Consider the following 72,089-nt stretch of genomic DNA (forward strand, 5'->3'; position numbering starts at 1 on the left):
GTGGTTTCCAAATATTTTCTTCCATTGTGTAGGCTGTTTTTTTTTTTTTTTTTTTTTTAACTTTTATGATAAAGTTTTAAGAGGAACAAAAGTTTTTTTATTTTGATGAGGTCCCATATATCTATTTTGTTACTTGTGCTTTGGATGTAAAGAAACAATCACCTAACACAAGGTCCTAAAGATGCTTCCCTGTGTTTTCTTTTAGAAGTCTAATAGTTCTAGCTTTTCTATTTAGGTCTTTGATCCATTTCAACTTGATTTTTGTATATGATGTGAGATAAGGGTCCTCCTTTTTTAAATTTTTTTTGTAAATGGAGATCATGTTTTCTGAGCATCATTTGTTAAACAGATTTTTTCTTGCTTGAGTAATCATTGCCACCTTGTCAAAAATCAGTTGGCCATACATACGAGGATTGATTTCTGAGCTCTCACTTCTATCCCATTGGTCTATATGTCTGTCTTTGTGCCAATACCATGCTGTTTTGATTAATGTGCTTTGTAATATGTTTTAATTCTGGAAGTATGAGTCCTCCAACTTGATTCTTCTTTTTCAAGATTGCTTTAGTTATTCAGGACCCCTTACCCTTCTATATAAATTTGATGATTGGCGTCTCCATTTCTTCAAAGAAGGCTGTTGAATTTTAATAGAGATTACATTAAAACTAAAAATTGCTTTAGGTAGTATTGACATCTTAATGATATTTAGTCTTCCAGTCCATGAACATGGAATGCCCTTCCATTTATTTAGGCCTTCTTTTATTTCTTTTAGCAATGTTTTGTAGTATTCTGCATATAAATCCTTTACATCATTACTTAGATTGTGGTTTCCTAAAGCCGCCAAAATACAAAATACCAGAAATGGATTGGCTTTTACAATGCGGGTTTACTAGTTCACAAATTTACAGTTCTAAGGCCAGGAATTTGTCCCAATTAAGGCAGCAACAGGATGATACCTTTTCTGAAGAAAGGATGATGGCATCTGGGGTTCCTCTGTCACATGGGAAGGCCCATGACTGGAGTCTGATGGTCTTCTCCCGGGTTTAGCTTCTGGTTTCTGTGGCTTTCTCCAAAACATCTCTGGGCTTCTGTCTTAGCTTCTCTCAGCTCCTGTGTGTCCTCTTTGCTTCTCCTGGGAGCAAACTCTGGATTACATATCTCAGCTTCTCTCCAAAACATCTCTCTCAGCTTCTCTTGGCTCTCTTTCTCTGTGAGCTCTCTTAAAGGACTCCAGTAAAGGATTAAGGCCCACCTTGAATGGGCTGGGTCACATCTCCATGGAAACAATCTAATCAAAAGGTCCTATCCACAGTAGGTCTGCCCCCACAAAATTGGATTAACAGAACGTGGCCTTTTATGAGGTAACCAGCACAGATAGTATTGACTTCTTAATGATATTTAGTCTTCCAGTCCATGAACATGAAATGTCCTTCCATTTATTTAGGTCTTCTTTTATTTCTTTTAATAATGTTTTGTAGTATTCTGTGTATAAATCCTTTACATCATTATTTCAATTTATTCCCTGATATTAGACTTTTTTAGTTGCCATTGTGAATGCAATCTTTTTTTTTTTAATTTCTTTTCCAATTGTTCATTGCTTGTGTATAGAAAGGCTACTGATTTTTAGATGTTGATCTTTTACCCTGTCACTTTGCTGAATTTATTTATTAGCTCTAGGAGCTTTGTTGTATATTTTTCATGATTTTCTGTATATAAAATCATGTCATCTGAAAATAGGGAAAGTTTTCCTTCTTCCTTTCCAATTTGGATGCCTTTTATTTCTTTTTCTTCCCTAATTGCTCTGGCAAGAACTTCCAGAGGTGAATAACCATGGTGACACTAGGCATCCTTGTCTCGTTCCTGATCTTAGAGGAAAAGCTATCAGTCTTTAACCATTAAGTCGGATGTTAGCTGTGAGCTTTTCATATATGCCCTTTATTATGTTGAGGAAGTTTCCTTCTTTTCCTAGTGTTCTAAGTGGTTTTGTCAAGAAAGGGTGCTGTATTTTGTCAAATGCCTTTTCTGCATCAATTGAGATAACCATGTGGGTTTCTTTCCCCTTAATTCTGATAATGTGGTGTATTACATTAATTGATTTTCTTATGTTGAACCAACCTTGTACACCAGGGATAAATTCCATTTGATCATGATGTAGAATTTTTTTAAACATGATTTTAGATTTGGTTTGTTAGTATTTTCTTAATGATTTTTGCATATATATTCATAAGACATATTGTTCTGTAGCTTTCATTTCTTGTGATGTCTTTAACTGGTTTGGTATGAAGGTTATGTTGACCTCATAACATGAGTTAGGGAGTGTTGCCTCCTCTTCAATTTTTTTGGAAGAGTTTGAGCAGAATTGGAGTTGAGCCTTCTTGGAATATTTGGTAGAAATTCCCTGTGAAGCCATTTGGTCATGGCCTTTTCTTTGTTGGGAGGTTTTTGATTATTGAGTCAATCTCTTTATTAGTAATTGGTTTGTTGAGATCTTCTATTTCTTCTTGAGTCAGTGTAGGTAGTTTGTGTGATTCTAAGAATTTGTCCATTTCATCTAGATTATCTAATTTGTGGGCATACAGTTGTTCATAGTATTCTCTTATAGTCCTTTTTATTTTAGTACGCTCAGTAATAATATCCCTTTTCATTTCTGATTTTCATTGTGTTCTCTGTCTTTTGTTCTTCTTTAGTCTAGCTGAAGGTTTTTCAATTTTATTGATCTTTTTGAAGAACCAACGTTTGGTTTTGTTGATTCTCTCTGTTGGTTTTGGTGTTGTCTGTGTCATTTATCTTCATCCTAATCTTTGTTTTTTCCTTCCTTCTACTTCTTTGGGTTTAATTTTCTCTTCTTTTTCTAGTTCTTCCTGTTTTGAGGTTAGGTCTGTGATTTGAAGTCTTTCTTGATTTTTTAATGTAAGCATTTAGAACTATAAATTTCCCTCTCTTCACTGCCTTCACTGCATCCTCTAAGTTATGTTGTATTTTCATTTTCACCCATCTCAAGATATTTCTTAATATCCCTTATGATTTCCTCTTTAACTCATTGGTTGTTTAAGAGTATGTTGTTTAATTTCAATGTATTTGTGAATTTTCCCTATCTCATGCTGTTATTGATTTCTAGCTTCATTCCATTGTGGTCAGAGAAGATACTTTGTATGATTTCAATATTTTTGGATTTGAGACTAGTTTTGTGACCTCAAATATGGCCTGTTCCAGAGAATGATCCATGTGCACTCCAGAGGAATGTGTATTTTGTTGTTGGATGATGTGTTCTATATATGTCTGTTAGGTCTTGTTTAGAGTATCATCCAAGTCTTGTATTTCCTTATTGATCATCTGACTAGATGTTCTATCCATTTTTGAAAGTAGTGTATTAAAGTATCCTCTATTAATGTAGAGTCATCAATTTCTCCTTCAGATCTGTCAGTATTTACTTCATTAATTTTATGGCTCTGCTGTTAGGAGCATATAAATTTATAATTGTTATGTCTTCTTGTTGAATTGACCCTTTTATCAGTATAAAATTACTGTCTTTGTTCCTTGTAACTGTTTTTGATAAAGTCTATTTTATCCAATATTAGTATAGCTAGCCAGTTCTCTTTTGGTTACTACTTGCATGGTATATATATTTTTTCCATCCTTCCATTTTCAACCAACTTGTGTCCTTGAATTTAAGGTGATTCTCTTGCAGACAGCATAGAGTTGTGCCATGCTCTTTTATCCATTCTGCCGATCTCTGCCTTTTGACTAGAGAGTTTAATTCATTTACATTTACAGTCACTCCTGATAATGTAGAACTTCCTTCTGCCATTTTGCTATGTAATCTTTGAAAGTCTTAGAACTTCTGGTCTCTCCGTTCTTATCATACCTATTTTTATATTCATTTGATATTTTGTGTTGTACCATATTGAATACCTTCTCATTTCTACCTGGATATATTTTTCATATATTTCCCTTTTGTTTACCATGGGATTAAAATGTAGCATCCTGAATATATAACAATCATATTTGTTCTATGACTTCAATAGTTGACACATACCCTTTTCCTATACCCCTCCATCCCCCCACCTTTTCTTTGTACTTGATACCAATTTTATCTTTGTACATTCTGCATCCCAAACCATAGACTTATCATTTTTTATGTATTTGCATTTTAGTACCTGTAGGAGGTAAGAAGTAGAGTTACATACCAAAAAAATAATACAATAATACAATACAATAATACAGCCATTTATAATTACTCAAATGGTTACCTTTACAAGAAGTCTTTATTTCTTTATAACACTTTGAACCACTGTCTAGTGTCCTTTCATTTAAGTCTAAAGAACTCCGTTTAGCACTGGTCATAGGGTAGGTCTAGTGGTGATGAATTCCCTCTTCTTTTGTTTATCTTGGAATGTCTTTATCTCTCCCTCATTTTTTGAAAGAATGTTTCACTGAATACAAAATTCTTGTATGGCATTTGTTTTCTTTCAGCACTTTAAATATATCAACCCACTGCCTTCTTGTCTCCATGGTTTCTGATGAGAAATTGGCATTCTATCTACTTGTACATAACATATTGCTTTTTCTCTTGCAGCTTTAAGAACTCTCTCCTTGTCCTTTGAATTTTATAATGTTATCAGTTTATGATAGGGGATATTTTTCTTCATGTTTATCCTGTTTGGCGTTCTCTGAGCATCTTGGATGTACATATTCATGTCTTTTGCTAAGTTTGGGAAGTTCTCTGTCATTATTTCTTTGAATAGTTCCTCTGTTCTTTCTTTCTTCTCCTTCTTGGACTCCCATAATGCATATATTGTTACACTTGATGGTGTCTCAGAGGTCTCTTAGGCTATTTTCACTTTTTATGATTCTTTTTACTTTCTGCTTCTCAGTCTGACTCATTTCAATTGTCTTGTCTTTGAGTTCACTGATTCTTTCAGCCCTAATCTGCTGTTGGAATCCTCCCTTGAAGTTCATTTCAGTTATTGCGGACTTCAACTCCAGTAGTTTGGTTTAGTTCCTTTTTAAAATTTCTATTTCTTTACTGCAATTGCCATATTGTTCATTCATTGTTTTCCTGATACCCTTTAGTTCTTTCGCTATATTTTCCTTTGCCTCTTTTGGCATAATGAAGATCATATTTGAAAGTCTTTTTTTCTGGTATGTCCACAGTCTGATCTTCTTCGGTGTTGTTTTCTGGATTTGTATCCTCTTTCTTTGGATGCACTGTCATTTCCTGTTTCTTTATTTGTGTTATAATCTTTTGTTGCACACTGTATAATTTTAATATTTTAAATAGTTAACTCTGGGATTTATTTCCTGCAATGTCTGCTTCTTGATTTTGTTACCAGCTGGTGATAGGATAGATTTTCATGGGTGTCAGCCCTCCTAGCAGGAAGGCCCGCCAAGGGGAATGCCTAAAGTGCAGGGTCCTCCCTATCTTTTCTGGGCCTGTGTTTTGTCCTGGGCTTGTACTTGTTAATTGCTTTGGAATTCCTTTGTTTACAGGAGTTTGGATGCCCCGCTGTTTCCCAGGAGGCAGAACTTCTCCCTCTTGGGGTATTTAAAGCAGGTAGTCCTTTTCCCCAGGCCATCTGCCTCCATCAGTTCTTACACTGCCTTGTTGTCTCAAACTGCTTTCACCTGGAGGGCAAATTCTGGAAGGGAGGGGCATGCCAGAGAGGCGTTTCCCAAGTCAGTCTCTAAGCCTTTGCCCACAGTGATCTGATGTCATTAATCAATCAGAAGTCATGAACTGCCCTGCCCACCTGTGATCCACCCTGCCCACCCCTCCTCTTGGGGAAGTGGATGTTTGTGTCCCTTTCTGTAACTAGGGGGTTAGCCTGGGGCCTGACCCCAGGAATGCCTGCCATGAGAGTTGGTGATGGGTGCTGGTAAGGGCAGCACTGAAAGAGCAATTTACTAATCTAATCTTTATTGTAATTTACCAGCCTCTTCCTCCTGCTCTTCCCTGTGTGTACACTGTACTTGGACTCTGGAGTTTTGAAATAGTTGTTTCAGACAGTTCCTGCCTGTTTAGCATTCATTCTGATGGAGGGACTGAATCCCGGAGCTTTCTCCTCTGCCTTCTTCCCCTACCATCTCCACAATATATTTTTCTTGGATTCTGAATCAGCTTGTTTTTCAGAATGTTGGAGATAAGGAACTCTGGAATCCCCTGGATCTGAGCAGTTCTTCCCTAGAGATTTTCCTAGAGCATGAGAGGTAAGGAGGAAATAAAGAGAAGAGAAAGCTGAGTGAGTAAGAGAGAACACTGACTGTCTCAATCTGGGGGCTGCTAACTACCTATTTTACCTCCTCATTTTATGTCTTTGGGTCCCTGGCCCATAGCCCGTAGCTATTAATAACTTCCTTAACCCCAATGTGGCATGCATCTGGGAGGGTGGGTCACTCATCTATCTAAGAAGACAAGCATATATTGATAAGCAAGTGGTAAGGTTGAGGGTGAGGCTGGCATAACAGGTCTGATCACAATCGAGGTGGCCCACACCTAGAATGGGCCAGATTTTTTCTCAAGTTCAATCACAGAAGTTCTCAGAATACTTAGGCAGGCAGGGTCCAGGAAGATGAATCTGACTTTTAGAAGTCCTAGTTGTAGATATATTTTGGTAAGAAAGGCTTCTTCTAGACATTCATGGATAAATTACTAATTGTATCTGGGGAATTATATTGTATTTATTGAATAGAAATGTCACTAAGTAAGGGTTGCTTTATTGTTGCATATAGAAATGTCTTTGAGTGTACTAGGACAGGTGCAGAGATGTAGTGTGGCATTATACTGTGAGCATATATCTAAAAGTTTGGAAAGTTAATTTTTAGTTCAATTCCAGTTATAATCATTGACTTCTCTGGTCTACAGACTATATTGTTGCAGAGATATGGGGTGGACTTCACTCCTCATCTTCTCTTTCATTCTCATCCTATTTATTGTATCTCCTTCTTTATGGTGCTCTTTATCCTTCTAGATTCTCAATGCAAGCGTGGAGCTAAATCCTTTAATCGTATTGCATCCAAAGGTGGGTTCTCTGTAACTAAGTGTGATATCCAGGTGTATCACAAACGAGGAAGTAATATTGTTTAATTAGAACCCTGCCTGAAGAGTTTTGGCACTGTTAATATAGGTGTGTGTAAACTGTAGAAAAGCTATATGCAAACATATTTTGCAACTGTCAAAGTCATTATTGTAATGAACAATTTCATAACTTCACTAGACCCTTGATTCCAGTGCCCTTAATTTAGTTATGCATGACCATCAAAAAAGAACTGTGAGATAATGCTTTTTATACTTAAGGATTTTGCAGTCCAGATAAGAGAAGCAGTAGTCAACATACATTGGTTTTGTTTGTTTAAAGCAGTGGAAATAATGTCTAGATATAATTAAAGGGGAAAGAGTCTTAGAAATTGTACAGAAATGTTGGCCAAGACTATTCTTCTAATGGTCAGATGGGTTAGAATCTAATCCATTGAAAGAGTCAACCTAGAAGAGTTTGGCATCAATGCATGACGTTTCTCGATTTGGCACACAAAGTGGGCAGGCAAAGTCATGTGGGAAATGAATATTAATTGTACAGAGAAAAGTGACAGAGAGAGGAATATTGTGGCTACAAATGAATATGAGAGTCTTCTGATATAAGAACTTGGGTGGGTTTTCTGTGGTGAGGTTTTCTCTGTTGGCTTTCATTGATAAGTGGGTATGCCTAGTATAGATACCCTAAAAATCCTAGACTTATTTGGAATATTCCATGTGCTGCTAGGCAAATTGTAGTTACTGGAAGGAACTTACTGTACAAACATCTGAAAGTGAGTTCATGCATTGGGCCTTATCACATATACATTTGTCTGTTTGCCCCAGCATCCAATCTCATTGGGCTGCTAGATGTTAATAAGCCTAGCCTCTCCAAACTGCCCTTGCACAAATAAGACTGGTGAGAACCTGCTGTAACAAAAGATCATATTGCATACAAAGGTGGGTTCTCTGTAAACAACTAAGTGTGATATCTAGGTGTAAAGATATAAACATGTTTGAGTCATTAGGTGAGGGTGTGTTTGACCATGGGCTTATAGTTGAGTGTGGGCTACGATGAGCGGTTCCAGTCAGGGATGCATGTACACACAGAACTTGAATTTACTTCCTTCAGTATGTGTTAGTGGGTGTGTGGTTTGGTTTCTGGGCAGAGTTCACAAGTCTGATCTGGCTACTGACTGGCTCTTTCCTTTACTCTTACTATGGTAAGAGAGATTATGTTCACAGAACCTACTCCCCAGAGAGCCAAACTTGTTAAGCTGGCTGCTCCCTGAAGGAAAATAATTGCATCTGATAATACACTGATAAAAGAAGCAAGAGGAAAGGGAAATAAGAATAAGGATAGTGGTTAGAAATTTTCAAGTAGCTTCTGAATTCTCCTAACTGAGCTAATGTTTTATTTTCAAGACCTTCTCTTTTGCTTTACCCTCTCAAGGCATCCTGTTTTTTGCCTACTTGCTAGTATCATTTCCTTCTATGTTGTCTTCCTCTCTTTTCCCACATAGAATTGTGAAAACCTTCTCAGCTACCTTTTTGCTTGCCTTTTTGCTTGCAAATTAAATGAGATGGACTTTGCTGTCTAACTATTCATTGACTTAATAGATCCCCTGCTGTGTACAAACACACAAATAAGAATTATCCTCTCCTCTCCGCAATTTTCCTCCTTTTAACTTCTCCACTATTACAGTAAACAGAAGACCCAGTGGGCTTCTGTCAACCAACCACACAATCTGTCTCACTTTTGTGTCCTCAGGAATTGTTTCTTTAACTATCATCCTTACATACAAGGTCATGGAACTCCAGGAAAAGTGAAAAAGGGGTCAGGTTGGAACTGGGAGGTTTCTTTACATATGTGTTTCAGGCACTGAGAGACTCTGCCTCAGTAAGTACACTAAGTACTTAATAAGTACTAATAAGTTATTAGTATCAATGATAAAATACAACATTTAATGTGGCAATAAAAGATAGCATAATATGACTAATGTAAAACCTGTTCGATGTGGTATAATATCATACAAGTGACAATACTAATTTTTGTTTTAACTTTTTATCAAATCAACATGAAATTGGCTCACATATTTAGTATTACCGGGACAGTAGGAAATCACATGTTGTTTCAGATCAATCAGAAAAAGAAGCAGGCTCTGCTGATCATAATACCAAGAGAGTCTTGTCAAGCAAGGGCAAAATGTAAAGTTTTTAGCACATGGAAGAGAGCTAACCACGAGTTCTCTTCAGAAACACAGAACCAGTTTTCTGGAGATGTCATTTCAAATATGTTGCTGATAACATAGACTCAAAAGTGATGCACATAAAGAATCTCTAGCCAGATACACAAGAATTAGTAGGTACAGTCTTCTTGGAGGAGAATTAGGTACTGGATAAATGGAGAAGGATGGGATGGGAGAAAGATTTTTATGGTATACCATTTTGTGTTTTAATTTTTGAGCCACATAAATGTATTTCTTTTTTATTTAAAAGAGAGAAAGAGAAGATGGTTTGGTACTGACACTCCCTGTACAAGATGAGTGTCTGTGTCTATTTCTGATAGGCAGGGAAAGCTTCTTGGAATGCTGAGAGCTACGAATTCGATAGTTTTTATTGATAAATGCTGCCTGTTCGTGGGTTGTGAAGGTGCAGAGGGGAGATATTTCAGAGAAAGTAAATGCATAATTCATTTCCCTTGAAATCTGCCGAGTCATTATCTGAATAAACTTTGCATAAAAAATGAAAATTAAATGTTTTGTTTAACAAATAAGTGATGCAGAGCTACAGAAAATTAGACATGAACGAGGACTGTAGGTAAGGTAGGTCTTGCCCACATAAACAGGGACCACAATTATTACTAAGGCAGATGCTGTGAAGAGGTCTGGTGGAGCAGGCAAGTATTGGCTTTAAAATAATTTGCCTAACAATGGAATGAAAGAACATGACCAGGTCAGGCCTCTACTTTGCTGTCTAGTAGAGAAGAGAAAATCCCAGAAAAACAGTTCTTACAGCCTGAGTATCAGGTAGGTGGGTTGAGATAAATGGATGGCTCAGAGGGTTCCAGGTGGTCATGTGCTTGATAACTAGTCAATAGGGGCATTTAAAAATTCTGGGTGCTCCATTCTATTTTTAACAGAACCACTCAATCCTTGGGAATTACGCCTATGCTCTGTGCATTCTCCGTGGGGCCAGCACAGGAGTAGGCCATGGGAGACGTGAGGGGGATGACACGGATGCTACTGGAATGCAGTCTGAGTGACAAGTTGTGTGGTAAGTGCAGACAACATAAATGTCTTCTGACTTTAGGATTATGGAGACTTAAGTTCTGGACAGAGTTCTTGAGGGAGGATGATTTGATTTCTAGTAGAAATGAAGATCGTGGTAAAAGAGGAATGGAGCCTAGAAGCCAGTGTCTCTGATGTGGAGAGTGCAAGTGCCAATCAAAGATCAGGTGCTGCATCATCTATCTGGTAGGACAAATGACAGTAGAGGCACAGGGCACACTTGATAGGATAAAAAACAAGGACATTGGGGTTTCTGATTAGAGTTGCTCCAATAATGGTTAGTGATTTCATTGTATGGATGTGGGGGAGAAGAAGGAAGAGATGATCTTTTTTTTTTTTTAATAGGCAATTTTTTAGAGCAGTTCTAGGTGTACAGAAAACTTGTGCAAGAAGTACAGAGAGTTCCCATATACCCCCTCCCTTCAACAACACACACACGCGTGCGCACACACACACACACGAACAGTTTCTTCATTTATCTTGCGTTAGTCTGGTATGTTTGTTACAATGAATGAACAGATACTGATGCATTACTATTAACTAAAGTCTGTGGTTTACATTAGGGTTCACGTTTTGTGTTGTGCAGTTCTGTGGGTTTTGACAAATGCATAATGTCATTATCCAGCATCACAGCATCATACAGAATAGTTTGAATGCCATAAAATACCCTACTGATCTTTTTACTGTCTCTATAGTTTTGCCTTTTCATGTAGAATGTCATATAGTTGAAACCATACAGTATGTAGCCTGTTCAGACTGGCTCCTTTCATGTGCATTTTAGGTTCCTCCATATCTTTTCATGCCCAGATCGCTCATTTCTTTTTATCACTGGGTTAACATCCTGTTGTTTGAATGTACCACAGTTTGCTTTTCTCTTCACATAGTGAAGGGCATCTTGGTTGCTTCCAAAGTTTGGCAACTATGAAAAAAGCTGCTATAAACATTCATATAGCAGTATTTTTTCATGGTTATCAATTTAAAACTCATTTGGGTAAATACCTAGGAGCATGATTGTTAGATTGTATGTATGGTAAGCCTATGTTTAGCTTTCTAAGAAACTGCCAATCTGTTCTCAGAAGTGGCTACCATTTTTCATTCCCACTAGTGATGAATGAAAGTTACTGTTGTTCCTCCTTCTTGCCAGAATTTGTTGTCATCAGTGTTTTGGATTTTAAATAGGTGTGTAAGAGATGATCTTTTTGGGTATAATGAGCTGAAGACTGGTGGGTCTGGTAAATTGTGTGGACATCAGGTGAGTCTTCTTCACACTCTTCCTGATTATCTATCTACCCAGTGCTCCAGGAGCAGCAGTATGAGATCATTATTGTCCCTACCCTCCTGGTTGGCACCTTCCTCATCCTTCTCGGGGTAATCCTGTGGCTTTTTATCAGAGGACAAAGAGCTCAACAGCAGCCGCGTCAAGTTGGAGGTAAGACCCAAACTTTGGAGCTGGGCAGGGGCATAGGGAGGATGGAGACTGGACAACCCAAGTCCTAATGGCTCCATGTCCAGAGGTCCAGTCCCTGCAATGGGACAGACATGGGTCCCCCTCCCGTGGAGGTAGACGAAATGGACTTTTCTCTGGGGAGCCCATAGTAGGAGCCCAATAAATGGTTTTTGACTGAATGGAAGAGTAGGCAAAGGAGGCGTCATGTGACCTGTTCCTGTGTCTTTGTCCTATTAGACTATTAAAACCATTGTCCATGTGAGTTCTGGGGGCTGGGGAGGAAGACCCAGGGTTTAATGCCCAAGGCTTTGTTCCTAGCCTTAAAAGCTGACATTTTACCTTATAATTCATTCCAGTTCTACTCTTTACCTCTGGAATATATGATGAAGAAGAAGTGGCCCTCGTAATAGTTTTTGAAGTGTGAACAGGCAATGAAAACAAGTGTTTTCGAGTACCACCAAACATATAATGAAAAGAATCAGCCATCTGTGAAACTAAGAGTAAAAAGAAGGAAATAATCCCTGACAGTGATGTGAATTCTATAGTAACTCATCCCTAATCCTTCTCTAAAAATTTACCCCAATTATCTGCTCGGTCTTATGAAAAACACTTCATAGGAGTTGTTTGAACTCGCTCACTACTTTGATTCTTTACATACCCTCTTTTATCCTTATCACTCCACCCAAACAGCTCTTGCCAAAATCAGCAAGGACATCTATGCTGACAAATCCAATGACCAATTAATTTTCAGTCCTCATCTTACTTGACCTATTAAAAGCATTTGATACAATTCTTCCCTCCCTTCATCATGAAATTCTTTAAAAATGTTTTTAGTGTAATTACTTCCTGAGTCTCATGGATTCAAATACTTTATTCTGCTCATGGTCCCCCCTTGACCTTCTAGTTCTTATATTAAACTTCCTACCCACTTGGATATAATACACACCTCATATGCAATATGTCCAAATTTCTTTTAAGGAATAAGCCATTTGTGTAGCTCTCTGTTTGAAATTCTGCTTTTTAAGGAGTGGGAGCGGGTAGCCCCGAGGGGCAAGGGCTGTGGGCAACGAGGCAGGGGGCCCAAGTCCAAAGCACAACTGGAGGGATCTGAGCCAAGGCACTAGCTCCTCCTCACTGAGGGCTCTGAGGTTTTCCCCAAAGAGCCGATTCCTTTCTTTGTTCTCCCCTTTTTTCCTAGATGACTTTAAAGCTTTTCAATAAAATTTTACCAATGGAACAACAACAACAAAAACAAATAAATTGGGGCAGCTTGACGTATGCCTCATGAGTAATAGCCTCCCACCTCACTCAAAATTTAAAAAAAGAGAAAATTCTTTCAGTGGCAGGACTGTATATGATCTGTGACATCTCTGGCCTCATCTCCCCCAACTCTCTCTCTCTCACTTGGCTCCAGCTGCAATGGTTTTCTTGTTCTTCCTCAGATATACCACGACTGCTCCTTCCTCAGTGCCTTTGTATTTGTTGTTCCCTTTGTCTACACTATGCTTTCTCATATCAGAATGGTTTGCGCCCCAATTTCTTCCAGGTCTCTTCTCAAATCATCTCAACAAAGAGGATTTTCCTGACCCTCAAATAAAAATATAGCACCATGGATGCTTCTCATTTCCCCCATCCTGTGTTATTTTCCTCCATAACACTTGTAGCCTGATATATTTTTTCTCATTTCTTCTCCCCTATGCTTAGAATCTAGTCTTCATGAAAGTCTGGGCATTGCCAATTTCCAGTACCTAGGACAGTGCCTGGCATGTAGTAGGTGATATTTATTGAGTAAATGGATGAATGAACAGATGGATGGATGGAGATTTAATAAGAATGAACCTCTCTTTTCCAACTGGAGTGCAGTTCATTCTGGATAAAAAAGGAGGAAAATAGCAGAAGATTTTTGACTGAGATACTAGAAAATATGAAATAATTTGACTTTTGGGACAAGTTGAAGGAGGAAAACAACTACAGCTTAGAGTTGAATAGCCATCCATACCTCCCCTCCACCCCTGGAAATCATTTGACTGATATAAATGACACTTCTCACTTGCAGTTATCACCACATTTAGACATCTGTGGTCCGAGTACCTATTCAGGAACCTCCTTAATTTTTTTGTATTGCACTCATGGGGAATACTGAACTGAAATCCTGAGGAAGACAGAAAGGAAATATCATTAACAGTTTCCACGGATCCATCTTGTGTTGTCCTAGAAGTGATGGGGATTATTATAGACATTCCAAGAGGTTGATATTAATGTTGGTTCATAAATACCCACATTGGTCAGAGAGAAAATTGCCAAGGAAAGTTCCTTGCCAAGTTGTTCCAGGCACTGCTTTCTTGGAGTCCGAAGGACAGAGAAGAGCTTGTTGGTATCATCTCTTTGTTCTAGGCATTGCCCCCATGTCTTCATCAAGGGCTGTAAGCCAGGAAGCAGCAGGACTTGGAGGAAATGTGTTTGTGCCACTTAAGGAAACATCAGTGGAGAGCCTTCTACGAGCCACCACATCAGCCCTGGCTAAGCTGCAGTTACCCCGAGAGCAACTCTCTGTTATACAGCAGATCTACAATGGTAGTTGTGGGGCCATCTATAGAGCCCAGATGAACACTGGAGACCCAGCTACGTCCAAGAGTGTTGTCCTCAAGGCTTTAAGAGGTAAAATGAGAAGTTTTTGACTTCACTTCCCCTTTTGGAGCCCTAACCAGTGAATGCCAACAGGCTTTGCAAACATTAAGATGTTAATCAACAGATGGTGGTGATCACATTGCATGCAGGAGAAAAGGGTGGGAGCTTGAGGCAGAAATGTTCTTCTTGGGTATTTCACCCTCTTCCACATTCTTGCTTATGTAGGTTGTTAGAACTGAGTTCTCAATATTCTATGTTATTTGCACTAGGATTCCAATGCTATTTCTTCATTTTTCTTTATTATTTGGTACCTTTTCCTGATACTGTTTTTTTCTTTTTTGCTTATACTCATGATATGGTCCAGTGATGGTGGATACATTAAACAAATAACAAGGATAAGGATAAATAAAAACACTAATCTAAAGGCCTAGACACTGATACTAATTTTTAAATTTTTATTGTGGTAACACATATATAAAATTTCCCATTTTAACCACTCTCGAGTATATAATTCATGGTGCTGACTACATCCATAAGATAATGTTGAACATACCACTTGTCATTTAGGCAAGTGAAGGCCTATCCCATTCTAAGATCCATGATTTTATGTTACCTTTGACAACAGATCAGTGACATTGGGGATATCATGATCTTCTAGCTGGCTCCCTTTCTATTTACTTTTTGTCTACACTCACCCTGCTGCGGAGCCTTGAAAATTCCCATCTGTGGTTGCTTTCTGCGCCGGGCTTCCCCTTCGTTGGTGGTGATTTGGCTGCTCACAGCCCCTGGCTCTTCTGTCCTCCACAGAACCAGCTGGGCTCCATGAGGTGCAGAATTTCTTAGGGCGAATCCAGTTCTTTCAGTACCTGGGGAACCACAAGAACCTGGTACAGCTGGAAGGCTGCTGCACAGACCGGCTGCCGCTCTATATGGTGCTGGAGGATGTGGCCCAGGGAGACCTGCTCAGCTTTCTCTGGACTTGCCGCCGGGTAAATAGTAGGGTAGAGGTGTTAGGAGGAAAAGGTTTGACATGGCTCATCAGCTGTTCACATACCCTTTAGCCTGGCAAATGACAAAATATAGAGACATTATAATAGCATAACAGAGTGATTGAGTAGTGCTGTCCAATAGAACTTTTTCAATGGTAGAAATGTTCTATATCTGCTCCATCCAATATGGCAGACACTAGAAACATATATGTGGCTTTTAAACACTTGGTATGTGGCTAATGTGATGGAGAAACTGAATTTTTAATTTTATTTAATTTTAAACAATTTAAATTTAAACAGCCACATGTGGCTGATTGCTACTGATTTGGGCAGTGCAGGTTTAGAGAATTGGCTTTAGGCTCCACCTCCTACTAATTGTGTGACTTTGGGTATCACCCCTCTGAGCTTGAGTTTTCTGAATCTGTAAAATGGGAATAATAATGTTATTATAAAAATTAAAAGAAATTATATATTTAAAAACATAAGCAATTATAGGTATATAGTAGGCACTCATAAAACTGTAGCTGTTATAATAATAATAACAAACTGTTGTTAATAATGATTGTAATTTTGTCTTTGCTGTTGTTGTTATTGTTAAATATGTCTTCCATTCTGTAATATCATCCTAGCATTCAGGGCTGACTTAATGAGAGATTGAATTTGTAAGTTTTTGCACCTTGAACTCATATTTTTAAAAATTAAAATGTACAGAAATTTTCAGACAAAAGTGCACATGCTGTTTCTTACAACTTCTCTGGTTCTCTACATATTCTTCTTTCTGAAATCCTACCTGTTTTCTTGGTTGGTTTCTCACTTACTCGTTGACCAGTTCAACATTAATTAAGCCTCCACATTCTACTATTGAAAATACATGGAAAAGGGACCCTGTCAACATCTTCTATCTAGTGACAAAGATTAGACCATTTACAAGTCTGTGTCATTTTAAATCTTTTAAAGAGTTTATTCATCTATAACTTGTGCTCCAGGCACACTACTTTCTTTCAGTTTCTCAAACCTACTGTGCTTCTCTATTTCACATGATTTTCACATGCTCTTTTTGTTACACCAAAACTCTCCCTTCTTTTCTTGGCATAGTTAATGCCTACTTATCCATCAGATCTCATAAGAAACCTTCCCTGCCAAGTTCTATATTTTCTGCATTATCCTTCTGTAAACCGACCACTTCTCTAGTAAAAAAAAAAAAAAAAAAAAGGAAAAAAGAAAAAAACCCTTTTCCTGTCACTTCAAACAATCAGCTGTCCTCCCTGCCCCCCATCACATGCTCTCTTACCACTCTGAATACTTCCTTTATGGCACTTATAGATTTGTAACCACGTATTTAGGTATGATTATTTGATTCTGATTCACATGTATCTGCCACACTTTAAGCTCCAGAAGAAGCAGCCATATTTATTTTCCCTCTCTTCTATTCCCTGCTCCTAAAACGGTATCTGGCATATAGTAAGCATTTAAAAAAGATGTTTTGCATCAATGTGCTAAATTTATCTCACACACACACACAGTGGATAGTCTTATATATACTTGTATTTCTTGCCTGCTACTCTGTACTTTCCTTATTCTGCTATTCATCTGCATTCTTTATCATTTTCCCAGTCAAATGAATCATTGCACTTCTTTGTATATCTGAGATAGTCTCTCTTTGAATCTTAGTCTCTTATGTTTTTGTACCTTTTTTTTAGTTCTGATTTCTACATTTCATAGTATCTATGCCTCTTTTTTTTTTTTTTTTGGTAATCTCTGCTAATGTCACTTTGATATAATGCTTTTTTTTCTCTGTCTTTTTAGGATATGATGACCATGGATGGCCTTCTCTATGATCTCACAGAAAAACAAGTATATCACATTGGGAAGCAAGTCCTTTTGGCTCTGGTAAGGCTGGGCAAAATTACAGTAGAAGGCAGGGAATTTTCTTGTTAGCCTGGTATTTGATGCCACATTTCCTAATTCATGGTCCTAAATGAGAAAGAAATATAAGTAAAACTAACTAGAAGTTAGGAGACAGAAACTCAAGTACTGAAACTGTTTGTAGTCCTTTATGAAATAATTTAGGTAATATACAGGATTGGTAATTCCAGGCCAAAAGAAGTCAATTTGGGATTATTAGAAGGAAGAGATTTCTCAGTCTAAATATTCAGAAACCAGAGCCAAGAGTTATATATCCATCTACCTAATACCCCCCTTTCCCCGTATATGCTAATATTAATAGATGTAGAAGGGGCAAATAGGGAAGCAGGTTGGAAAGATTTGGGAAATAAAATTGAATGAGTGGAAAGCTACAGAACCAGAAGGAACTAAACACTTTTATACATGAAAAACAAGTTCAGAACATGTTTAGTTGGAGGCTAGGTTTGATAAGGAATGTAATAGAGAAAACATATACTTAAAAAAACAATAGAAACAAATGGAAGAGAAGAGGCAGCAATAAGATCATTCCTTCATTTTAAACAGACAAAGAAGTAAAAGAAAGAACTCAGGGTTTAAGAAAAAAAATTTACCTTTACTTGAATTATTTAGGAAATTCAGATGGTTATTTCTATGTGATTATTTTGGATAACTTTTTAAAATTAACCTTTGCTATAGAAAATCAGGTATCTATGAAGTTACTACTTTAGGTTTGTGATAGATATTACCAAATTGAGGTGTGAAATATACCATGGATCTAAATGGAATCAGGGAAAGCTTAGATAAAAAGAAGTAGTAGATGAGAACAGAGTAGTAGTTTCAGCTGAAGTTCCCATGGTGCACGGGAGCGAACACACCGTATAGATGAACATTGTCTATGGCGTTTGGAGGACCTAGTTATAAAGGTATGTTCCCTTTATAATGTTAGGGTGTCAGGACACAGCCTACTTTGTATTCTGAACCATAATTGCAGAGGTGACTTCTTACAGGGATGCGTTGTTCGCATTTATGATCATTCATCAGGGGCCCAGGTAATCTGTTACATGGTAACATCATACTACTTTTCTTACTTTTAACAATTTCAGAGTCAGTATATTGTACAAAGTATAATTCCTTTGTTTTAAAGCCTCATCAGAAAAAGAAAATTTGTGGTCACTGTTTCCCTCATCGATGACTGGAAATTATCATCGTTGTAACTGTTTGAGTTTTTAAAAACCATTCTTATATAATAACGTAGATCTCAGTCTCTAGCTTTTCAGTCATGTATAGCTTTTCAACTTCTTTATATGCCTTGAATAGCTTGATGTTGGGGAGGAAGGACACTAGAAAATCAATGTCAGCCAAGTGATTCTCAAATGCCTTTTTGGCTGCATTGGAATAATTTAGGATAATTCTTAAAGATATAAGATTACCAGGTCCCTCTTCCGAGATTTTGGTTCATGAGTGAAAGTCCTATGTTTTCACAAGGCTCTCAGGCTATTTGTAGCCTGGTTTCAGGATTAATGGTAGAGTTTGTAGTACTTCCTGTGAATTACAATACCTACTTCTGGTAACTACCACTTTATAACTTTGTGGACTTGTGAAATAATTTAAATTTCTCTAAAAGATACTTCCCTAACTCACCTCCTCTAGTTATTTTAGGGACACAATGAGTTGGTGTAAAACTCCATATAAATCCATTGTTATGACACTCAGTTTTGCTGTTCATTTGCTACCTTGTTTTTAGGACCACTGCTAGAAACTTGGAGCCTACTCTTTTCCAGTGTCTACTTGGGTCCTAGCTAAATGAGAGGAATGTTAAATCTGGCAGGAGTCAGGGCTTGACAGAGAGTGGGTGACTATATTTTCAAAACCCAGTATTAGTGACATTATGATCACTGTCTCAAGGTTGGTAATAGTAAACACAATACAAAAATGTCTGGTTCATTAGCATGAATGATCTGGATGTAATATGTCATTATTAATGAGACCTGTTCAGAGTAGAAAACGTACTTCTCTTTTGAGGAGTCTAGGACTGGCTTTACTTATCTGTGACCCAAGCCGTAACCTCAGACAGTTGATCCATCTTTGGTCTTATCTTGACAGGAATTCCTACAGGATAAGCATCTATTTCATGGGGATGTGGCGGCCAGGAATATCCTAATTCAGTGTGATCTCACTGCCAAACTCTGTGGGCTGGGCCTAGCGTATGAAGTCCATGCCCGAGGGGCCATCTCCTCTACTAATAACATACCTCTCAAGTGGCTTGCCCCAGAACGGCTTCTCCTGAGACCTGCTGGCATCAGAGGAGATGTGTATGGTTTGTTCCTACCCTTTGGACTTCTTCCCTTCATGATGTGCATATCCATCAGTCCCCGAATATGATCGGGTCCGCTGTCAATTATGCCTACAAATGAGATCTCTGTTGAGAAGTCAGACATACTCTGAAGCAGAAATATTAAGTGACAGAGTTCATATTTGGCATCTGGCTGCAATCTTTTTAGTGCCTTTTCAAGTATTCCTTCTATATTACATCAGCAGTCCTAATTATAAGAAAAAAAAAGACAAATGAAAAGAACATTCACACTGATATGTGAGGACATAATCCAGCAGAAGTCCTCTTATTTGAAAGTGGTAGCTCCACTTAATCAAAAGGTCAGTTAAGCTGGGAATTATTAAAAGAAAAAGAAATATGGTTTAACTCAAATATTTTATTTTAATCTAAAACATATAAATGTACATTTACTTACCTGTTAAATGGAGTTAAATGTTGTGTTTCTTGATAAATAGTGTCTATAGTGAATTATTTTTTGAGTTCTGGTTTGGGATGCTTCTAAACAGAATGAGAAATTTGAAAACAAGTTTAAAGCAATTTCACTGCAAACTTCCTTATTTTCCCTATTTTCTACATTGTTCTCATCCATACTTAAATTGACTGCACTTTCTTTTTAGCAGCTTGCTTTTATAGAATACTTTAAAAGCATTCAACTTAATTTTCAGAGATAACACCTTTTGCATTTACAGTTATTCGGTCTACATAATATTTGATTGCATAACTACAGTTACATGTGTAGTTGGCATAAATAGGATTGTAAGGAATCACAATTGATTGTTGGTAACCATATAACTCGATTGCTTGGAGAAACATGTAGATATCATGTAGAATATCCTACCAGCCATGAAAGTCATGGGCAGCAGAGGACATACAGGATGTCCATTAATATGGTGAGTCAGTTAAAAGACTTCCATTTTATCACTTTACTGACATCTGCTTTTCAATAGAGATCTGGGGGTAATAGGTTTGACTGGAAAATACTACTCACTAATGATATAGAATCGTAAAGTACATCTCTCTCAAATAATATTGTTTAGGCATACACCAATTCCAACTAAGTACAAAGCTTTCTCTGTTAATATTTTTCCTGGATTGAGTAATTGGATCTGCTGAGGATAGCGGATAAATGGTAAGCCTTGTTTGGCTTAGTGACAAGAATAAAGTCTGGAGTTTATCAGGGAGGGTAGAAAGGATGAAAAAAAGAGGCAGAGGTGAATTTCTTCAGGTTTGGGTGAATGTGTCTACATTTTGTATATACATACAATTTAGTAAATGATAGTCAACCATTATTGTGAAATATAGAAGGAGACATAAGTCTTCTCAAAGTGGTTGGATGGGAATTCTTTCTAATGGGGCTATTAATTTGCTCATTTTATCAGACATCCACCCTCAATTCTCCTTCATTGCCTTCTTTTTTCGGGTTCTTACTGAAGGCATCTGACATTTAGGTGAGCTCCCTTTAGGAAAGGCGGAATAGAAATTAAGCAAATGGCTTTGTTTCTTTTACAGCTGGTCCTTTGGGATCCTGCTCTATGAAATGGTGACCCTAGGTAAGGTTGATTCCCAAAGTAGTGTGTGCCTGTTTGCAAATATGCAAGTATGTTTATTTGGGTGGTGGATGGTGTGTGCTTCCAGAAGAGTTTTCAGTACAAGCTCTGAAATTTGAACTGGGCTGACATGAAATCCAAGCCTAATCCTGCAAAATGTCTTATTATGAAGTGATGATTTCCTTCCTAAGCCACTCTCTCCCTTTCTTTCCTCACCTTAATTTTCTTTTTTCTCTCTACCACTTTCTTCCTTCCCCCACCCAGTTTTCCCAATTCCAAGGATGGAATTCAAATCCAAAACATAATGTGCAGAGTGATATATCTTGAAAAGATTCTCATGCTTCAATACATAAAAATGTGTTGTCAATCTAAATAATCCATTTGATAGAGAAACTGCAGCACCTTTCCACATTTGCGGTGTGGAATGCAGGTCTTTTTTTTTCCCTTTGTCTTATTTTGTTACTCTCTTAAAAACTCAGAATTTCTCTAACTTATTCTTTCCCACTCCCCAACAACCTTCTTTTCTCTAAATTCTCTAAGCCACATACTTACATGGTCACTAGGAGCATCTAACCATACAGTATCTGGTATCCTTTGCAAGCAATTACCTGGAGTGGATGGAGTATTAAGTTATAGTTCATATTCTAGAGGACCCTAAAGTGTTTTTTTGCCACTCTCATTCTTTACATAAACCGGCAGGGGCTCCACCGTATCCTGAAGTCCCTCCTCCCAGCATCCTACATCACCTCCAGAGAAGGAAAATCATGAAAAGACCCAGTAGCTGCACACACACCATGTAAGTGACTTTTTAAAGTCCTGCTCTTCTCTCACGCCAAGCTTTTTTTTTCCTCATTCAGTTATGCCCCTTTCAAAGTGGCCATTAGCTTTATGAGCTAATGTATAGCCTTAGACCAATCATGCCACAAAACACATCTGCTCTTAAATTTATATTTATAGACAATGTTGGGGCAACCATTGAGAACTATATTAGGAATCTAAGTCTGATAAAATTTAGTTCCTCAGGAAGCTTCCTAAATAGGTAAGAAGAGGACCAAACACAAAGCAGGTACAGTTGTGTTTTATTTATTCAATTGTCAGTCTTCTGGTAGCCTCGGTTATAAGGTTGTTGTCATAAAATGCATTGCACTAGAGTTGCTCATTCAGAGTTTACTGGTTCTTATTTAATATTTAATTTTTAAAAAGTATTGACTGTCTGTTTTCCCAGCTCTCAACACATTAGATTCAAACCAGAACAGAGTAAGAAATTAGAAAGGGAGGAGAAAGGGACGGTTGCTGAACCAATTTAGAGGAAGAAAATAGAAAAATCAAAAGTGACACAATTTTATTATCAATCAAGTAGAGAAAAAGAATTGTTACAGAACTTAACAAAAGGTTAAATTACCTTTAAGAAGGCAAGAAAGAATGTAATGTATTGATGAACATTTCTATTGGAATTGTTGATATTTTGTAAATATTTGAGCACTGAAAAGGTAAATTTTTAGCACTTGGTTCCCCATACAATAAAAAAATAGTTACTGTATTAAGCAAACTACAAGATAAGATATCATGACTATACAGACATATACAACTAAGGTGATGCTGGTTGAATATACTGGAATGAAATCCTGACAAATATTTATTTCAGGCTTACTATGTGTAAAAGTTGTCCTTGATGGTAAAGAGAGTTAGAAACTGACAAGGCACATGACCTTGAAGCCCTTAACATTTTGAAGAAAAGATATCTGAAACACTAGGAAAATGAATATGAAGTGTGAGACAATATAACAGAATGGTTAAAAGCTCAGTCTCATGTCCTAGAGTTAAAAAAAAATAGAATCCAGTTCCAGCCCTGCTACTTACTGTCTGTGTGGTCTTGGGCAAATTGTTTATCTTTTCTGTACATTGTTTCCTGATGTTAAAGTAGGGATAATAATAATCCCACCTTAAAGTTATCATAAGGCTAAAATGAAATAATGCATTTTAAGTCCCATTACCATGCCTTACATATAATAAGCTCTTGGTAAATTTTGGAAGTATTAATAAAGTAATATCATTTACAAAATCTTATTGATACATCTATGAATGCGGGAAACAGATTAGGCTGAGGTTTAAAATAGAAGACTGCTCTTTCTCACTCTTCGCCCACCATGGTGGTGTGTGCATTTGACTGTCAGCTTCGCCATGTCTTCTTGTAAGACTTTTAGAATCAAGTGATTTCTGGCCAAGGAACAAAAACAGAATCGTCCGATTACTCAATGGATTCAAACGAAAACCAGCAATAAAATCAGGTACAACTCCAAGAGGAGACACTGGAGAAAGACCAAGCTGGGTCTGTAAGGAATTGAACATGATGGCACATATGTTGATTTTGTATCAAGTTCACTAGTGACTTCAAGTTGAAAAAGTCCGCTTTCTGAATAGTTGGACTTATATTATTGGGGAAAAACCTGGTTTGTCTTTGTTTTTATGCTTCTGCATAAATAAGTTGGTTCAGTAATAAATATGTGAGACCTTTTGTTTGAAAAAAAAAGAAAAAACAGAAGGTTTTAAAGAGGATTTGAGATTTAAACCAGCCCTGCAGAAAATGGTGACCATGGAGAGGATATTTAAAAACTGGGTATGGCATGAGCAAAGGCAGGGTTGGACATTAGTAACCACATCTAGGGCATGGCAAGACACTGATATGGCTGGAGGAGAGGGATTTAGTTAGGCAGGGTCTATGAGGTAGAGAAGCTAGAGGGTAAGATGTGGACTTCATATGGGAAGCAATGGGAAACCACTGTAGGTTCTTGAGCAGGAATGGGACACGATGAAAAGTGTTTCAAAACAGATTACACTACAAATTTTCTGTAGGCTGGACTGAAGAAAAGACAGATTTAAAGTGGTATATAATTTTATCTTAAGGCGACTTCTTAGAAAAGTTAGATTTTTAAACTAAAATTATAAAGGTGGAAAATGACCTAGACTGATGGAAACATTTGATCACATCATTTGAGATCAGTATAAATCACATTATTCCATAACTTCTTATTTTACTAACTGTCATGTAGCTTTTACTGGTAGATTAGTTATAGCAATGATCCGGAATGTTGCAAGTTAATAACAGCTAAAGAAGAGAACACTTAACTTCTGAAACAGTGATTGGCTGTAAAGTGAAAAAGCTCTACTGTCATACTGGTTGTGGTATGAAAAATCTTGAGTCCTGTTGAAAACATGATATTAAGAAACTCAATAATAAGAGGATGAGAAAGAATGTCATTAGCCTCTGGGAAGAATATGAGGGACAGAGCAAAGAGAATTAGAGGATTGCAAACATTTTTATTAAGGTTTGTTGGGAAAGGAACATGCCCCTCGTACTTTTTTTTTTTTTTTGATAAGGAAGTCAGTTTCTCTTGTTTCCTTTTCAGGTATTGTCTTATGAAGTCCTGCTGGCGCTGGAGTGAGGACAGCCGCCCCTCACCTAGAGAGCTTCGCGTGCGCCTAGAAGCTGCTGCTCGAACTGCCAATGACAAGGCTGTATTGCAAGTACCAGAGTTAGTGGTACCTGAACTGTATGCTGCTGTGGCAGGCATCAGCGTGGAGAGCCTCCCCTACAACTACAGCATACTTTGAGGACCCTCCAGAAAGAAACATTTATGGTTGATCTTATGCTCTTGGAACCAGTTCCTCCAGAACAGACAGTGGATTTTCTAGTGGGACATAAAGAGAGAAATGGATCCTGGGTCTTCCCCAGACATTTCCCTAGAAACCTGAAATGATACTGATTGAGGTTCTACACACCATACCCTTGAGGCTGAGAAATACTGTCAGCTCATTTTTTCTAGCCCAATCCTCAAAGCCATCTTAAAGAACTGGGGTAGAAGTGGTGGATAGTGTCACTGCAAAGGAAGCTTTGGAAATCTGCAATATTTGTTGGGGCATGGCACAAATAAGCTGGTTCCTTCCCACCCCAAACTAGTTAACTCCTGAAGAATGCTTTTATCTAGACTATTATAAGATCCAGAGAAACTGGAATCAAATAAGGGAATTGGAGCCAATGAAGGATTTGGAGAGAAAGAAAATTAAAGGTTCTCTTTGCTCAAAAGTAAAGATGTGGACCAAAGCCATCCTTTGAAGAGAAGATGAGGAGGAAGGACATAAAGTTCTGCAGTCCTGGTCCCTTCATGTTGGGCAGAAAAAGAACCATGAAGGGAAACTTCTGAGTTTCCTCTTGGGTATAGGTAGGAGAAAGATGGTCCCTTTTATCTAATTCTGAAACAGGGGAGTCCTGTTGGTACTGCTTTTAACTAGAAGGTTAGAAGAGTCAAATCATGAATAATATTTGATATGTATTGTTCATCAGGCAAACTTTCTAGTCCTTGTAAGACTAAGGAGACTGACTGAGCCTTTTGAGAGTCAAAGTTGTCAGTGACGAAAATGCTGAGTGTGTGTGTTTAATAATAGGAAACATGCAAACTAAGTGAGAAAACTTAGTAGCTCGGGTCTTTAACAAGGGTTAGAAAAGGAAATAATCTGAGGGGGAGGTATGATAGCTTTTAATTTTGAGTCATCCATTGATGTACTGTGAAACATTTCATTAAGTTAATATTTATTGAGTGATGGTAGATTCTGGCATACAGCTGTGAAAATCTCTACACTAGAGTTGATAAAAGTAAATAAACGGAAGTTAATGTTGATGGAAAATTTCAAAAGACAACCTACATTGTCAGCGAAGGGATTCTTTATGTGTGTGATGGGCACAATACCTACCTCACAGGGTTGTTGTGAGGAATGAAGGAGCATGTATACTGTATACAGTATCTGACACATAATAAATGCTAAATAAATGTTAGATTCCTCTTTTTCCCTTCCTGTCCCTGAACTTTTCGTATCTTTTTCATTTAAAATCTACCAGAGCCAAGAAGAGAACCTTAGTCTGTCAGTCACACTTCAAGGCAGGACATGCCTAAAGATGATGCAAATACCGCAGGACTAAAATGATGACATCATCCTTTTTGTGTGAGCTTCTGAATGGTGATAATAGTCCCCCATTTAAAATACTGAAGATAACATGATGATGACAATTCAGTAGAACATGGTGATCTATGATTTAAAGAATACTCTAGGTACTCTGGGAGTGACTTCTAAGACATCCCATAGGGAAGATGACTGGCAGTTGAAAACTTGATAGAAGTTGGAATCCTGATGAAGTCATGATGAGCCAGCAAACTGAATAAGGATGCTTGTACCTGCAGAAAATACCACAATGACTACAAAGTCGGAATTTAAATGGGGGGTGGTAGGGGGAAGGAAGGTAGTGTCTTAGCACACAATAAGAAAGTCCTATGGAATCCCACTGTTACCTCTCAGCAGATCACTTAAGTCAAATTTACGGAGTATTTATTTATTCAAATAACTTCTTAAAAATTGAGTGCTAGGGCCCACTGTGCCAGATACTGTGTTAGGTGTGGGATAAAAGAAACAGGGCACTTTTTATTACAGTCTAGAAGGTTAGAGAGACTTTAGGGAGAAAGTGGCATGAGCTGAAATGGGGTATCGCTCTTTCACACTGTATCTTTGCATTTGTTTTGGTAAGAGGGAAAGAAGCAGACAACTGCTATTTTAAATTTTTATCCTACATTTTATTTTATTTTTCTAATTATAGGTCTGAGAAACTGGATACAGTAATTCTTTACTCTAAGAAAACGTGGTCTTTTGCTCACTTGGCCAGGTTTTTTTCTAAAACAGTGGCATCTTTGATCTGTCAGCCAAATGAACGGAAATTAACGGAGGGCAATGAATGGAAAAAATAATTAAAATAGTTATCATTTAATCCAGGTTAGGATTTGTTTTACTGTTTTGATTCCTGCCTCCCCCAATCTTGTTTGTTTAATCTATGCTTTATTGTTAAGAAATTTCCAACATATCTAGGAACTGTGAAAATACCTACCTGGATACAGTATCTAATGGAAACTTGATAGCATAGTTTAACTTGGAATGGTCTGAACTATTAGTTCTCAAATTATGCTCAAGCAGAACATTAGTATTCTTACACTAGATTTAGGTATTTTGTTGTTGAAATTGAGTAACAGTGGGGAGTTTTCAATGTTTTTAAAGAGAAAAAGTTAGTGGATAGAATTTTATTAATCTTAACATTGCTGTAACATATTTTTAAAACATTTTTGGTTTACCATAACTCATTTAAACAATTAAACAAGTACCAGATACACTGAAAGACCAGAAGGTCTATGATTAATTTAACAGACTGCTTTGTTGTTGTTTTGGACATAAGAATTAGTGGTTATGATATGTGTTAGAAACATACAATATTGTCATACTCTAGAAAAAATTCTTAGTTTGAATAATGGAATTAAATCTATCATGCCTTGATAATCTAAGAATTAGCTCTAAGTGCTCACCATACATGAGCATATCTGAGAAAGAAGGGTATGGAAATTTTGGTGTTTCTACATGATAGTGCTTCTCATTTAAAAAGTAATACCACTGAGTGGTTAAAAAGACAGACATGGTTAAAATTCCATATGGTTAAAAGTCCATTACAGAAGAAAGAAGATAAGGGTAAACAGATGGAATAAGGACTGAAATAGACCATCTCATTCTGGCTTTTTTTTTTAAACCATCTTAGAAGTTATTTTAGACCCTTTACTATTCTTACTTTACTACTCTGATCCACCTAACTGAATGAGATAGCCCTGACATCTTTTGTTCTGCAAATACAAAATCAAAATTTTTCAAAAGGCATCAATAAAATAAAGCAAGCAAATGAAGTGAACATCATCTCTAACGTTTATCACAGGAAAGCTAGTACATGTTTCTGAAAACTGGAAGTAGGAATGATTCGATCATTTTAAATACAAAGGCAAAAAAAGAGGTGTAAGGACAGTAGGGACATGAAACAGACCAAAAGAAGAGAGAATTTTAGATGTAGGAAAAATCAGCAGAACATTTTAAAGATTAAATTAATAATGATAAGAAAGAACCATCTCTGACCCTAGCCCCTTACCTGAAAGCAAAAACTTTTAAAGAAAAACTCTAGTGGGTTTGTCAATTTGAATATTGTGCATTTGATTAAATCACTGAGTTTCAATTTTCACTGGAGTGAGAAATCAAATGCCTATTTTCTATCTACTCCACAAGGGTGCTTTGAAGCTGACCAAAGATAGGTTGTTTTAGTAAAGGCAGAAACAGCAGTCCAAATAAAATACTTTTATTTGGCTTCATTTAAGCAACCAAAACTTTTATTTTCATAAGTAAATTACAGTGTTATTAGTAAGTATGCCCTAATGTGAGGCCTATAGCTACTGAAATTTAAAGACATTCACAAGATATTTTCACTATTCCCAGCCCAAATAAAACTGTAAAAAGAAAAAAAGGGTCTTATACAATTGTACTATACATCACAGTAGTCACTACTTAAACATTAATTTAGGTTAGTAAAAATTAAATAATATTTAAAAATTAAAAATTCAGTTCATCAGTCACACTAGTCACATTTCAAGTGCTTGGGGTCCATACAGAACATATCCACATTAATGTTGGGTAACATCCAAGAAGACTAAAAAACACAAATGATTTTATCATTTTGCAGTCTTTACCATGATTAAAAAAATACACACTTTGACTTTTTTTTGGCTTAAAATATGAAGAGTTAAGTAAATATATTTTCATATTATATCATAAAAAGAGGTAGAGGTACAGGGGATTAGTCTTGAGCTTAAAAGCTTTTTAGGAGGGTAGAGACCAAAACTGGCTCATTGCCAAAGACCTTAATATTTGTGTATTCCATAAGCTTTATTTACACAGTAAAAAATTCTAGTATCCAAACCTCTCTTTCGGTAGACATGAAGATGAACAGTGGCACATGTGCCAAAAACCTGAAGGAAATAATTTAGGGAATCCAAAGATGTTGAATGAAGTTTATAAAAACTAAATTGTTTCAGTTTCCTTGGCTGTTCAAGTAAATACCATGCAATGGCTTGGCTTAAACAACAGGAATTTATTGACTCATGGTTTTCAGTCTACAAGTCCAAGTCAAGGCGTAATCAGGGCGATGCTTTCTTCCCCAGAGTGGCATCCTGGAGTTGGCTGTCACCGATCCTTGGTCCTTGGCTCCTATGACAGATAGCAGTGTACATGGGGGCCTCTTCTGGCCTTCAGCTTCTTGCTTTCTATTGTTTTCTGTCTATCTGAATTTCATTCTGCTTATAATTTGATGTTAAATAAAAGCTGCAGTGTTTCCTCTGAGCTGGATGATCATAGTAAATTTCTGATTAAGTTGGACCACACCTTAATTGAAGTAACCTCTTCAAAAGGTCCTACTTCCAATGGGTTCACACACTCAGGAATGGATTAATTCTAAAAACATATTTTTTTCTGGGGTACACAGCTCCAAACCACCACACAAACCAAATGGATTATAGTCAATATTTCAGAGGTGTATGGAATATTTTGGTCAAATTTCAGTGGGTTTTTCATGTGGTAAGTATGGTGACTACCCTGTCCCTGTTTGGGACTTTCCAGGTTTTAAAACTGCAAGTCCTGCATCCTAGGAAACCTTACAGTGCTGGGCAAACTGGAATGGTTAGTCTCTCAGCGGTAAGGGATGGTGCTTTATGTTTCTTACGTATTTTCCATAATGGTAGCCCATAGTAGTTGGTACTGAATAAGTTCTATATTAACAGTCACACAATAATTCCTTATTTATAAGGTCCAACTAACTTGGTCCAGTCTGCCTTTCTAGTCAGTCTACTTCCATGAATCTTATGTTCTATGTGTAATTTCTTGGCTTTCCCAAAACCAATATTTTCATACCACTGTGCCTTTGCCCAGGCCATGTAATCCCACTGAAGATATACTGAACTTATCTGTCAAGGTCCAATTCAAATAGCACCTCTTTTCACAAGCCTTCCCTGATACTCCTTTCTTCAACTTCGTTTCTCCTCAATACACTTGCTCCTCTGCTGTACTAGCACAAGCAGTTGCTCCCTTGTGCTAATATTTGTCTTCATGTTTGATTTCTCTTCTAGACTACAAGTGCAAAAGGCTCTTTCTGTTTATTACCAGTGTCCAATTGTTTCTAACAAATATGAAATGCTTGTTAAAACATGTTAGGTAATGTTTTATAAATTTCAAAGCTTATTTCACATATATTACCCCATTTATTCCAATCAACAATTCTGTGAGTTTGGCAAAGGTGATTAGTGTACCCATTTCCTTGATGAACATACAGACTTAGAGACAGTGACTTGACCAACGTTAGGTAGTCTTCTGAGTGCTACTCTTTCCACTAAATTCCAATGAACGTTAAAGGGTCATCCATCAGATGGGATAACTCTGTGTGTCGGTAACAGAAGGATGATCTATAATATCTGAAAACCAGACTCTGTAAAAGCTCACCCTGTCTTCCCCCATCTTCAAAACCATCCTACAGTAGAGCTTTCCTTCACTTTTCTCAATTTAGTTCTATCAGGCGAGAAACATGGGCCAAACCATTATTTGACCTTGAGTCAAACTGCCAAAATTCCATAGGCCACTAAAGGTTAATACTTGCACAGTGAATGAAGCACCTTAGGAGTTTCTACTATTAAAAATAACTTTTACTCCAAGGCTGTCAGAATTTTCAGTTTCCGCGCGCTTTTCAAAACTTCAGACCTCTCCTCCAAAGGTTACTTATACTTTGTTCTCTATTAGTACAGGCTTCCAGCTCCCGGAGAACTTAACAATCATTGTCCAAAGGGAAAAGCCCCGTGTTACGGATCACGAAGGAGAAAGGAGTTATATTCTGAGTCTGCCATTGACACGGGGCTTTACCTTCACTCACTTCATCAGTTAAAGGGGGGTAAAGCCACATCCACCATACAGAATTGCCATGAATCTTAAGAGACTCAAAAAATTAAAGCGACTTGCAATCCTTAGGTCTAAGGGCACAAAAAACACTATATTTTCAGAGATTTCTTCTGCTAACACAACAGAATCTGTTTAGTCTTTAAAATAATGCACTTCTGATCTTCACAAACAGCTCAAGTCACTGTTACCCTCCCTTCACCATCTCTGGGCCTCTTCCTCGAGACGCCACCACCCAGCACACCTCTACAGGATCTGGGAGGCGGAAGCGCCGCGGCCACAATGACGAGCTTATCCTGGATCGCTGACGTCACTGCTAGGCGCCGGGCGGCACGTTGCCCGGGCCTTGGGCGGGCCACCCAGGGACAAAAATGTCTATGTCCAGCGATTTCTACCTGCGCTACTACGTAGGGCACAAAGGCAAATTTGGACACGAATTTCTGGAGTTTGAGTTTCGGCCGGATGGTGAGTAAAGGAGGGGCCGCCGGCACCGCAAACTTGCGGGGTCTCGGGAAAGGGGAAGCCAGGCGGCGGCCGCGGAGGACTAGGGAGGTGGGGTGGGGCGAGCGAGCCGCGGTGGACTTGAAAGTGTTCTGTGGCAGCTGAAGCCACTGTTTGAGGCGAGGTATATACTGGCTTAAGAGTATAGAATGCCTAAGTTGATTTTGTGAGTAAAAGGATTAATTGGTGTGATTTCAGAAAAGCTAATACTGACACATTGAAAAGTTGAACCAACGGTATTCAGTAATCTAGAATCAGTGCGTCGGACGGGACCTTAAAGGACGTGTAGTTCATCAGCCGGCCTAATATTTGAACATTTTTAACAACACTCTACCTAGCATTGGTCCAGTATATGCTTAAAATTTTCCGGTGATCTTTTACTTTTCGACCCTCCCATTCATTTACTTTTTTCATTCAGGCAGTGTTTGTAAAGCAGTAGGTCTAGAAAGAGAAGTGACACCTGCTCTAAAGGGGAGAGACCCCGACGTATAAACAAATGAGTATATGATGTGTTTGGGGTGTTTAACTGCAATTGTCTACCACAGGGTACAAAAAAAAAAATACCACAGGAGTACAAAAATGGGAAATTATTAGTTCTACCTGACGGGGATCAGAAAAACCTTCCTGGAGGTGAGTTTTGGAATGAGAGTAGGTATTGTCTTGGCTGTCGGGGGAGATACACAGTCCAGACTGCCCAAATAGCACGAGCAGAGGGCGAGATGAAGCTCCCAGCTTCCACATAGTGTGCAGCAAATTTGATCTGTTGATGACTCTGACTCTCTTTAGAGTGGTTTATTGCATATTGAACTCTGTCTACCTGCAACAGTACTGTTCAACCTGATAGATTTTTCTTTTTTGAATGCGTATTTTGTGCTGGGGCAAAATGTTACATACAGAAATTAATAAGGGATTATGTCTTGGTGGAAGACACAGACTTGGTGGAAGACATAGAGCTGCTTGTTCTGGTTTGCTAATGCTGCCTTTTTGCAAAACACCAGAACAGGATCGGTTTTTATAAAGGGGGTTTATTGGGTTACAAGGTTACAGTCTTAAGGGCATAAAGTATCCAAGGTAAGGCATCAAGAATTGGGTACCTTCACTGGAGGATGGCCAATGGCATCTGGAAAACCTCTGTTAGCTGTGAAGCCACGTGGCTGGCATCTGCTCCAGGGTTCTGGTTTCAAAATGGCTTTCTCCCATGACATTCCTCTCTAGGTGCAGTTCCTCAAAAATGTCACTCTAAGTTGCTCTTGGGGCTTTTGTCTTCTCTTAACTTCTCAGGACCAAAAGACTGCTTTCAAAGGCTGTCTCCAAAATGTCTCTGCAAGCTGCAGCTCCTTTCTCAGCTCCCGTGCATTCTTCAAAGTGTCCCTCTTGGCTGTAGCAAGCTCACTCCTTCTGTCTGAGCTTATATAGTGCTCTAGTAAACTAATCAAGGCCCATGCTGAATAGGTGGGGTCACACCTCCATGGAAATTATCTAATCAGAGTTATCACCTACAGTTGGGTGGGTCGCATCTCCGTGGAAACACTCAGTCAAAGAATTACAATCTAATCAATACTAAAATGTCTGCCCACACAAGACTGCATCAAAGATAATGGTGTTTTGGGGGACATAATACATTCAAACTGGCACAGTGCTATAGTCATGCTTTGGACAAGGTTCTATGAAAGAAAAATTAGGGGGAGGATCACATATTAGGAAAGGGGAAGAGTAAAGGCATTTTAGGCAGGAATCAAGGTAACTACTGCTCTGCAGATATTTAGAAACCTTCATCACCTTGTTCAGGCTTGTTTTCCCCATGTCTCTTCTAAATTTAGCTAAGGAATTCTTTATCAATTCTTTCCTAAATGGATATGGTTTTCACTAAATATCCCCTCACCTGTAAACACGTCCAGCTTGTCAGTATCACTTTTAGCTAGTCACACAAATCAAGTACCCTGATACTGTTAGGAGGGAATTTTCATTCCAGAATAATGGTTCTCATCCATATAACTGCTGGGAAACCAGTCCTCATACTTGAATCAGTAATCGTGAGTCACAAAGACAATTCCTAAGGGATACATATGAGTAGGGTACCCTATCACCATTAGATGATCAAGACCACATTACATCTGTACCTGGGCAACTGATTGACTATAAGGAGAAGTATGTATCAGGTAATATGAAAGTCATGGTGGGTTAAAATTAAATATAAACCAGCCAACAAACTGGTTAACTTTCATCTGGAAGCAGCACATAGTTTGCACACTTTCTAATCACAATTCTAAAACATTAGCATTGCCATAGCATATAAATATATTTACTTTGAAGGAAAATAATTAAAATAACATTTTGGAGTAGTGGAGAAAACATGAGTATTGGAAGATAGTGTATATAGAGTTTAATATTGTGTGGCCCTGGACAAGATACTTTGTTTACTCACCTATGAATAGGGATAATTAAACCTACTTCTTTTTTAGGGCTGTTTTTAGATTAGATTAGATGCTCTAAGTAAAGCACTTAGCACCAATGCAGACGTATGACATAAACTGAAAAAGAAATGTTAGTTCCTTTACCAAATTCCCTTTCTGATTGATGACATAGCTTAAGAAAATGGGCCTTAAAAATGACCCTCTCGTTATATATTGTAGGCATGGAATGTTTAAAAATTTGGCTAGCTTCAGCTTCAGCCAACTTACCAACAAATATTTATTAAGCATCTACGTGCCTAGCATCAATCTTACACTAGGAGGGAGGAAATACTAATAAAAGTAGTAGCATAAAATGGTCTGTTCTAGTTTGCTAATGCTCCCAGAATGCAAAACACCAGAAAGGGATTGGTTTTTATAAAGGGGGTTTATTGGGTTGCAAAGTTACAGTCTTAAGGCCATGAAGTATCCAAGGTAAGTCATCAACAATTGGGTACCTTTACTGGAGGATGGCCTTTGGTGTCCAGAAAACCTCTGTTAGCTGTGAAGGCACGTGGCTGGTGTCTCCTCCAGAGTTCTGGTTTCAAAATGGCTTTCTCCCAGGACATTCCTCTCAAAAATGTCACTCTTAGTTGCTCTTGGGGCGTTTTTCCTCTCTTAGCTTCTCCGGAGCAATAGTCTGCTTTCGAAGGCCGTCTTCAAACTGTCTCTCATCTGCAGCTCCTCTCTCAGCTCCTGTTTGTTCTTCACAGTGTCCCTCTTGGCTGTAGCAAGCTTGCTGTTTCTGTCTGAGCTTATCTAGTGCTCCAGTAAACTAATCAAGGCCCATGCCGAATGGGTGAGGCCACACCTCCATGGAAATTATCCAATGAAAGATCTCACCCACAGTTGAGTGATCACATCTCCATGGAAACATCCAATCAAAAGTCTCCAATCCAATCAATGCCAATAGTTTCCTGCCCACACAAGATTGCATCAAAGATAATGGCATTTTGGGGGACATAATACATCCAAACCAGCACATGGTCTTTACCTTTAAAATTGCTTACAATGTCATTTATTTGTTATTATTATTATTTTTTAGCAGTTTTTGCTGTTACAGATTGAATTTTTTTCCACTCCCCACAGGAAAGCTTAGATATGCCAACAACAGCAATTACAAAAATGATGTCATGATTAGAAAAGAGGTAAGTTCTTTCTGAATATTAATTCTTACATTTAGCCCTTTTTTCATGTCTTTATAAAAAGTGCATTTTGAATTTACAAAAGTACATTTAATTCTGTTGAAAAAAGGAAGCAAATTTATAGATTAAGAAGAGATTCGATTTAGATGAAACAATTGTAGCCTCTGTAACATCAAAAGAAGTAATCTGAATATATTAAGTGGTAGCATGTAATTCATTTTATATTATATTCATTTTAATTAACTTTGTTTTCTGTTAGCCATTTAAAACTATTTAAAACTAATTAATCATAATGATTTAAAAATATATGAATTTTAAATCAAAGGCTCAAAAGTTAGGTCTAAAAAAATGTTCACAGCACCGACCGCTACGTGTCCTTGGCATTTGCCTCAGTGTTGTCTCGTTAACCACTCTGAAATATTTGAGTCTCCATGTTTCAACGGCAGAATTTTTAAAGGCAGGTTTTAAAAGGGGGCCAAGGATGAGAAGAGTGAAAATAGAAATTAAAGGAAAGGGCTGGAGAATGAAGAAAAATAATATTCATAAGAAAAGTGAATGATTCCCATCCTATACTTCTGAAATCAGAATTAAATTTGTTTCTATCATATTTTATTTGAATATTCAGGGCTTGTAACTTTTTTTTATCATTTCCTTCTGAATTGTGGGAAGAAATGGGCAGACATCATGAAATTTTATTATTTATTTTCAGGCATATGTACATAAGAGTGTAATGGAAGAACTGAAGCGAATTATTGATGACAGTGAAATTACAAAAGAAGATGATGCTCTGTGGCCTCCCCCTGACAGGGTTGGCAGACAGGTTTGTATTTAGTGATTCTTTAAATGCAGAAATATTAAAAATTCATAGTATATTTCTCCTTATTTATTTAGAATCATTCACCATTGATTCTTTGGTTTTCCATTTTCTGTGCTATATCTTAATAGTAAACAAGTAAATGTGTAGCTCTGCATTTGGACATCTTACTTCATAGTCTTTCTGTGCCACCCCAGCCAAAATTAGGATGGTTTTACACTGTTATGAATAATTTATATTGTGTGTTAACCACTTTTATTAGAAATAAGTACAATTGTTGCTTATTAAATTTGAGACTTATGATTCTCATTGACTATGTAAAATTCACTTTTCCCAAATTTATAACTTTCAAAATTCTTATTTACAACCTTATGTCCAGAGAGGCATTTGATTGTTTTCTTTGTTCAAACTGACCATTGCCTTTACCTCCTATATTCCCTTCAGAATAATTGATGTTTCTCCAAGGGCTTCTGAAGATCTCTGAAGGCCTAATTTCACTTTATAAAAAGACGCTATGATTCTGAATTGGATCTTTTCAATTCTTGGAGAAATGAGATACCACCTCCGGAAGGAAGAAACATTTAATTTCACTTTTGTTTATTCCCGAGAAGTATACTTTATATTTCCTTCTTTGACTAGAAGAAAATGTGGAGAAATCTAACAGATGCTGACATTCTGTAACAGTAATTTATCATATTTAAAGAAACAGTATTTAGGAATGCAAACAGTATTTATCTTATGCATTGTAATGTTTTAAAAATAGATTTAGACTTTAGTTTGTTTTTCTGCACATATGTACTAAAAAATAGAAACAACAACAGCAACAAACCTTTCATATCTGTTAGATTCAGGGAGAGCCCCACTTTTTGTCTGTCCATTTGATATTATATGTTCATGTGTTTTTGTTAGTGGGGAGGATTGGGCATGCTCCAGAAATTGTCTGTTGGATCATTAAGTTAAAGATGTTATGATTGGTTGAGAATTTAGTTGATTCTCCATTTGGTGCATGCCACAAACTATACATATTTAGGTTTGCTGATCAAATATATAGGTAGGACTGTCCTTGATGGTATCTGTTTGTCAGTATGACTTGAAAACTCACTAAAGACATAGCCTCTTGATTAATGATTTCAGATTTGCAGATAGACAGTATAGTGAAAAACTTATACAGTAATTTTAACACACTAGAAGCATCTACTTCATGTTATATTTATTAGTTCTTAATTTTAATTGTTTTATTAAGTTAAAAGAGTATGAATCTTGGAGTCTTAGTGTTTTGGGTTCAAATATCAGTACCATCACTTATCAGTGCTTGTAAGTATCAGCAACTTTTCTTTTCTATGCTTTTTGAATCTTGGATTTCACACTTGTAAAATTAGACTAATAAAACCTACCTAATAAGGATATTTTAGGGATTACAGAAAATGTTTACAAAGTCCTTAGTACCAGGTTCTGACACTTAGTAGGTACCAGAGTGATAGGTATTATTAATATTATGCAGTTTTGAAGAGCTTGTTAGAAAGGGAGAATGGGGGGTTGGTGGGTGGGTGGGGATGTGTGTGTTTTGGTCTGGCATATAAGAGCCAAACCTACTGAGCACTTAATAATTTTTGATGCCATTTAATAAGAGCTACTATGTGCAGTATTTATTACTTTCATAATAGGTTTATACTCATATACTTAGTTTTACAACCTTATGCTTCAAAGTGATGCCTTCAGTTTTTGTTGACATAAGAAACATTTCTATGTCATTCTTGAGTATTTTATTAATTTCATTATACAGTATCTTCTTTATGAGAACTCTGAGAAGCAATTCTTGCTTGGTCCTAAAATTGGGAGTAGTGCTCCTGAGCGGTCAATTAGATTTTTATTAAGGATATGATTTTATGTATAACAGGTCAAGTTTCTCTTTTTTTCCTCAATTACTACTAGAAAACTTGGAGCCAGAATTGGAAGCTCTTTGTACCAAGTATACAGATATCTCTTTGATGGATTTTTTTTCTATTAACTACATTTTTGGGTCTATTTTATTTTTTTTCAGGAGCTTGAAATTGTAATTGGAGATGAACACATTTCTTTTACCACATCAAAAATAGGTTCTCTTATTGATGTAAATCAGTCAAAGTAAGTATGTTAAGCACTTTGGGTAAATTAACAGTCTATTACAGAAGTTCATTTTAGAACTACAGCCAGTTTATTTGCTAAAATTATTTCAATGGCATCCTATTACTTTATAATATACATATAATTCTGATGTTTATTTTATTAAAGACTAGTTATCTTGTCTGTCAAAGAGAAGAGAATGCCACTGATTTCCAAAAAAAATCTTAATTCAAAAACTATGTTCAGTATTGCCTAAATTGTATTTGCTATTTCATGTAAAAATCTGGAAATAGTGGCACAAAATTTAAAGAAAATGAAAATAAATCCTTGTTGAATTATATCAGCTGTTTTAGCCCACATCATATCATTCTCTTACTGGGGTTCAGTACTTGAAAGAAGTGGGAAAAATCCAGTATACCTTAAGTAAGCCTTTCATACCCAGGTCTTCTCAAGTTTTCTGGGCCTTTGAAAAATCTTTGTTCTGTCTCCAGCCATTTTTTCCTATCCACTCCCGTCAAAATGTCTCCATAGTGCTCTTACTTTTTCTGTCACACTAAATTGTACTAACTTATTTGTCTGCTTTACTGGTTTGTATGTTCTAAAAGAACCTTTCTCTTTATCCAAAGTTAGCTTAGTGCCTGGCACATAATAGGTGCTTCATAAATATTTGTTGGAGGAAAGGAGGAAGGAATGGATGTTTAATAACTATTGGACACAAAGCCGTGTTCACAGAGACCAACCAGATGCTTTTTTTTTTAAAGCAATTTTATTGAGATATATTCACATACCATGCAGTCATCCAAAGTGTACAATCAGTTGTTCTCAGTATCATCATATAGTTGTGCATTCACTACAATCAATTTTTTGAACATTTTCATTACTCCAAGAAATAAAAAGAAAATAAGAATAAAAATAAAAAGTACAAAAGAACACCCAAAACATCTCATGCTCCCCCCCATTATTCATTTGCTTTTTGTCCCCCTTTTGCCTACTCACAACTAGATGCTTTTAAACTATTTTAAAAATGCATTTATTTTCTCACAGTTTGTGAGGATGTGGCATTTATTCCCTACTGGTGGGATTGTAAAATGGCGCAGTGTATGTGGTAATTTATGTTAAAAACTTAACATTTTTCACTCATTTTTGGCCTAGTAATTTTGTTTCTGGGAATCTATACTAGGGAGATATTCTCAAATGTTGGAAAGCTTTGTTATGCAAGAAAGTGTTCATTGAGGCATTATTTATAATTAGAAAAGTCTAAGTGTATAAAAAGAATTGTTAAGCTAAAAATTATTAGTGAATTATTTTTAATGTCATGAAAAAATAGTATGAAAAGGGCACAGGAAATAATTTCAGTTATGGAAAAAAATGGAGAACCATGCTAAAATATTTATAGTTACTCCCTGAGAGTGGTGGCATTATAGCATTATGAGTATTATTTTTTCTTCCATCTTTATAATTTTTGTGTTTACATACTTTTGTGTGACTTAATGTGTTTTATAAAGGAGATAAACACTTTAAATATGAAAATGAATAGTGATGAACAAAATTATATATTTTTCCTTACAGATAGGATAGAACTGTTAACTACCAGCAAAATCCTTCCTTCCTCCTGACTTTAACTTAATTATTTCAGAATTTTTCTTTTGTTTTGTTTTAGGAATTAACTTAGAAACTTATGTTGTCTCATCTTACATCAAAAAGGTAACTTTTATCTTTTTAAATTTTAGGGATCCTGAAGGCCTTCGAGTATTTTACTATTTGGTACAGGACCTGAAATGTTTAGTTTTCAGCCTTATTGGATTACACTTCAAGATTAAACCAATCTGAATTGTCTGGTTATGAAGCTGTCTGTATATTTAGTTAAGGGATGGGTAAGGGAGGGTTTATTTTTCATTTATAATATTGGGATTTTTATGAAAGTGAAGCAAGTTTCTTTTTATACGCAAACTGAAAATAAGAAAATACATAAACAGGCTTTCCTTACTTGGATCCAAGTGTGTTACAGTCCCTACCCATTAAATTCTGTAAATAAAAGCTACCTGTCATTGAAATTTCTCTGTAATAAAACATATCAAAGCCTGGATGAAATCATTTGTTGTTGTTGTTGTTGTTGTTGTTTCCTCAGGAGACTATGTCTCTGGTTCACTTTAAAGATACTAAGAAATCATAATTCACTTGCTCCAGGGACTAGTCAGGACTTGCTTTGGAGTAGACGAATTAGTCTCTGAAGCCTTGTCAGGACTTCTAAGCAACCAGGCTCGAGAGAATCTCTGTCCAAAAAACTCATCTGGTTCTCTGTCTGTGCAGCCCCTTGGGGAAGCCATGAGCTACTAATGTAACTAATGCAACTGAATTTTTGGTGTTATTTAATTTTCATTAAATGTAGATAGCCACAGGTGGCTAGTGGCTACCCAATGAACTGTAGAGTGGCTTGGTAGCCTGTTTGTCTAGGAGACCAGTCTGGTCCTTTCCGCTGCTCAAAAATGCATGGCCATCCTTCAGGTTTGCCATGGAAAGCCACCTGCTCTCCATAATGCAACACTGCTTTTGTCCATGTCAGGTCTCTCAGAAGAAAATGTTTCTGTTCAAGTTGTAGGCCCTGATGAATATGCAGTATAAATTTGCAGCCTAATTTCTCTTGCACTTTGATGTCAACCTCAAGGAGAAAGGAACAGTTGTTCTTTGAACCTCTTGTGGGCCTACATGAATAAGGAAACCGCAGTGTTTGGTTGCTCTCAAAAATCTTCAATCTGTGGTTCCTGCTGAATGATGATCCACTTAAGACTGAGCAAGACTGGGGAGAAATAGTCCTTAGATTTAAACAATCTTTCCTAAACATAGAACTTGCTGTCCTAATTCTCTAACTTCTCCCTAGTGCTGATTTACTTAATATGCTCATCCCCTGCTGTGGTATTTTGAAGGCTCTGTGTACCCCAGAAAGGGTATTTCAATTGAGATGTGACTCACCTCATTCAAGGTAGGTCTTAATCCTTTTACTGGAGCCCTTTATAAGAGGATAAAAGCCACAGAGAAGCTAAGAGATAAAATCAAGAGAAACAGAAAAAAGGCCCCAGAGAAGCTGAGCCAAGGAGACGTACAGAGGCTCAGAGGAGACCACTGAAGCCAGAAGCTGGAAGCAATGAAATCCGGGAGTAAAGAGGAGACCAGCAGATATCGCCGTGTGCCTTTCCATGTGACAGAGGTGTCCAGATTGCCAGCAGCCTTCTGGGAGAACGTATCCTGTTGATGCCTTAATTTGGACATTTTCATGACCTTGGAACTGTAAACTTGTAAGCTAATAAATCCTCATTGTTAAAAGCCAGTCCATTTTGGTATACTGCATTTCTCAGCTTTACCAAATCAAAACACCCCACATACAAGTAAGGTTTCTCATATTCAAAACAGGATTGAAGAATTAGGATAAAGAGATATTGTCTCTGCTTTTTTTTTGTCTTATTTGAACTGGTTCTTGATTGAAAGTTACTGGTGGACAGTGGTCATATTTTTAAAAATTCAATTTTGTACAGCACTAGTTTTATGTAGAGCTAGAGTTTTACAGCACTCAGGCCGGTCGATAAATGTTTTGTGTTTTTCCCATAATAATTAAGGAGACTTCTTGCAATAATCAAAATTCTTTTCTAAGTATGTACTCATTCTGTACTTCCCCTGCTCTCTTCCCCTTTCATGGGCTGGAATGTCATCTACATAATAAGTAGCACAGTCTTATCCATACTAAGGTGCTTAATAAGTTTGTTGAATTAGTTTTTGTTTTGTCACTGTCATCAGATTATTGTCATTGTCGTCAGATTATTTGTCTTTGTAATTTAGTCTAAGGTGGTTCTAGGGAAGTCATGCTAACCCCTTTTCTTTGTGTGCAGATTTTTCTACATATTTCCATTTCATAGCCCAAGTGAGGGGTTAGGTCTAATGGAAAGAAGGCCTGACCCTACCTTGCACCGTAAGCCTTGGGAACAAGCAGTCCCAGCTGCTTGCCAGGGCAGGAACTATGCACAAAGTTTGCTTGACACATTCTTTTGCTCAGTGGCAGGTCCCCCTCCCCTTGGGGTAAATACATACCCCTTTCAGGCAGCACAAACTTGTCTCTCTTCACAGACATGAAGTGGGGCATGCAAAGCTGCCACCCACAGACCTTGACTGGAGTAGTTTGGCCTACCAGGGAGACTAGCCACTGTGGAATCTCTTCCCCAGCTCTTTTGGACTCTTTGTACTGTGTAAGTATAAAGCAGTCATTTCCTGAAAGTTTCTGTTGTGCCTGAGCATGTGTGTGTGTGTATAAACAGACACACACATGGGCATACTACATGTTAAGTTCAAACACATAAGGATATTTCTTTTAGATGTGGCAGAACTGTGATTCTAATTCTCACATGTAGTTTGAGGAGGGCACTTTGTTCAATCAAAGCAACAAATACAGCACAGCAAGGAGGGCGGGTGAGAATCAGATCTGCCCCGAGCTCTACAAATCTGTTTTATTTATATATTTAAATTTGTGTTTCCAGATTTTGTGCCTTTGCTTCTTACAGTTTAGGTGCAGGCAGGTATCATCGATATCAGTCTGGTGTGTTCGTGTGGACATTTTAAATAAGACATAAAAGCTGAGATTTATTTTATATAGCCTCTTGTTAGACCACTCTATTGTGATTTGAAATGTGTAAAACCTGTGAACATGGGTTGTGCTATAAGTTCAACCACTGGCCCATAAGATTATTTTAATAATGTGAATCCTACCATTAATGGATAATGAGCTACAATAGAAAATACAAAATAAAATAAAATAAAATAAAATAAACAGCAAAGATAAATGAATGATTTGAAGGTGAGCTCAGAATCGCCTGAGCAGACTCCCATAATGATGAACAGTAAAACTTGAGAATCACTGGTGGACATCTCTGGTATCTACCTTGTTCTATTTCTCTGAACCAGTGTGACATAATGGAGAGAAAACTGATTTAAGAATCAAAATTCTTAATTATGGATCACTAGAACTATTTTCAACTTTTGAATAGACTTTATCCCTTAGCAGCACAGGGCCCGAATAGCCATGTTAAATCCTGTTATTATTTTATCAGGCTTACATAGTTTCTGAGGTGCCCTCTCATTTGGTTACTTAGAAATTGGAAGAAGGGTGGTTTCTGACTGCTCGAGACCTGGTTGAGGTGATACAGAGGATTTTAACTCTAGAGCATTAGAACAGCTTTTATAGTAAACACAAGTGGAGTGGTTAGTGTAACAGGAAACCTCAAACAAGAGGTTTTGGTCTTTTCAGTTTTTACATTAAGAACCAGGAAATTTAGTATTGCTCGGTGGCCTAAAAATTAAGCATTAGACTAAATAAGCATGGAAGTGGGACCTTGACCAGGTGAGGTTACTCCTCCCAATACAGTACTTCAGACCATCTTTCCCTGCCAGCTGATGATTATTCCATACATTTACTTCAGGTTAGAACAAGCATGCTGCTGTGAAATGACCAGCCACTGAGGTTGGAAGATGTGACTGGAAAGTGTGAAGGTGTGACTAAGCAGCTGTATGCTAAGCTTCTGGCTAACACTATGGGTCAGGAAGGAATGGGTAAAATGTGTGGTTTCCCAAACAAACAAAAAGGCTTTTGTAGCAGAGCAGCCAGGAAATAAAGAAATGAATGATTGGCATATTAATATTAAGAGTGTGTGTGTGTTTGCACAAAAATATATTCAAAACATTCTCTAATTTTTTGTTTGTTTTATTAACAGCAGTTGAATTAGATGAAGTTTGGTGCTTAATTTTTTTGCATCTTTTATCAAAGGACTTTGCTAGGAGTTTCAATCAATCCCCTCTGAAGTTACTATTGTTCTCTTCTAATGCTGATTGTCTTATTTAAAGAAGAAATTTGCCTTTTTCCAGAAATTCAGAGCTTAATAATAAAAAAAAACAGTAGGATTTAGAGGGAGTAGCTACATAATTTGGCTTTCTAATCACTAATTCCTTTCTGCCTCTCTGTAAAACTATGAAAAAACTAGATGTTTTAGTCAGTTCTTCTCAATGTCAGTCACTTTGCTCATCAGGAGCATATGTAGGTAAATCTCTTCTATATACTGCAGTTACGATAATGAACAGATAGATGTGGGACTCACACTTATGGAGTTCATAGCATGATAGAAGAGAAGTGTAAGAAGTGTAAAAAAAAGTGGGAACTGCCCTTCTCTAACCTCCATCATGAGAAGTGTCTACCCTCTCACTGTCTATAAGGATATAAATCAAAAAGATTTATTGCCTCCATGGGGCAGTAAGATCTAAGTCCACATTTCTGAGGATACAGGCCACAGAATGGATGTAGACAGGTAAGGGTATGCTGCCACATGCTCCCCAGCTCCTAAATTGTAATGCCTACCCCCATGACTCCATTCTAAAAGGCACCTGTGCTCCAAACCTAACATCATAGGATAGAGAACCTAGTGCAGTTATAGACTTTCTAGATTGCCTCTTGTGACACTTCCTCCAACTGTTTGTAGAACCTTGGGAGAGAAAATAAAGATTAGTGAACATTTACTTCTTTGGAAGTCTGAGAAGTCCTGTCTGTCATGCTAATCTCATTTAATTCTCACAAGCCTGTGAAAAGAGTGATATTCTGATTGAACACATGAAGAAACAGACTTGAAGATTTGGAGTAACTTGTTCAAGTTTTTGCAGCTAGGAAGGACTTGAATCTTGAATTTCAAACAAGATTTCATATAGAGTAGAGCTTTCTTATATATGTGCTTGGTTCTGGCCAGACACATTATATACTTCATCTCATTCAGTCCTCCCAATAACAAATAGTATCATCACTATTTTACTGTGGTGAATCCAAGCTTAGGGAAAAGTGAAGTGACTTGCCCGAAGTCGTAGGAGCTGAGGCTGGTATTTCAAGCCCAGTCTGACTGATTCCAGAGTTCATGCTTTGTTGTAAGAGCTTTGTTGAAAACCCAGGCCTTTCTAAGTCCACATCCCATGCTCTGGGGATTCAGTCAGGTCTGATTTTAAACATAAGTCAAAAATTAACATACCACGTCCTTAGGCAAGTCAACTTCTTTGAACATTAGTTTCTTTCTTTGCCAAATGAGGACAATAGTAAATACCTGTCACGGTTGGGAAGTTTCAATATTGTTATGTTTATAGTAGGTGCTCCAAAAATAATAGCATCTCTCTGTCTGCCACCTTCTCAACCACCACTGCCACTTTCACCGCCCCTACTCCCAATCTTCTTTCAGGAGAACTTCCTTTATTTGTTTCTGGCATTGGATTAGAGAGTTTAAGGACCATCTTTCTTTGGTTTTGAATGACAAAGCCAATCCAGGATTAGTGGAAAGAGAAGAAAAGACCCAGCAGCAAGTATTCCTAAAGTATCCAGATTCCATCCATGTACCTTTGGTTACGTTATTGAGTTAAATTAGTATCTGCACATGATAAATGGAAGACCTCTGTGGTGATTCAGAGATTAAGGATTGTATTGGGGAACAGAAGTAGGTCAGTGGTGGGCTAAACAGCAGTCAGCCTGTTCCGGTTTGCCAATGCTGCCATTTTGCAAAACACCAGAAATGGATTGGCTTTTAAAAAGGGGGTTTATTTGGTTACAAAGTTACAGTCTTAAGGCCATAAAGTGTCCAAGGTAAGGCATCAACAATCAGGTACCTTCACTGGAGGATGGCCAATGGCATCCAGAAAACCTCTGTTAGTTGGGAAGGCACATGGCTGGCATCTGCTCTTCTGGTTTCAAAATGGCTTTCTCCAAAATGTCTGCGTCAGCTTCTAATGGCTGTCTTCAAAATGTCTGTATAAGTTGCAGGAAGCTCCTTCTGTCTGAGCTTATATAGTGCTCTAGTAAACTAATCAAGGCCCATGCTGAATGGGTGGGGCCATGCCTCCATGGAAATTAATCAGAGTTATCACCTACAGTTGGGTGGGGCCATACCTCCATGGAAATTAATCAGAGTTATCACCTACAGTTGGGTGGGTCACATCTCCATGGAAACAACCTAATCCAAAGGCTCCAACTTAATCAACACTAATAGGTCTGTCTGCACAAGATTGCATCAAAGAACATGGCTTTTTCTGGGGGACATAATATATACAAACCAGCACACAACCTAACCTAGACTGGGTTCTAGTGGTCGTAATATGCAGCAGACTGTGTTTGTAAGGTGGTTTGGAGGAGAGGGGTGGAAGGCATGAGCAAACTGAAGAATGGGAAGGCTTTCTGGAGTATGTAGTGTAGTAGTGGGCTAGAGGTTGGTAAGGGAAAAATAAGCAAGGAATTTGGTCATAGCCAGGTGAAATACAAGTGGGGTTTGTCTCTGCATCATAAACAATTTCCCTGCTATTTTCTGTCTCGCTCCTCATCCCTACACCCTTCATTAGACACCCTTCATTAGACATTGTTCAAAGGGCAATTTAAGTTGGTGTCATAGAACTGTACTTCAGAAGATTGGAAAGTCCTGAGTTAAATGAAAGTGAACTTTGATGAGAGATTTGGGTATATGCTGGCAAGGTCTGGCTCATAGTAACAAAGTTATAGAAACAAATTTCTTTTTAGTCTTCAACATGTATGGAAATATGAATGGAAATATGAGGCCTAGCTTTAAGTTTGTAGAGGCAGATCTTTGAAATAAGATTCGTGAGTGGGGCTAATTCACCAGTATCTCATCTTAAAAAAGAAAACGTGAACATTTTCGTACACAATTGATGGAGTATAAACAGGAACAACTTTTCTGGAGGACACTTGATAACAATTATCGAATTTGTTACATTTCTAGAAAATTTTCCTCAGAAAATATTCAAAAGTACAGGTCAAATATTTTTTATACTAGCAAAAAATTAGAGCAACCTAAATGTCTTGCAGTAGGGAATTGCCTACCTAAATTACAGTATATCCATGTGTAGTAATAACTATATGTGGTTTTTAAGTGCATGGTTTAAAAGTATATTTTTTAATGAGAAAATTTATTTTATTAGGAAAAACATTTGAAACATTGGATGTGTAAAATGTAAAATGAAAAAAATGAATAATATATATAAAAGTTATATGGAATATAGTATATACAGTGAAATTATGGATGGTTTAAAATAATTTCTATAATACATTTGTCTGTAATAACCATAAATCAAGAAATGAATAATCTTTTCAAATAGTAACAAATAAATGAAAGTTTCTAACAGAGATGCTGTTATTAAAACTAAGACTTGAAGAATTTAATCATGAAATTTTTGTATGTATGTATATGTGTTTATATATTTACACATACGCATTTTAATCATCTGTTTTTACTAGTAACTTTTAAAAAGTAAGTTAGTTTTTTGCTAAAGATTTTAGTTCCTGTTTTCTTCAAAGCTGTGTTCCTTTATCTTCTCAGTCCTCAAAAATGGATTTTGAACGATGTTTTATAAAGAGTATTGCGTGGTTGGTTGGTTGAAATGAAGGAAGTTGTAGTCCACGACCGTCTTTCCTCTCCCATCAGCATCAGCTTTCATCAGACAATTTCCTCTCATCACTTTGATCAAGGGGAGGGGCTAAACATTTAGAGTTGGAGTATTATTCAGAGGCAATTCATTTCTGCCTTTAGTCTTACAACTCCATCCACCCAAGGGAACCAGTCCTGGAAAGGCTAGCCTCTCCCACCTCATTTTGAGTCAGCTTTGTCCACCTGCATCACAGCACAGCACAGATACAGGTAATATCCATGTCTACTCCTTCAGATCTTTGTACCTGATTATCCTATTGGTTCTATTTATTAGAAAAGACTCTAGGAAAAACAAGAATCTGGCTTTTATTATTATTTTTTTCACAAATGACTTGGCCTGAGTATGGGATTCTCATTCTCTGTTGATTGCTTTTGAACTGCCTTAACTCTGAAGGATGTGAAAAATGTTTGCCGTTCAGCATTCATAGAAAGTTATTTTCTCTTTCTCAATATGCTCCAATTTTTGCTTCATGTTATCAAAATAAAGAAGAGGGGTGTATTAATTTCCTGGGGCTGCTGTAACAAACTACCACAAATTTGGTGGCTTAAAATGAAAGAATTTGGAAGCCAGAAGTTTGAAGTCAAGGCTTTGGCAGATGGTCCTTTCTGAGGCTCTTGGGGAGAATCTTCTCCATGCCCCTCTCCTGGCTTCTGGTAGGTGCCGACAAACCCTTGTTCTTCTTTTGCTTGAAGCTGAATGGCTCCAGTGTCTGCTTCCATCTTAACATGGGTTTCTTTTCGTTTGTTTTTGTGTCTCACATCTCCCTCTCTTTTTTCTTATAAGGGCACCAGTCATTGGGTTTATGTGCAATTTGTTTTCCATATTTCCTGTTTCTTGGATATCATTTTCTTTTAAATTCAGTTTTATTGAGATATATTCAAATACCATACAATCATTCATGGTATACAATCAACTGTTCACAGTACCATCATATAGCTGTGCATTCCTCACCCCAATCTATTTTTTAACATTTTCCTTACACCAGAAAGAATAAGAATAAAAAATAAAAACAAAAAAGAACCCCCAAATCACCCCCCTCCATCCCACCCTATTTTTCCTTTAGGTTTTGTCCCCATTTTTCTACTCATTGGATATCATCTTTTAACACTGATTAATGTTAGAAGCCAGGTAAATTTTAAATATTTACTATTTAATAATTTCTTTCTATGTTGGTATCATTAATAGATTGAATCCTATATGGATATTATCTGATGACTGCCTGTTGACAAATTTTATTTTCACATATGCTTCTCTGGTAGTAACATAATGTACCAGAAGTTTTTTTCTAAAATTTAATGTATAATCAATCATTTGTGATTAAAAATACAAGTGTTTGGGCTCCAACCTAAGAGATTCTTATTTAACACATCTTGCATGGGGCATTGGAACTTGAAAAATTAACCTATTCCCTCAAATAATTCCTTTGCAGATGGTGTGTGAGATACACACTGAGAAACACGAGTAGCGTCATGTAATAATTGGAAAAATGCAAGAACTTAGTTTATATTTGTATGTAGGTCAGAATGTGTGCATTGAAGAGAAAAAGCATTCTGTGTTTGTTTTTTAAGCCAAGAGACATATTATTTATGAATGTAGAATTTGTTTTTGCACCTTAAATTGGTAGTTTTAAAAGTGTTTCAGTGATTTGAGACAGTACCAATTTTGCTTAACATATGTACATGTATGTTGAGCATTTTGAACATTTTTAACATTTGACTGGGTGAAGAGGACAATAATTTATTGGAAGAATTTTGAAATTATTTCCATACTTCCTAATAATAATGGCAGTAAGTACCATAAGCGGAAATGATTTTAACAGAAATGTTGAAAGGTTTTCAATTTCGTATATAAATCAGACTCAGTTTATAGGCTTTAGGCATTTGGAGGAGTTAATAAACACACACAAATTCTTCTCAGCATCAAATCTTGGTATTCTATAGGCTGACATTTTATTTTTTCCCTGGACAGGAATCATCCTATTGCAAGTTTTTAATGCAAAGTATTTTCTCTTCTAAACCCAGAGATGAGCGATCAGGAAGTGATTTATTCAACCGTGAGTTTTCTTCAATCTCCTTCAGAGTCACAGAGCAGATTAAGGCATGCTGGTACTCAAAAGCCCGGGAAAACTGATCACAAAGGTATATTCTAAGCATCTCGATTCACCTGTCTCTAGTAGATTGTCAAAGGTTCGATGTTTGAAAAAATTTTTTTCTATTTGTATTTCAGGTTTTCATCTGGTAAAATGAGGATATAATGCAATAGAGTAGAACAGAAGTCTTTTTATAAACTTTGCTAAAGTAATTAGCAAATTACTTTAAATTTGAGAAGTAATAGAATGTTGTCTTTCGAATCTGGTCAGAAGGAATTTGTGATGCCCTTAAAAGTGAAAGAGGCTAGAGTCTGAAGAAATCACTTCATCTCCTACAGAAATAAAAATGAGACAATGTTTAAGAAATGGAAAATATGTGCTAACAACGTTTTTTATTCAGACAAAGGATATTTTAGGAGTCTTCAATCTATAAAACCTTAGTGACAGTGAATCAGCAAACATGTTCAAATCAAAGGGGCTTTCTAATTTTTCTATTTTATCTCTGCATCTTCAAATATTATCAAAAACTCTAATGTGGGAATAGCTTTTACTGTTTTATCTTAGTGATAAACAGATACTAACTTTCAGATACTTAGCACCTCAAAGTAAGAGGATAAATATAGTACTTTCTAGGGGAAAATAGAATTAATGGAAATCAGGGAAAGTTGATCTTTAGAAACTCCTTTTAGGATGGATTCTGATCGTATCTCCAACTTCAGGTGAGGGCCTCAGTATATCCACTGTTGGCTACCAGTGTCTCGAATATGATGGTGGCTTTTTTCTCTCCTTTTCATGCTTGGTTGTGATCACTGGAAGGCATATACATGCCAGTGTGAATTCTCACAAATTAGTGTGTCAGTTGCCATCTGCGTAAGGGATGTTTTTGAAATCTTATAACTGTTTTAAGTAGAATTTCTGCAGTGGGTGAAATGTGAAACTTTAAAACGGGTAATTACAAGGTTACAAATTTAAGTCAATTTGTATGATATAATTTTTTTTTTTTTAATTTTAGAGAAGACTGTCATTGTTTCAAATGGTGTCCAAGGTTAAAGATAATAGTGGGTCTGCCTCTTTTCTGATGATTATTTTCTCCCTTTTTCTTCAAAGAGTTTTCAGTGCCCTGGCATCTCATTGCAGTGACTCTGGGGACCCTCTGTTTACTACTGTTGATCACAGTCACAGTGTTGGGGACAAAGAGTGAGTAATGGAACTATATCCTTCTGCTCTGAGTAACAACAGCAACCACCATCAGTTGTTCCCTGGCTATAATCAGGGGATGTCCCAGCTGGCTATGGACTTCTTTGTGTCAGTTTCCTTTTATTTACCTATTCCCATCGACTGTAGCTGTGAGAGCTGTTTCATTCTGTACCGAATGTGGTAATATTCTTCCTGATAAAGGACTTAGAAATATTCTGCCATTGAGTTTAGATCATTCTGAATCTTAAACATTTGAGAAGCAGCTGTTCAAAAGGAATTATGCCTTCCTCTTGAGTCTCTACCTACATGAGGAAGTGGTTTAATAGAAAGAGTGATTCCATACATGGACGTTAAATAATCCTCAATTCAAGCCTCATCTTTTATTTGATTTCCTTGATATATTTAGAGAACATCACCGATAACTTACACTCAGACAAAATTATAGCTCTGGATCTACTCACTTTCTTTTCTCCTATGGATAGCCTATCTGCTCCACTAATAATTGTGCTCTCTCTTCATGTTTCTTAGCTCAGATTTTTATACTCAGAAAATGAGTTGCTAAATGTTGACTGACTGAGTTTTATATTGGTACATATGTGCAGATGATGTGCTATTAAAAATAACTTAAACAGAAAGGGAAGGTATTGCCATGATAATTTTATTCACATATCTTATTTTATTTATTCAACACTTAAGCTACTAATACTGAGAAATTTGATGTTTCCATTTCTATGGTCAATTCATTGAGGTGTTACTTTCTAAATGTCAAATTACTAATTAAAGTAATGAAATGGATGGTTGACAAAGTGAGAACATTTCTTGTGTCTTCAATTTCAATATTTAAGCATTATGAGTAATTTTTTGTTATAGCTGTGTTATTAATTTTAGTTTTTCAGTATATTCAGGAAAAACATCAACAGGAGGAAATTCTACGAAACCTCAGTCAAAACTACCACATTATGCAAAATGACAGCTACTTAAAGGAGCAACTTTTGGCAAATAAGACTTCAGAATGTGACATTCTCAAAAATGAATTTCTTCAGCACAAAAAGGAACTGGACTCAGTCTCTGAAAAAAAGAAACGTCTTAGAAAAAAGAAGATCTTTTTAAGATCTTTGCAAAATGCAGGTATGAGGGAAATCTAAATGAAAGTTTACATAATTTTGCCCTATGTCGTCTCCCTCCATAAGTTTTGAAATTTGATAGGCAGGTTTATGATATATGCCAGTGATCTATGGGTCTCCTGAACAATTTTTAAGTTCTCTCAGATATAAGAGAGGGTATTTGGGTCTGCTTGTTTCAGTTATGGGATTGAGAACCCCGGGAGCCGTGTTTGAATTAGTGGAACCCTATCTTTCCTGAAACTCAGTGGCAGTTCTTGTATTCCTGTTGTTCCCAGAAAAGTTTCAGTTCCCCCCAAAATTTAGATTATTTTGGACCTGTGGGGAAATTAGAGACTCCGACTTTGTTGCTGACATGGAATATAGAAGCTGGCAGTAAAAATTTACTTTGGCTAAAGTGGACAGAAGTGGCTTTTATTTGGATGTAGTTGTGTGTATTTTTCATATTCTTCCTTGATTTTGTAACAAGTATACACTTCCTGAGGTACATCTGCAAGATTTGCCATAGATTTTATGTTTGTGCAACTCTGCATGATGATGCTATTAAAAATACCCTACAGAGTTACACTCACACAGTAAACTCTGTTATCTTGGGTAATGATGGAATGAATTGATCTAGGTAATCAAATATCTGTGTAGTATTTAAATTTCACAAATAGCTTTTGGATACTTAATCTCCTTTAGATATAGATATAGTTGTTAATAGAAATTTATTGTCTCTATTATTAAAGGATTAATAATATTTTTAAAATTTGGGATATTATAAAATATATGAGGAAAAGGAGGAAAAGAAAACAATTCTAAAAAATGTTTCTTTTATTTAGAATGCACTCCAGAATCTTAATGAACCTCATATTATCATTATATTTAGTAAGCTTTTATTTAGGTATAAAGGACTGATAAATATATGATTCTGATTAATACCAGATGACAAGAAGTTTAATGATTCACCTTATATATTGTAGGTGTCCTCTGTGAACACAAATGGTTTTGTTGGGATCTAAAATGTTATTCTTTTATCACTGGATATAAACAGTGGAACGAATGTAAACAGATTTGCAAAAAGTATGGATCATCCCTTTTGAAGATAGATGATAAAGATGAACTGGTACTATAGACTGTTACATTCACTTTTGTTCTCTTGGACTCTGTCTCTCATCCTTGGACCCAAGATATTGAGGACAGTGGGGAATGCAGAGGGAGGAAATTGCAGCTGTTCTTTTTGTTGTGTATGTGCTTGAGCAAAACTTGTATAATTTCCCAGGAGACCCCTGCCTGCTAATAGGCATATGATCTGCTACTTACTAAGCATTCAGTGCATATCATCTATTATGATGATGACTATTATTAGCCCCTTTAAGATGCAATTTGTATCTTAGAAATCATCTCCCTTTTTTAGGAGTCTATAGGAGAACCCCACCCATAAGAAGTTATGCTTTTCCCTTGATAGAGTACTTAACCCTTTGGCAAATCGCAGCTAGGAGCCAGCAGCTATTTATCTCTCTAAGGTGGCAATGAAGAACTTTGTGGCAAGATTGTCTAGTAGTTTCTGTTAGGAACCCAGGAGCCAGTCTACCTAGGATCAAATCTAGCTCTGCTGCTTACTGGCTGGGTGACCTTGGGTAAATTACTTAACTTCTCTGACCCTCAGTTTCCCCATTTGCAAACTAGAGATAATGTAATGATGAAAAGAAAAGCAATAACAGTTTTACAAATTTGCCTCCTGGTGATTTTCACTGCACCTGTAAGTTGTATCTACTTGATCAATATTCTTACATATTACATCGAGATGTTTATATTTTTCAGAAAGAATTGTAAAAAGAAATATGGTAATGACAATATTGAAATTGTCTTTTTTATATGTTACTATTAAAAACAATTCACCTGCAAAATGTGTTTTTACAGAGAAATGTTTGCATAGATCAGCCTGAAACCTTTATTTATCATGTAGAACAAAAGTACAAAATTTATATGCAAAACTAACAGATGTTTTAAATCGCTACATAAAAGAATTCATGATATTAGGTCATGAAATAATTTTTTGTTCCATGCAGTGAAAAGTAGTTAAATTTAAACGTTTATTTAAAAATATGTTTGGTCACTTAATCAGACATTATGTACTGTCTCTCTTTTGGCTTACACATTTTTGGATAAACATACTGCTCCTTTTCCGTTCACTCTTTAACTTATGAACACACACACATACAAACTTTTTATTTTAAAAAAATTGTTTTTATGATCATTTTTTCACTTTAGAATATATGATGATCATTTTCCTACATATTTAAATATTCTTCTGGATCATGATTTTTAATGGTTGCAAAAGTGTTATAAATGATTTTTTAAATCTTCCATTGTTGGTTTATTTAAATAATTTTCCATATTTTAAATAATCTATTAGACTGACACCCATTTGTAACATAAATAAATAATCTACTGGTGGGAAATTATTTCAGATAATGAAAATATTGGGATTGAGGGGGAGATGCTTTTCTAGGAAGCTGAGAACTGAAGGATAATACAGAGAGTAGCAGAGTCCTGGCCATAGAAGTAACTGACCCCTTTTCTTAGCCTCTTTATTCATCTAACAGATGGGAATTCAATCATATTTTATTTACTTTATAGGATATCATTCAACCCCAAATTTGTGGAAATAACTACTGGATTGGCTTGTCATATAATGAAAAGGAGCGCAAATGGAAATGGGAGGACAATAGCGCATCTGAAGTGTAAGTCTGGAATACATTCAAACTGTACCATGGGTGTGGGGTTGGAAGGATTGTATCAAAGAAGAATCTATTCTCATTTCCTTCAGCTTTACTAATATTCAAGTAGAAGTCACTGGTAAGAATGAGTAGAATGATTACGAAAGCGTTCCATGAAGTATAATTAAAAAGGAAGAGAAGTGTCATCCAGAGTTATTGGTAATAATGAAAGTGTGATGCTACATTCATTCTCCGAGTTTGTGTGATGAGGTACACAAATAGGAAACAAAATCATAAAGCAAGGTGATGTGAAATGATTGGGGCATTCTGACTAAGCCACAGCAACCTTACTCTCAACAACAAATAAGTATCTTGAATATCCTAAAAATTCATTTGGAGCGCCTTTATGTTATTAGTTTACACATACACACACACACACACACACATTATTTTTCTAAGACTGGCAGGTATGAAGTAGGTACTCAAAAGATAGATTTTAGCTAATTAACTGAGTGCAAGGATTACAGCTTGTGCCTCACTATAATTCTTCTATTTTGAAGTGTGGTACTTTATTAAATAATAAAAATAAACGATGATGTAGAAACAGCCTCCATATGAAAATAGATCACTAGCCAAGTCCAAGACACATCAAAGTGGGTTCCATATCTCGTTAACTCCATCTGAGCTGATAAATCTCCTCTGTAGTCATAGAGGCTGCTTGAGGTTAGACCCCAGGCCAGGCTTTATCTACCATGCTGGTAGGCAAGATGATTAGGATCTGGAAAGTCCATCTCCCATTTGTATATCAGATCAAATGATTAAACATAGGATTTGGGCTGTGGGTGTGGGTTCTGTACAAGCAGTATTTGTATTAACCACCATTTAGTAAGTGCCAGACTCTTTACTTGTATTATTCATAACGCTTATGAAATATATAAATATACACCCCAAAGTCTCTAAGATAGGTATCAATAGTCCTATTTTACAAAGGAGGAAACTAAGACTTAGAGATGTAAAGACCTTGCCAAAGATCACTCATTCAGTAGAAGGACTGGATTGTGTTGTGAATCCAGGCTGCTTTCCCTCTGAAGCCTTTTACTGTGCTACAGTGGGGTGGAATATGAGGGATTAGAGAGGGATCGTAAATAATGTTAGTTGGGAAGTGTAATGTTAGTTGGTATTCCGGTATGCTAAAGTTGATGTTATGCAAAATTCCAGAAATGGTTTGGTTTGGGTTTTATAAAGGGGATTTATTATGTTACAAATTTACAGTTCTAAGGCCATAAAAAGGTCCAAACTAAAGCATCAATAAGAGAATCCCTTCACCAAGGAAAGGCGAATGGTGTCCAAAACACCTATGTCAGCTGGAAAGCCATGTGACTGGCGTTTGCTGGTCCTTTACTCCCAGGTTCTGGTTTCAAAATGGCTTTCTCCAAAATGTCTCTGGGATCCTGTCTCTCTTAGCTTCTCTTTCTTTCAACTCCTGTGCATCTTTACTTGTTCTCCAAGGGCATTTCTCTAAGCTTCTGGGGGTCCTCTCTTAGCTTCTTTGGGGCAAACTCTGGATTACATATCTTAGCTTCTCTCCAAAATGTCTCTCTCGGCATATCTGAGCTCCTTGTTTCCCTGAGCTCTCTTAAAGGACTTCAGTGATCTAATTAAGACCCACCCAGAATGGGTGGGGTCACATCTCCATGGAAATAATTCAATCAGAGGTCTCACCCACAGTTGGGTGAGTCACATCTCCATGGAAACACTCAATCAAAAGGTTCCACCCAACCAGATTGGATTAAAAGATCATAGCTCTTCCGGGGTCCATAACAGTTTCAAACCAGAACAGTTGGCTAGGGATATTATGCAGCTCAAGTGGGCACTAATGTGGTCTGGATATGGTTAAATTAAATTTTTATTTCATACAATGCTAACTGAATTTTTTAAAAAGTTAATTTGTCATTATTTGGAGAGGTTTTGCCCTAGACATGTCTTTTTAGTTTAAAATATAGCTTATCTACAAATAGTATTTGTAATGTTGCATTCATACGGTGTATTTCGTTCATACTGTTTTACTAACAATAATAAAACCAACACCTAAGAACCCATCAACCAGGCCCCAAATAGAAAATTTCTATATTCCAAAACCCCTCTAGCCCCTGCCTGATCAAACCATATTATATTAACAAATCCATTGTCTTTCTTATAGTTTTTAACCATCAATGTATATATCCCTAAACAATACATTGCTTAACTTTGTCTGATATTAAACTTTATATAAATGGAAGCATACCACGTGTATTCTTTTATGGCTTGTTTCTTTATCTTAGTAGCATTTTTTAGATCCGTCTATATAGATGTGTATATGGATAGTTGATTTATTTTCATTGTTGTAGAGTAGTCCATTGGATAAGTACACTACACTTTATCCATTCTACTCTCAGTAGAGCTCTGCTTATTTTTCCTTTTGTTTTTTATGCTATAAATGCCACTTGAAACATTCTTGTTACACATATGCAAAATTTTAAGTTCTATACAGTTGCACAATCCCTTATCTAAAATCTCTAAGGCCAATGTGTTGCAGCAATTCAGATTTTTTTAGGTTTTTAAAAGGTGCTACAGTGTTTATTTTGTATATTTTTAACATCCTGAGTAAGGTCTAAGATAGCATACATAATCAAACCCATTATTATTCATACAAGGACTTATAAGAAGATTCCCATTAGGTGGGATACATTTAAATTTAGTTATATATATTGGTTTAGGTGAGGTCTTAACACAGAATGTATTTCAAGTTTTCCATAAACGTAAAAAACTTTGGTTTTCAGAGTTTTTAGATTTTGGAATTGCCTATAAAGGGCTGATGAACTGTTAGAAGTGGAATTGCTTGATTGAAGTGTTTGAAAATATTGACTAGGAATTCCAAAGGGATTTCAGTGTGGTCTTACCAAGTATATTTCTACCAGTAGTGGGATGAGAATGGCCATCGATCCACCCAATGATCAACATTTTTATAGTCTGACTTTTTAATTTTGCCAATCTAGTATGTGCATATGACATCTTCTTGTAGTTTTAATGTGCAATTCCCTGATTTCTAATAAGTTTGAACACTTTTCATGTTTATGGGCTGTCTGTACTCCCTCTTCCATTAAATGATCATTCTTTTCTTTTTCCCATTTTTCTGTTTTAGCTTATCTTTTTCCTTAATGATTTAAGGAGTTTTCTATAAGTTTGAGATACCAATCTTTTTTTTCAGATATATGTGTTAATACCTTCTCCCACTTTGTGGCTTATCTTTTCTTTTTTTTTTTTTTTTTTTTTTGCTATCTTTCAGTGAACAGATGCTTTTACTTTGATGTAGTTTGATCTGTTTTTTTTTATGTCTTGTGGTTTTGAATTTTAAGAACTTCTTCCATTTTTATCTACTAAGAGTTTTATATCTTTGTCTTTTTAGTTCTTTAATTAACTTGGAATTGATTTGTGTATGGTGTGAAAAAAGGAATTAGGGATTTATTTAAAATTTTTTTTTGTATAGATTATCCCAGAGTCATTTATTAAAATGTCCATCCTTTCCCCACTGATCTTTAGTGTTACCTCTGCCATTTATCAAATGCCCATGTATATGTGTTTTTTAATCATTTTTTGTTGTCAAATATAACATACATATATAGATAGAAATGATAACTTTCCAAGAGCAATACCATAGAAATACATCATGCAAGCACCTATCTATATTTGTGATGCTGATCTGTGGGAAACAGGCTTTTAAACAACCCCTTTCAATCCTATTTGCCTTCAATACAGCTTTGATACTTATAATCCCATTAACAAACAATTGTCACCCCTACCCATTGCCATACCTTTGAATTCACCATCATTATCATATCTGAACTTATTAGATTATCATTCTCCTTCACCAGCTACTGTCTATCACTAGGTCCCCAATATTCTATATTACAAGACATTGATTTTACATTGTTCAGGGAGGTTCATAGAAGAGGTAATATACAATATCTTTCCTTTTGTGGCTGACTTATTTCATGCAGAATTATATCTTTAAGTTTCATCCATGTTGCCATATGTTTTAGGACCTTGTTCCTCCTTACTGCTGCATAGTATTCCATCGTATGTATATAACACATTTTGTTTATCCACTCGTCTGTTGAAGGACACTTGGCTAGATCCTTCAAGTGCTTTATAATTTTCTGTTGGCTTCAGGGCATTAATTGCCTTGATAGGGTTATTTTGGGAAGTGCAGAATTATTTGAGCATTTGTATATAATTTGGTTTGCTGGAGTGCAGTTTCTCAGTTCTACCAGCAGGTGGCACACTCACGTAGGTGTTCCCCAAACTCCTCCTGTGTGGTGGGTGGAGTCCAAACCAGGTGGGGAACCAAGCAGTGCACCTGATCTCCCTGTGCTCTGGGGAATGCCTGTCCTGGGGCTGCAATACACCCCTGAGCAGGTAAGTAGGGAGACCAATCAAGGGCACGTCGCCTACGCCCATGAGTCTCTGGAGTGTGGGAGTGACCCCTGATTGCTGGCAGGGCGCCTCTGCCTTTTCCGCTTCTTGCACCCTCGACACTTCCGTGGGGGGAGGAGAGCAAACACTAGGCACTGGGTTCCCTCAGGGGAGCTCCCTGCTCTCTGTCCTTGGAGAATCACCCGCCAGCAAACTGTCTAGGTAGGTGCAGGGGAGTGGAGAGCTGCTGCTCACTCCCTTGCCTGGCGGAGGTGGTTTTGCTGCTGTCAGCGGATGGGAGGGGGTGTGTGGGCTGTCTGGACGGGGAACAAACTCACCGCGTCCCCCAGCCGCCTTCTCTCCTCCGTTTTTTGTCGGTGTCCCCTCCTTGTACAGTGGGGGACCCTCTATGGCCGGTCACCCCCAGAAACCGCAGTCCCTGGTGTCCTCCGCCCCCTTTCTAGTTGCCTTCTCTGAGGAGAAGCCCATTCCACCTCACCTACTCCGCCATCTTCCTGGAAGTCTGTGGGTTTATTTTTGTGTTTTCTATTCTGATTCATTGGTATATGAGCCTGTCCCAGTTCTAATAAGACACTGTTTAATAATTATAGCTTTCGAATTAACTTTGATATATGATTGAGCATGCCCCCCTACCAACTTGTTCTTCTTCAGAAAGAGGTCAGTTTTGGAATTTTGGACTTCCGTATGATTTTATAATCATGTTGTTAAGCTCCATCCAAAACCAACCAACCAACCAACCAAACATCAACAACAACAGCAACAACCGAAACTCTTGGGTTTACATTTAATTCTAATCTGCTATTATGCTGTTTATTGATTTTTTAAAAATCTTAATTATTATATGTTTTATTTCTAGGAATTCTGTTTCATTTTTTCAAATCTTTCTACTTATTCATATTTTCAAGCTGTCTTTTATTTTTGGAATGATGTTAAAAATACTTATTTTACACTCAGTAGCTGATAATTCCAATTTTATTGCTTTTGCTGACTTTTGCTTATGATGCAATTTTCTTTCTGTGTTAAGTGATTTTTTTTCTTCTTGAGCTGTGTGGAAATTATCTGAGGCCTAAGATTAAGATGGCTTCCTCCAGAAAGAATTTGCTTTTATTGGATGCCTTGGTGCACTGTGAAACTGGGCTACTTTTAATTCTAAATTTGGGCCCCATAAGTTGTGCAATTTGGGGGTGCAAACCTACAAAAGGTGTCATGCAGGAAATTACCTTGATGTAATGGTAGCCTCCAAGTTCACTCCCAGGCAAACTATCCCAGAGGTTACAGAACAAAAAGACTCATAGACCAAATTAAGATGCTCAAATCACAGTTTATTAAACAACTTAAAACACACCCAAGACTTGAGATAAGGCACAAATAGGTGAAAAGACCACATTACCTCAATACTGCCTTATACACTTGTCATATGGCCTAGCTCCTTCCCTGATGACGATGTGGTTTCTGTTATCAGACTTGAGGTTCGAGTAGCAGGCCCAACGGACAGAAGGCACTTGTGGGCAACACACATTTTCTCTATTGGGAAATGCAGGAGCATGTTCCCCTGGCTACAGCTGCAGCTTGCTAAAGAACCTGAGGACAGTTATGAATTTTATTTGCATTTCTTGGGCTAAGGGCCAGGATGGATATCACCAAAGGTTGGTGAACTTAACACCCCATGTATGTTGAGTGCCTGTGTGTCTCATGCATATTTTGTGCATGAAATTTGGTGTCTACTTGGTGTTTTCTTCCTTTTTTGTCTACATTCAACATGCAGTGCTCTACTTACTTTATCTAGGCCTGATGTCACATAGATTGCTAACTTTCGCTTATCCATACTTAACACATCTAATGAGTGCCTCACAAACTTCTTGATTTCATTTGCAAGCTACATGAGGGATGCCTTATGATTTTGGATTCCTTAGATGAGATTATTCTTTGCCCTTCTGCTTAAATGCAAGGTTCAAGATAGGCCATTTAAATTTTATTTTTATTGAATTCTTTTTACTATTCTGTGATGGTTGATACTGAAGGTGTAGCTCTTTGCAGTCCCAGCTCTATGTAGCTAATCTTATGTTTAGAATTCCTATCTTGAATGGACCTTGGGCTTTGTCCTATATCCCCTGAGTCAATGAGAAAGCAATGCTTAAGTTCATTATCTTCAGCAAATCTTGATCAAGGAGAAATTTGGCTTCAGTACATCACTTAACCTTCTGGGGTCCCACCTCTTTTGAAACCTTAGCTTGAGTGTGAATCTGCTTTTTGCCAGTTTATGGATTTATTCAAAAAGATTTTAAAGAACTATTTCATTAAGCATTTTTAATTGTTTTCAATATGAAGGTAGTTCTGGCACATAATCCACCATTTTTCAGAAAGAGAAGTCCTGTTCTAGGTTTTTTTCACTGATCCATTTTGTTTTAGCTATAGCTGTTAAACCTGTGCCCTATGGGGTAGGGGGAGGAAAAAAAAAACAAAATAAAAGAAAACATCAATTTAAAAAACCTCGTCTCTATATTCCAATTCATTTTTCTGTTTGTGATATACACATATCTCATATCTACATGTCTCAAATATACATAACCTAAAATTTCCTGTTTTAGCCATATTCAAATATATAATTCAGTGCTGTTAATTGCATTCACAATGTTATGCTACCATTACCACCATTCATTACCAAATCTTTTTCATCATCCTATTTAGAAACTTGTACAATTTAAGCATTAGCTCCCTATTCCCTATTCCCACTCCATTCCCTGGTAACCTATATTCTCAATTCTGACTGTATGAGTGTGCTTTTTCTAATTGTTTTATATCAATGAGATCATACAAGGTTTATTCTTTTGTGTCTGGCTTGTTTCATTCAGCATGATGTCTTCAAGGTTCATCTATGCTGTTGCATGTATCAGAACTTCATTCCTTTTTATGGCTGAATAATATTCCATTGTGTGTATACCACATTCTTTATCCATTCATCAGTTGATGGACAGTTGGGTTGCTTCCATTTTTTGGCAATTGTGAATAATGCCACTATGAACATTCGTGTGCAAATATCTGTTTGAATCCCTGCTTTCAATTGTTTTGGGTATATACCTAGAAGTAGAATTGCTGGGTCATATGTAATTCTATACTTAACTTTCTGAAGAATGCCAAACTGTCTTCCACAGGGGCTGCACCATTTTACATTGCCACAAACAATGAACAAGTGTTTCCATTTCTACAAATCCTCTCCATCACTTGTAATTTTCTGTTTTTTTTTTAGTAGTAACCATTCTAGTGGGTATGAAATAGTGTCTCATAGTTTTGATTTCATTTCCCTAATGACTAATGATGTTGACCATGTGCTTTTCTGTACTTTCTGGCCATTTGTATATGGTCTTTGGAGAGTTGACTATTCAGGTCTTTTGTCCACTTTTTAATTGGGTTGCTTGTCTTTCTGTTGTTGAGTTGTAGGATTTCTTTATACATTCTGGATAATAAACCTTTACCGGATATGTGGTTTCCAAATACTTTCTCCCATTGTGTAAGTTGTCATTTTACTTTCATGATGAAGCCCCTTGATGCACAAAATTTTTAATTTTGATGAGGTTTTGCTTATCAGTCTGTTCTTTTGTTGCTTGTGCTTTGGGTATAAAGTCTGAGAAAGCATTCTCTAACACAAGGTCCTGAAGATTCTTCCCCATGTTTTCTTCTAGGAGTTTTTTTTTTTTAAATAGTTCTGGTTCTATATTTAGGTCTTTGATCTATTTTGAGTTGATTTTTGTTTGTATATGGTGGGGAGGGGCCTTTTTTTTTTTTGCCTATGGACATCCAGTTTTTCCTGCACCATTTGTTGAAGATGCTATTGTTTCCCAATTGTGTGGTCTTTGCTACCTTGTCATAAATCATTTGGCCATAAATGTGAGGGTTGATTTTTGAACTCTGAATTCAATTCCATTGCTCTATATGTCTGTCATGTGCCACTACCATGCTGTTTTGATTACTGTGGCTTTGTAAGAAGTTTTAAAATTGGGAAGTGTGAGTCCTTCAACTTTGTTCTTCCTTTTCAAGATTGCTTTGACTATTTGTGGCCCCTTACTCTTCCATACAAATATGATGATAGGCTTTTCCATTTCTGCAAAGAATCCTATTGGAATTTTGATTGGGAATTGCACTGAATCTGTAAATTGCTTTGGGTAGAATTGACACCTTAACAATGTTTAGCCTTCTAATCCATGAAAAGGGGATGTCCTTCCATTTATTTAGGTTTTCTTTTATTTCTTTTAGCAATGTTTTGTAGTTTTCTGTGTACAAATCCTCTACGTTGTTGGTTAGATTTATGCCAGGTTTTGTATATTTTAATTCTACAGCAATATTGCAAATAAATTTTGCCTTTTGACTAAAAATTCCTGTTGTGCAATAAATGGGAGATTATGGGTGAAATCAAGAGGCCATTATTCTATTTAATGGTCTAAGAGCAAAGGAAGCTATTTTAGTCATGAAATGTGGTTAACATTGTCACATTCTAGATGTTTAGGCAACAGAGTGAAAGAAAAAAATCAAGATTTAAGCAATTGACCATCTGTGTTTTCTGTTCTACAGTAATTTTGCCATGAGTTTTTCTTCTGGGAGAGGACAATGTGCATTTTTAACCTCAACAAGAGTAACAGATATTGATTGCTCTAACACCTACAACTGTATCTGTGAGAAGAGAATTGATTGAACCTCCCTTGGTTCCATAGAGCTAAAGATGACAAAGGTGAAAATGGAATTTTTTTCACTTTTTGTTTGTTTCCTGTGTTAATTTTGATTCCTTACAAATAAACGTTTTGGACTGTAGTTCTTAGTCCATTGTGGAAAGATATAGAGATGATTTGGAAGAGAAAGAAAACTACTGCTCTTTTGGATCACAATTTGAGAAATCAGATGCTGTCTTGCTTCATGGGAAAAGGAAAAGATTTTGTCTTTGGAAATCAGGTGTTCCTTTCTTTAATGGCTCTGAGAAATTATTCACCATTTTTATTTCCCTGCACCACCCAGAGAAGCAATTAGAGGTCCCTGATAAAGGGTCTGGTCTTTTCCTTACCATTAGTAGGATAAATGCTTTCAATATCCCCTGGCTTTGATAGATAGCACAATTAAAGAACTGGAAAATATTTCTTTTAGTTTTTTCCATCCAGAAGCTTACCTCTCACTTTTTTTTTTTAATTTAATGTTTTACTGTAAGTTCAATCTTACAGAAAAATTGCAAGTAAAGTACAAGGAACTTCAATATAACATTTACCCATATTTACTACTGTGTGTATTGCACTCTACCTGCGCTGGAGTTCTCTTTCTTTCTCTCTTTGTCATTCTCAATCATTGCTGCTCCATTTGAGAATAAATTAGGGGCATTCTTTCCTTTTGTCCTTAACTATTTTCTAAGAACATGGACTTTGTCTTAAATAACCAAATTATCAAAAGCAGGAAATTTAGCATTGATATAGTCCTATGATCTAATCTATGATCTATTTAAATTTTGTCCATGATCCTGATAATGCTGTTTACAGGTATTTCCCCCTGCTCAGGATCATGCAATGCATTTAGTTGTAATGTCTCTATAGTTGCTTTTAGTATGGGACAGTTCTTAAGGCTTTCTTTGTCTTTCTTGACCTTCACATTTAAAAAATCAGCTGTATCAAGGCATATATTACATATAAGAAAACACACCTGTTTAAGTGTATAGTCAATGGGTTTTAACAAATATATACATCTCTATGGCCTAATGGTACAGCGACTGATGAACATAATGGTGAACTGTGGTGTATGCATACAATAGAAAATTGAGCAACTACAAGAAGAGATGAAGTTGTGAGTCATGTAACTAGGTGAATGGATTTTGAGGACAGCATTTTGAGTGAAGTACGCCTGAAACGAAAAGACAAGCATTATAATGCCTCATCTAATATGGACTAACTATAATGTGCAAACTCTGAGAATTGAATCTTAGAGCACAGGTTATCAGGGGAAGGCTTAATGTAAAGGTCCCTAGATTGTAAGCTCTTACAGCAGTCACATCTATTCCTGAGTTGTAAAGATTATCCTTAAGCTCTGAGATGCTGAGCTCTTTGTGTATAGCCTTGTCACTCTGGAACTTTGGGTATATGTGTAATACCTGAACCTCAGAGCTAGAGCTCAGCAGCTATGAATGTCAGTATTACCTTATATGGCAACTGTTAAAAAAAAGCTGGAAAAAGTTCAGAATTCAATTAGAGATATGAATGAAGCAGATCTGGTTAGGACTAAGGCAAATCAGGCCAAAGGGTAAAGGACGATACTGTATTTTAAAACTTCAACTTCTATGCGAGACCAAGGGAAGAGATGTTTATTTGGTGCAGGATCTATATTTTCTGTTTCACACTAAACAATTTAACTTGTACGATCAGTTTATTTAAACACCATTAGTACAGGGAACTTTGAATAGGAAGTGAGAGCTGGTAGGTTTATACAGGTTAGGATGAAATCCCAATACATCCCAAAGTAATTTGGGCAGAGAATAAAAATGTATTTGCAGGGCCCCCCTGAGGAACTGGGGAAAAATGCGGGAATGTTGGACTTCCCCACCTGGGTTATTACTGATATTCTCACAAACATTGAGGAGTTCCTATTCAGTATAACAAGCCCTCGATCTGGGGGTTTTCCCTTATGATGCTTGTTACTGCAAAGGGGAAGGCTAAGCCTACTTATAATTGTGCCTAAGAATCTCCCCCAGAGAACCTCTTTGTTGCTCAGATGTGGCCTGTCTCTAAGCCCACTCAGCAGGTAAACTCACTGCCTTACCCCCTACCTGGGGTGTAAATCCAGCTGGCAACGCAGGACCTGACTCCTGGGTCTCTGGACCCGGCATCATGGGATTGAGAAGATCTTCTTGACTAAAAGGGGGATGAGCAATGGAACAAAATAAAGTTTCAGTGGCTGAGAGATTCACATGGAGTCGAGAGGTCACACTGGAGGGTGTTCTTATGTGCTATGTAGATATCCCTTTTTAGTTTTTAGTGTGTTGGAATGGCTAGAGGGAAATACCTGAAGCTGTCAAACTGCAACCCAGTAGCCTTGATTCTTGAAGACAATTATGTAACTATGTAGCTTACACAGTGTAACTGTGTGATTGTGAAAGCCTTGTGACTCAGGCTCCCTTTAGTGTGTGGACAGATGAGTAGAAAAATGGGGACAAAAATTAAATGAAAAATAGGGTGGGGTGGGGGGATGGAATATTTTAGGTATTTTTTTTTTAATTTATTTATATATTTTTTGGAGTAAGGAAAATGTTCAAAAATGGATTCTGGTGATGAATGCACTACTATAGTTGGTACTGTGAACAATTGATTGTACACTGTCGATGATTACAGGGTATGTGAATATATCTCAATAAAGATTATAGGGTATGTGAATATATCTCAATAAAACTGTATTAAAAAAAGAACACTCAAAAATATATATACACCTCTTTAACTACTGACACAATCAAGATACAGAACATTTTCATCACCCTCAAACTTCCTTCCTTCTCCTTTATGGTCAATTACCATCCACTCTGGCTCCAGGCATCCAGTGATCTGCTTTTTGTCACTATAAATTAGTTTTGCCTATTCTAGAATTTCATATAACTGAAAACATACTCCATGTACTCTTTTATATCTGGCTTTTTTTGCTCATTATGGTTTTGAAATTGTCATATTTTTTTGTCTATCAGTAGTTCATTCCTTTTTTAACTGAGTAATATTCCGTTTTATGAATATACCACAAATTGTTTATTCATTCACCAATGAACATTGGACTTTTTTTTCCAGTTTTTGACTATTATGAATAAAGCTGCCATGAACATTTGTGTGCCAGTTTTTGTGTGGGCATATATTTTCATTTCTTTGGGGTAAATAAGAAACTACCAGACTGTTTTCCAATGTGGTTGTATCATTTTACTTTCTCACCAGTAACATATGAGAGTTCCAGTTGCTCCACATCCTTGCCAACACATGATATGGTCAGTCTTTTTAATTTTGGTGGGTGTGAAGTGGTATTTTATTGTGGTTTTTAATTTACATTTCCCTAATTCCTAATGATATGGCTCCATGTGTTTATTGGGCATTCCTATATCTTTTCTTTTTTTGTAAAGTGTCCAAATCTTTTGCCCATTTTAAAAAAAAATTGGGTTTGTGTCTATTATTATGGAGTTGTAAGAATTCTTTATGTAATGTGGACATAAGCCCTTTGTCAGACAGATTTAGATACAGATCCTTATAGCAAACATTTTTCTCCCAGTCTGTCTTGTCCTTTCAATTCTTATTGTGTGTTTAAGAAGTTTTCAAATTTGATGAAGCCTAATTTATCAATTTTTTTCTTTTATAGTTCATGCTTTTTACGTCCTGCCTAAAATATTTTTGCTTACATGAAGATCACAGAAATTTTCTCCTCCTCTTACTTCTAGATGTTTTATGGTTTTAACTTATATAGCTTAACTTATAGCTATTTTAAGTTAATTTTTGTGCAAATGTGAGATAAGGGTCAAGGATCACTATTATTTCATACAGATAATATTTTATTTTAATTTTTACAGATTGAACCCTCTTGATTACTTTTCATGGGGTACACTAAAGGCTCAGTTTACACAGTGAAAATCAGAGACAAAAATCACTTGAGTCAATTCATCACAGAAGCATGAGCAGGAATTGATGGAAATGTGAATTAATGTACCACATTTGTTCCTGTTTTGCACAATACATTGCTAATAAGGAACAACACATTGAACTTGTAATGTCATTTTATTGTAATGTGGTAGCAATATATATATTATCATGTAGCTTTGCTTATGTTTCCAGATTTGTGGCTATGTCATATATATACATATATAGTTGTATCATACATATGTATTATATATATTATGTATGATATAAATATTTTGACCACTATTCTTTTATTCTTTTACTGAAAGATTAGAGTTGTACAGTCTCTCTTCCAAATAATTTACCAAAGCAATGACACCTATAAAATGGCAATATGTCAGTATATACAATCGTTGGAAAATTGAGGTTTAGTTTCTTTCTGATAAAATTTGAATTCATAATTCTTTTCTAAGCAGAGAATTGTTTTGTGCATTTTCTTTAACTGTCTGCCACCCTGGAGGTGAGATCAGACAGGACATTCTTGTCTCCTCTTAGTTTTCTCTTGGATTTTCTCTGTCATCATGCAAAATCTGGGAAAAGTAAGACCTTTATATGGAAACTACATGTATAGTGATTACAGAGATTCTTAGCTAATTCATTCACAGTTTGACTAGATTATTTCCTATCATTCTCTTCTCTCATTCCTCCTTTCCCTTTTTTCTCTCCAGCCTTCCTGCTTTCCCTTCCTCCCTTCCTTCCTCCCTTCCTTCCTTCCCTCCTTCCTTTCCACCCTTCCTCCTTTCCTGACTTCCTCCCTTCTTCCCTTCTTTCTTTCTGTCATCTATGGTAATATTTTTTTCTTCATTTATCAGTCACAAATACTTATTTCATAACAGCTTGTCTTTGGCTCCATGTTGTAGATGGAGAAGCAAAGATCTGTTTGTTGTTGTTTTCATTGTAAACTTAAGTGAGAATTCTGACTAGAATAGCTTTCAGAATAGCTCTGAATATTTTTAGTTATTCTTGATATCTATTGTCTTCCTGCTCAGTATCTGTCAGGGAAAGCGAATCACTCTCAAGTCTATTTCTGACCAAACTATCTGCCTATGAAACTTTCAGGTTAGGACAGAGTTGTCATCAGCTAGAGGTTTTGTTAACATCCTTAATTTTATCTAATGGAGATTGATATGTGAAATTCAAGAACAATGAGATAAACACAGAATACTAATATTTTAAGGAAAGGGAGTGAATCTTCTGGATTAGAATATTTTCAAGTAGAATTGAGTTAAATTACAAGCAGGTCATCGAGTGCAAGAATTTCTAATCTGGTAGTGGAATAATCCCGAAGCCTCCAGGGTTTCTTTCTTGTAGAACTGAATAAAGTGAGTTATGCAGACTGAGAAGAGGAAAGTAGAGCAGTAAGTTTATCTTTTCCTTTTTATAGAAATAATTTTTATTTTTTGTTGAATGTTTGTATCATTCTTTTTAGTTGTCCTTTCTTTTTAGTTCATAAACTATAATTATATAGGGCTTCATTTGCTCTCTGGAGGAACAGAAACTACTGGTATATGAGGTTTTTTTTTTTCCTTATGTGTTAAAAACTTTTTTTTTAGATGAATAGTTCATATTTTGTTTAGAAACCAAGCCATTCAAGGAAATCAAATTATTCTTTCTTAGCTACTGAGTCAGAATTAAAGAATTCTCTTTCTTTTGTGTTTTCTTTGCTTTAAATGTTTCCTTTAATAGAGCATTCATTTATCTCTTTATTCATTTGCTCAGTAGTTGTTTAACTGGTACTTACTATGGGCAGGGCATAGCACTTGTCACCTGAAATTGTAAAATAAATAAGTCACAGCCCTTTCCTCTAGGGAACTCAAACTTCCGAGGGCAGAAATATCTACAAACAGTTGAAATGCAATGTGAAAACAAATAATTGGGGCATAATTAAGGTGCTCTAAGAACTCAAAGGCAGGGTGGAGTTAACTTTGCTAAGACACGGGGTGTTACCAGGGGAACCTTTTCAATGGAATCCACTCCAGTTCAGTCTTGAGGATGAGTATGTGTTTTGCCAACTGGACACAACAGGGAATAGCTTTTCACTTAGAGTGATTATTGCACAAATGTGTGATTTATTATGGACTATTAAGCACAGCTAGAGGATAGGATTTGGGGAATTGCTTAAGGAGTTATAGGAAGGGATGACAACGTAGTGTTCAGCTGGTGTGGGCAAATAACAAGCATTTATTTGTTTAAAGAATGGATGTCTGAATGAAAGCTATAGAGAGATCAGAGAATCCTAAGATTTTTGCTCAGGCCCAAACCACTTTGCTCTCTTCATGATGCACATCACAGATACTCATCCTGCTTCCCTTTTCCATTTAAAGTTGTTACTACCCATGCTATATCTTAGTATAACTGCTAACCCTGACACACACCCCTGATGGAAGTTTTCTAACTCAGATTCTTTTAAAGGATGTTACTGACAGCAGCTACAGGCAAACTGGCAGAGGACAGCAAATACCATACAAGTAATATAGTTGTAAAGTTTTTCTTTATCCACTATATACATTGTTATGTCATTCCTAACACCCTTTCTGAGAAGTAAAACAACACTCTTTGACCTCTGGCCTTCACATATATTTTGGTGTATAAATAGTAGTAGCCCTTTAAAATTTGCTAATGTCTAGTAAAATCTTGTCTAACCCTTAATTTTAAGATGGTGGAGACTGCTGGCCAATCCATGGACCATTTCAAATCACCTTTTCTCCTGCCATTTCCTCAAGTTACTCACTTTCTCAGTTCCCCTGGCAGCTAGAGTGTCCTTGTGACCTGCCTCTGGCTATTGAAACTTATGATAAAGTTGGCTAGGGGATTTCTGGAATGGATTGCATTGCCTCTATTTTCTTTTTGCTGTCTTAAATACTGACAAGATACCTGGGGCTTTGGCAGCCATATTGTGGCCATGAGGTTGTAAACAGGCCAAGGGTGGATGATTGGAAATATTTAGAGATAATTTACGTTGATGATGTTGAGTCACTGGATCAACTTCTGAACTTACTCTTATGTATATCCAGATATATGTCTAAGAATCATCTATCATTTTTGTTACCAACTTCAGTGGGTCCCTCACCACAGCAAAGAGGAAACTGACACCATTAAAAATGCAAGCAAGTGAGAATGGACTTATATGAAAAACAGGATGGAAAAATCAGAATAATTCTGGATTTATCATCACTGTAAATATGAATTATGTGTCATTACAGTACACAGGACGTGCTATGCTACAGAACAAGATGTGCTTGAGATTAAAAACAAAATGAAAGCAAGAAATATCAAAGTAGGAAAACCTTGTGATTTGTGATTTAAAAATAAAAGGGTCTTAAATCTCCAAAGGTGCAGCTTCTTGGCCTCCCTTTTTCCTGACAGCTCTGCTTTTATGAATTCTGTTTTAATTTTCTTCTGATCATAGCAGAGGGAGAGCCTCTTCAAAATGGCAGTCCCTCATCTTATCACCATATAGTTTTGCCCACTCAAATCAAATGGTTTCTCTATCTATCACTAGCACATCAGCTTTCCTCAAATCTATAGAAGACTGCACATGTGGGAAACTCTAATATAATTTTTGCTTAGGAAGGGCCTTCAAAGGAATTCTTATAAATGAGAAAGAAAGTCTACTTAATATATGGTTTTGATCAACAACTATTTCCCATAGATCGTACAGGATGTATGAATCATTACATAAGTTTTTCTTTACCTGTATCTTACTTCAATATTTTTCTCTCCTCTCCAGAAATGACTGAGCAAGATTTACACAGAAGTGAAGATTCCTATTGACAAAAGGAAGAAAACACAATCCAGAACTTTTGGCAGGAAATATGATTGTTGTTAGCATCTATTCTCATAGAATCATCAGAATCATCAAATCAAAGATTTGAACAGGATCTTAAATGTTCAATAATCTATTGAATTTGTAAATTTCTTCTCTTTCCAATTTCCCTGCCAGGTGGTTGTCCACACCTCCAGGGAAATGGAACTTATTTTTTTCCTAGGTAGTAAATCACACATTTTAAATGCTCTTAGAATATTTTTAAAAATTTTGAATTAAAATATTTCTTCCGGTATCTTATACCCACAAATCCTACTTATAAACCTTTTAATGGTGGAGAACAAGTATTATCCTCAGGAGCATCTATACTGCCTTCTGAGGCTGAAGTCCACAATCTCAGAGCAGCAGGGCATCCTAACCCTGAGAATTAGTTATAGAGCAGAAAAACAGGAAAGACTTTTTTTGTTTAACCTATAGTTAATATATATTCTCTATTTCAAATTCTTGCTATTTAGGGAGATGATGTCAGGGAAGTGTGTAAATGAATTATACAGTATGGACCCTTATCACCATTCTT

General features: G+C 36.7%; 3 protein-coding genes and 1 pseudogene across 3 annotated transcripts; all 4 read left to right on the plus strand.

Annotated features, from left to right (window-relative positions):
- Positions 1–10,180: 10,180 nt before the first annotated feature.
- Positions 10,181–25,954, plus strand: STYK1 (serine/threonine/tyrosine kinase 1). Its single transcript, XM_037846858.1, has 9 exons — positions 10,181–10,282; positions 11,591–11,725; positions 14,138–14,401; positions 15,179–15,360; positions 17,167–17,250; positions 19,369–19,577; positions 21,107–21,147; positions 21,844–21,940; positions 24,552–25,954. The coding sequence occupies exons 1-9, from the start codon at positions 10,219–10,221 to the stop codon at positions 24,754–24,756; spliced, it is 1,281 nt and encodes a 426-aa protein (XP_037702786.1). The 5' UTR covers positions 10,181–10,218; the 3' UTR covers positions 24,757–25,954.
- Positions 23,326–23,481, plus strand: LOC119542261 (annotated as a pseudogene).
- A 5,347-nt stretch (positions 25,955–31,301) lies between the features above and the next one.
- Positions 31,302–40,094, plus strand: MAGOHB (mago homolog B, exon junction complex subunit). The gene is made up of 5 exons (XM_037846185.1): positions 31,302–31,452; positions 35,028–35,086; positions 35,793–35,903; positions 37,939–38,021; positions 39,731–40,094. Exons 1-5 carry the CDS (start codon positions 31,359–31,361, stop codon positions 39,828–39,830), a joined length of 447 nt encoding a protein of 148 aa, XP_037702113.1. The 5' UTR covers positions 31,302–31,358; the 3' UTR covers positions 39,831–40,094.
- Positions 40,095–47,613: 7,519 nt separating this feature from the next.
- Positions 47,614–71,957, plus strand: LOC119542180 (killer cell lectin-like receptor 2). Its single transcript, XM_037846741.1, has 8 exons — positions 47,614–47,707; positions 49,520–49,636; positions 50,695–50,784; positions 51,673–51,912; positions 52,871–53,013; positions 54,531–54,634; positions 63,650–63,806; positions 71,477–71,957. Exons 2-7 carry the CDS (start codon positions 49,522–49,524, stop codon positions 63,768–63,770), a joined length of 813 nt encoding a protein of 270 aa, XP_037702669.1. The 5' UTR covers positions 47,614–47,707; positions 49,520–49,521; the 3' UTR covers positions 63,771–63,806; positions 71,477–71,957.
- Positions 71,958–72,089: the final 132 nt, after the last annotated feature.

Source organism: Choloepus didactylus, chromosome 8 (assembly GCF_015220235.1).
Source record: "Choloepus didactylus isolate mChoDid1 chromosome 8, mChoDid1.pri, whole genome shotgun sequence".
NCBI lineage: Eukaryota > Metazoa > Chordata > Mammalia > Pilosa > Megalonychidae > Choloepus > Choloepus didactylus.

Bases quoted from the DNA above. Each gene is read 5' to 3' on its own strand.
- MAGOHB (XM_037846185.1), top strand. From the start codon at position 31,359: ATGTCTATGTCCAGCGATTTCTACCTGCGCTACTACGTAGGGCACAAA. The intron at 31,453-35,027 runs GTGAGTAAAGGA...CACTCCCCACAG, and splicing joins GTTTGAGTTTCGGCCGGATG to GAAAGCTTAGATATGCCAAC. The intron at 35,087-35,792 runs GTAAGTTCTTTC...ATTTATTTTCAG, and splicing joins ATGTCATGATTAGAAAAGAG to GCATATGTACATAAGAGTGT.
- LOC119542180 (XM_037846741.1), top strand. From the start codon at position 49,522: ATGAGCGATCAGGAAGTGATTTATTCAACCGTGAGTTTTCTTCAATCT. The intron at 49,637-50,694 runs GTATATTCTAAG...TTTTCTTCAAAG, and splicing joins CGGGAAAACTGATCACAAAG to AGTTTTCAGTGCCCTGGCAT. The intron at 50,785-51,672 runs GTGAGTAATGGA...TATTAATTTTAG, and splicing joins CACAGTGTTGGGGACAAAGA to TTTTTCAGTATATTCAGGAA.
- STYK1 (XM_037846858.1), top strand. From the start codon at position 10,219: ATGGGAGACGTGAGGGGGATGACACGGATGCTACTGGAATGCAGTCTG. The intron at 17,251-19,368 runs GTAAGGCTGGGC...TTATCTTGACAG, and splicing joins AGCAAGTCCTTTTGGCTCTG to GAATTCCTACAGGATAAGCA. The intron at 21,148-21,843 runs GTAAGGTTGATT...ATAAACCGGCAG, and splicing joins CTATGAAATGGTGACCCTAG to GGGCTCCACCGTATCCTGAA.